Below are 72089 nucleotides of genomic sequence, written 5' to 3' on the forward strand. Positions count from 1 at the left end.
CTTTTAGGAGATTGCAGAATTAAAGCCTAAAGCGTACCTAAACTTATAAATTTCACTTTACAGAAAAGGGTAGACGATTGTTTTATAAAGTGTAAAAATTCTGTTTGTTTTATTTTTTTAAATGCAACACCCTTTTTTTTAAAAAACACCGCCTCCTAAATCTCGATTGCCTAGAAGATTAGGAATGGGTGTGAGCACAGAGCCTCGCGGGATACCAACGTCACGCATTCCGGGAGGCTCTTGGGTGCTCCTTCTGCGCATGCTCGAGCATCCCAGGCATGCGCAGAAGGAGCCCTTTTGTCAAAAGGAAAAAAAATTGCACAGTGAGATCGGCAAGTTTTTTCCGACCTACGTAACCTGATCTCATGCCTGGGTCGGTTGACGTAGGAAGCCGAGAGAAGAGGAGAAGATGGCGGCACCAGGAGCACCAGCCTGTAGATAGATGCCGGTTCTATGCGGGACCTGATAAAAATGACCTCCGGACCGATAGGCAGCCCTATGGGACTGAAGGTAGGTGTATTTTTGTTGTTATAGAGACTTTTGAGTTTAGTTCCTCTATAATTGCCAAACTTAGGGGCACCTCTGTTATCTTGCCTGAAACAAATGAACTAGAAAGCGTGTAGAACGTTCCTGAAGGTTTTGTCCTCTTCATACCGATGGTAACACATCCCAGCGACAGGACCCAACAACACTAACATACTAGAAACAAAACAAAGGAACAAATCACAAGGGGACTAAATATATAATAGAAATTCAGTGGTTAACTTAATAGTCTACTTTATATTTCTATAATTTTTTATAAATTTCAAGAAATTAAGAAGGTACATATAAATAAAAAAAACATAAAAAATAACCGTTAAAATATGAAACCAAGAAAATTGAATGATACATTTTCTATCAAGATTAATCAATATTCATTGCTAGATTAAGATCAACATTGCATCCTAGATTGTAAGCTCTTCGGGCTAGGGTCCTCTCCTCCAGTGTCACTGTCTGTATTAGTCTGTCATTTGCAACCCTTATTTAATGTACAGCGCTGTGTAATATGTTGGCGCTATATAAATACTGTTTAATATTATTAATAATAGTAATAATAATAATAATAATATTACCAGCCTATGCATGCATCAACAATAACACCACAATAATAATAATCCAGAACAATTTAAATGTTCTGTAAAAATAATTTTTTATAATATAAAAATAAAAAGGGGTGTAAAGGTAAAAAGTGTAAAGGTAAAAAAAGGACATAAACCAGTGCGTGAAAATTATATTACATACACGCTTACAATAATCACTCCAGCTCTTATTGGTCATTATCCAAAAAAATATATATACATATGTTACATACATTAGTTTTATATATATATATATATATTTTTTTTTTTTTTTCGGGATAGTGGCCTGGTACTTTTAAACCCCCACTTCATCTAGTCTGTATTTATTAGTCCTGCGGAAACCTATTCTGAATGTTGCGGTGTCTCTACCTATATATTATTATTTAATAACTCATCCCCCCATCACAGCCATTTCCTGACCCTTACTTTTGCCTCAGCCAGGGGGCGTGGCTTAGTCCTGTCACAGACATCTCCTGCCCCTTCTCTCTCCCGCCGACCTCAGTCAGGGGGCGTGGCTCAGTCTTCTCTCCAGCCCTCAGTCAGGAGGCGTGGCTCAGTCCTCTCACCGACATCTCCTGCCCCTTCTCTCTCCCACCCCCCTCAGTCAGGGGGCGTGGCTCAGTCTTCTCCCGCTGCCCTCAGTCAGGGGGCGTGGTTTAGTCCTCTCACAGACATCCCTGCCCCTTCTCTCTCCCACCGCCCTCACTCAGGGGGCGTGGCTCAGTCCTCTCACAGACATCTCTCGCTTCTTTATTTTTCCTCAGGCAGGGAACAGTACACATTATCATGTCACACACAAACATTTGCGAAGTAAAAGCACAGAGAACTATAATATTTACAGCTCGGGGACAACAAGTCCTGAAATAAATAATGTGAATAAATGTTCAGAGATGTGACAAATGTCAGTCACTGAGCTCATAATACAGTGAGAAGAAACAACACCAGAAATGCCTTTACAAAGTATAAACACCTGACAAATGTCAGTCACCAGGCTGCCCAAAAATAAAAATAAATACATTTGCACTGAGTTCCTTTTATTTTATTACTATTATAAATAAAGGGAAGGAAGGCCAGGGGTAATTGTAAAATGAATGTATAAAGTATGACGTGTCAGTCACTGAGCTGCCTCACAAAAAAGGCGTTCACCCCTAGAAATTCACCTCACCGATAGCTAGGCCAGAAGTATAAAGTGCAAATAACGTACAGAACGTACGTAAATGTCAGTGACCGGACTCATAACATATAAATAAGTGAAACATATTTTTTTAAACTTATATAACATATAAGTTTAAAAAAATACATTATATATATATATATATATATATATTTTTTTTTTTTTTTATATATATATATATATATATAGTGGCCTGGTACTTTATTACCCCTACATCCACACATATCATTTTAACCTATTCATCATATGCATGTTGAAGTGTCTCTACCTTTACACTATTACTGGGTGACTCATCATTAGTTATTTAATTACTATCTGGATTTTTTTTTATTACTGGATATTTTAGTTTAATTTAATATTTTTTTTATTGGAATGTATTATGTATTTTAATTTTTTATCAACAAATAATTTAAAAATTTTTTAATTTATTCTAAACATTTTTCTGTTGTATTCATATATATTTTTCCTTTTTGTAGTTATAGAACCTGCCTGAGGAATTGACATATTCAGTGACAAGCATATTGACCTTCCTACAACACATTTTTGGTTATCTCGGACTGTTCTCCTCATAATATCATATAAATTGAAAAAAAAGGTCCATAGTGATCTACCACACCCCATAATTTACATTTTACTACCTGAACAGAATCCTTTTGCAAGGACTGTTGGGGTGCATAAGACAAAGCAAATATAATTTATACATAAACAAAAAATTACAAATTTTCATATAGCCTTTTCTAACAAAACCAATTTGTAATAAATAAAATAAAGCCAACAAAATAGCATGTGCCGCTGTATTTATATTACTTTTTTACTACATACAATGCTGAACTGATCCTGTAACCTACCACTATGCCTCCTTTTATATACAATTATGGTGTGCATTAATCTCAATTCACAAAGCTTTTACACAACGATAAGGACTTTTACTTTAGCCATTTACCTAATATTGAAATAGACTAAAAAAATGACTGTCTTTAAAAATAAGGATCCTTTACCTATTGTTAGCATGTCTGGGTTTTAGTGTTTTCTCTGGGCCTAATAAATTTCCTGGGATGAAATAAATATGATGATGATATTTGACCTCCTGGGCAGTTCATTTCTGCCCAGTTTTTTATGTCTAGGGCTGGGTCTACATGAACGTTTTTTTAAAATCGCATGTAAACGTTCCTATTGAGTTTATATGCATTTTTATGCACTTTTATTAGCGTTTTAAAGCTTGCCTTTAAAATGCTGGAAAACGCCTATGCCGGGTTATACCGTCTTTTTAACTAATTTGCATATTAAGTGCTCAAAAATGCACATTTTTGGGCGTTTTTCAGAGTTACCCTAGCGTTTTAATTTTTTAAACATTGCAAGCAACGTTTAAGATGAATGTCATAAACGTGCCTCAAGAAGACATCCTGGTGTAGAATAACCTATTGTAATGCATGGGGATTTCAAACAAGGGCTTTAAAAGCCTCAGGTTAAACACTGGGGAAACAGTTCATGTAGACTAAGCCTAAAAGTGGTACATTGTTTTTCAAGAAAATTTATTTTACAGTATATTATAATAATATGAGTATAATAAAGTTTAAAACACAAAATCATGTCAAAATAGTAATTAAATATATATTTAAAAAAATTTAATTTAAAAAAAAATATTAAAACATTAATATACTCCCGGCAGATCAGGTAAGGCTTATTTTATAATTGTTTTACTGTTATTTTAGCTACCTTGAGTGTGACTCAAAGTTACCGCTTTCAGCATGTTTTTTCTATCCTGAGTCACACTCAGGATTACTGCTGGTGAGGTTAATAAAACAGAATTTACATCCATTTACATAATGTCTCCAATTCATTTTAGAACTTTTCTGACATATCCTATTTCTGGTCTACTAACCACACATATATAAATATATATATATATATATATATATATATATATATTTATATATATAAATTCTGTGAGGGGTTAAGCTCAGGATTGCCTTTGCCAGACTGACTTTCTGGCAATATATATTGACACAGTGATACCTCGACTAATGACAATAATTCAATTCGGAATCACATTCATTAGCCGAAATCTGTTAGCCGAAACATGATTTCCCATAGGTTTCTTTCGAAAATATATATATTTTTTTTAAATTGTATTTTTATTGAGATTTTTTCAACAGAATAACAAACAGGATTACAAAACAGGTAACAGTGGGTCTTGACCTCGAAAATAGGAGTGCAGTATACACTTAGTCAATAAACCGTACATGAATACAGAAAAGTTAACATCCAAAATTATGAAATACATACATACAGTAGAATGAGCGCAAATTTCCTGAGAATCAAACTAATGAAAAGAAAGAAAAACAAAGGGGAGTGGGGAAAGGGTTGAAGGGAGGAGTGTTACTACGGCCTAGGTCTATAGGACTCTGGGTATCAACTGGACAAACAAGCATAATGTTGGTCCCAGCTCTCCCACGTTTTTTCGTAATTATCCATGGATGTTTCTAAGGGGGGAGGTAAGGTACTCCATGATACCCACTTCCTGAATTCTCCTATGTAGGTCCTCCATAGAGGGGGGCAGAGTAGCCTTCCATTTAGTAGGGATCAGTGTCCGTGCAGCTACCAAAATATGCGATACCAGTTTGCAAGCAAACTTGGGTAGCATCCTAAGTGGTCGGCCCAAGAGGTGGGTCAGAGGATCTAAAGTTATCTGCATCTGAACCACCTCCGAGAGCAATGAGTTAACTCGAAACCAATAGCCTTTAATAATAGGACAGGACCAGAAGATGTGCTCTAAAGTGCCTTGGGGGTCCCTGCAACGCCAACAGTTAGGGTCAGTACCTGGGAATAGCCACTGAAGTACAACCGGGGTATGGTACCACTTGAGAATGATTTTATATAAATTTTCCTTGTATAATGTACAGATAGAACTCTTATTAGCGGCTTCCCAGATCTCCTGCCAGTCATCCAAGTCCAGGGTCTGCCCTAGTTCCTTCTCCCATTGTAACATGTATTTGAACTTGCCTGAACTTGCCCGGGCCGAACTGTACAGGAGGTGGTATACAGAGGAGACAACACCCTTAGAGTACGGGCCTTCCGCGCACAATCTCTCAAAAGAGGTCATGTGCTGGAATGTAGCAGAGGGCTTCAGAGCTAGGATAAAATGTCTAATTTGTAAGTATGCGTAGAATGAAGTTTGAGGGAGCTTAACCTTATCACAGAGCTCCTCAAAGGTAAGCAAGTGTTTCTCCACAGGGTGTAAAAGATGTCTGATTTGAAAAAGGCCTCTCTTCCTCCATGGCCCCGACATGAACCCCGACATACTAGCTGGAATTTGTGGGGTGTTAATCACGGACGTTAGCTTTGAAGCCTTGGATGAAAGGCCATATCTATCCCTGCAAGACCGCCACAGGTTCCGTGTAAAAACCATGGGTGCAGGAAGATCAGGGACAAGAATGAACTCTAAAGCATCACATTAGGGTGTGCAGGAGCGATCCAACGTTCCTCCAGGTCCCTACAAACACTGGTGGGGTGATGTCCACAACGATATTTATCGCGGATGAGCCGCTAGATAATATTTGTGTAGGTTGGGGGCTCCCATACCCCTCAGTTTTCTGGGCGTACAGATAACATGTTTGGCAAGTCTATGACTCTTGTATGCCCAAAATAATTTGAGAAAATCCAACTGTAGTTTCTTTAGCACCCCTGATCGCACCCCAACTGGCAGGGTCTCAAAATTATATAGTAGTTTAGGTAGGAGCATGATTTTTAAGGCAGCCATGCGTCCCAGTAAAGACAGGGGGTAATTTTTCCATTTATTTAAGAGAGACTGAAGCTGTCGGATTATTGGTGGGATATTGTGGGAGTATAAATGATTATACATAGGGGTGACCTGGACCCCCAAGTACCGGATGGCCAGGCCTCTCCATGCAAAGGTGTAGGAGGACCGCAGAGCCGATACTTGTGTGGGAGACATATAAAAAGACAAGGCTTCAGATTTAGATGCATTAACTTTGTATCCGGATACGTGACCATATGTACATAGTTCTCTCCACATGTTCGGAAGGGAGGTGATTGGCTGAGTTAAAGTCAAGAGAACATCGTCTGCATACAATTTAATTTTTTTTAGGACTTTGCCTTAACTGATATGCCCTTGATGTCAGGGTTAGATCTGATGTATGCTGCCAGGGGTTCAATACATATAGCAAAGAGCAGAGGGGACAAAGGGCATCCTTGCCTGGTACCATTCTTATTAGGGAATGATGAGGAGGAAGCGTGGGGTAGTTTAACTGAGGCTGAGGGGGATTTATAAAGCGATTTAACTGCCGTCATAAAGGGTCTACGAAAGCCCAACTTGTATAGAGTAGAAAACATGAACGGCCAACTAAGGCAGTCAAATGCTTTTTCAGCGTTTAGGCTAAGCACTACCGATGGCGTCTTCCTCTTGTTAATAATATCAATAATGGTAACTACTTTCCTAGTGTTGTCACTAGAGCGTGGCGAAAAGGTATAAAACCAGTCTGATCCCCATGGATGAAAGAGGGGAGGAATTTTGATAGCCCGCTAGCCAGTATTTTTGTGAAAATTTTCAGGTCTGAGTTTAAAAGTGCTATGGGCCTATAGCTTGAGCAAACCATGGGGTCTTTGCCCGGCTTAGGTATTACAGTAATGTGGGAAGCGAGCATAGATGGAGGGATGGGTTTACTGTTCAAAAACTCATTAAATAGTGACAAAAGATGTGGAAGAAGTTCTGGCAAGAAAGTTTTATAATACAAATAAGGTAACCCATCCGATCCGGGAGCTTTTGCTGAAGGCAGTTGTACAGTTGTTTTCAAAATTTCTGCTTCTGTGATAGGACTATTAAGTTGTTCCAAATGTTCTGGGTTGAGCTTGGGTAAGTCTATACCAGCTAGGTATGAGTCAAGTTTTAATTGTAAATCACCTCTGAGGGAGCTTTGGGTTTGGTGTACTGTTTGATATAGATTTGTATAATAAGCCTCAAATTGTGAGGCAATGAGGGAGGGGTCATATCTCACCACCCCACTCTCATCCTTAATAGCCACTGGAGAGGCATTAGCTTTTAGGTCTCTCAGTTTGCACCCCAGCAGTGTGTCAGCTTTGTTACCCTTGTAGTAGTACAGTTGGCGGGTTCTCTGCATCATCCAACTAACCTTCCGTAATTCCAGGGCCTGTAGTTTAGACCAAAGAGTAGTTATTTCACAAAGAAGGCCCAGAGAGGGTTTGCTTCCACAAGGCCGTAGGGCATGCGTAGTAACTGTGCGCTGCAGATTAGAACCCCGCTTAAGCCGGGAGCCTAAAGAGATACATTGCCCACTAAAAACAGTTTTATGTGCTTCCCAAAGTGTTGATGTATGCACCACTGAACCCCTAATATCCTGGAAATATATGTTGCATTCCCATAGCTAGCGCCGATTTGGTGCCTTCATTCCTGAGCAAGAATTAATTTAACCTCCAGTGACAGACTCGGGTAGTGGCCGGGGAGAGATCAACATCCAGTGTAATCGGGGCATGATCCGACCAGGTTATAGGGTGGATCTCAGAAGACACACTATTCCGCAGTAGTGGGAGATTGGTGAATATGTAATCTATGCGCGTATGGGTGCAGTGAGGAGGGGAGTAAAAAGAGAACTGCTTCCCCGTGGGATGATGAATCCGCCAGGTATCATAAAGCTGGTGTTTGCAGATCAGCTGTCTAAAGACCTTAGAATGCTGGTTCAATTGCGAGTGGGGGGTAGCTGCATGGAGAGCAAGTCTATCCTGCGCCGGCGAGAACAATAAATTAAAATCTCCTCCGACTACTAAAAAGGTATGGTCAAATTCCTCCAAGTTTGTTAGTGTTTTAGAGAGGATTGAGTTTGGCCAACATTTGGGGCATAGAAATTACAGAAGGTAATGGGTGTACCCTGTAGGGTTCCATGTAAAATAAGGAATCTGCCTTCTGGGTCAACTATTGAACGGGACAGTGAAAACTTAAAGGAAGGTTTCATGAGAATGGCTACACCAGCCCGTTTTTTTACTGGGTGAATTAGCCATGTACACCTGAGAAAAAAGTTTTGAGACAAAGTTAAAGGAGCCCATACTGTCAAAATGCGTCTCCTGTAGGAAGACAACCTCAGGAGAAAGACGCTTGAATTCTCTAAAAGCCAGTTTCCACTTCCTGTTAGAGTTCAGGCCCTTAACATTAAAGGCATATATTTTAGTAGCCATGGAAACCATGTAGGAACCTAGAGACAGGGGAGGCCTGACACCCACCAATCCCTGACCACTCACACAGGGGGTCTTGGGACAAAACCAATTGGTGGGTGAACATACCTTCCTAGAGAGGCAAAAGGCCCAGAGGGCCACAACAGAGGGGCCATAAGGCCAGAAACAGGTAAACATTATCTCAATGGTCAGCGCCAACCACTTGAGGCGTTATAGCACCCAGTGCAAGCTGAGCACAGGGGCAGGCCCCCCGGGGCAGCTAGAAAAACCGTGAACATAGCAATCTATCTGAGTTACCATCCAAAATAGCAACTGTTCAAGAAAAACCAGAAAAAACAACAGCAATAAAAGTGCAATACAGTACAAAATAAGCATGACAGTTCAGATGCAGAACAGTATAACTTTACACACAGCAGCCATCCAGGATAGCGGTCATGTAATAACATTCTAGAAATCAGTAGTACCCATGGAAAGATGAACCTGTGTAAAGTTCTAGAATAAGGACCAGCTGGTCCGATAAAAGGATACTAGCGTCTCGGTCTAGCGGGGGCCTCCAGGGGAGATGAGGATTCCTGCCGAGGACGTGAATGGCGGCGTTTGGATGTCACCGCTTTCCACGGGGGGGAGAGCCTCGTGGGGGGGACCTCAGGTTCCCATCCGGGGAGTCTCGGGGGTTCAACACCTAGGTCCACACAAAAAGCAGTAAGATCCTCTGGGGAACGAAGGGTGGATGGTCTTCCATCTTGGTGTACAGATAGGCTAAAAGGGAAGCCCCATCTATAAGGTAGTTGGTTGTCCCGGAGTACAGTCAGTAATGGTTGTAGCAGGCAATGTTGTTGTAAAGTATGCCACGATAAGTCCTGGAACAGCTGAAGAGGAGCACCATCAAACTCAAGATTGCGGATATTTCTAGCAGTTGCCATGATCCCATCTTTCAGGTCAGCACTATCCAGTTGACATAGTACATCCCGCGGTCTTGAAGCCGTGCCAGGTTGTCTGGAGGTGCGAAAGGCCCTGGTAATCTTAATTTCTCTTGCAGCAGGGTGCCCCAGTACCCGGCTAAAAAAGGCCTGCAGAACTGGTTTCATATCAGCATCCTGGGTGGCTTCAGTTAGGCCCCGAACCCTGATATTATTTCTACGACTCTTGTTGTCTAGGTCCTCAATAAGGCGGTAGAGATCCCTAAATTTCTGAGAACTATCCAAAGATTTGTGGGTGAGGGTCTCAATGTCCTCTTTTGCTCGTTGAACTCTGCCATCCAGTTCATCAACTCTGCCCGCTAACACTTGCAGGTCATTGCATAAGGCCCCAATTTCTGAGCGACAAGTGGCCTGGACCTCAGTAACCAAATTTTGGAAGTCTGCTTTGGTAGGTAAAAGGTGCATATACTGTTGCCGGGGGGGAGGCGGGAGCCCCACTGTAAAGGGGAACTCCCCCATCTGTTTCTTAGAGGGTCCCAGGGTCCCCAAGTTCAAGGGAGCAGATTCTGCCCTTCTGGTATCTTCTGTTGGTGCTGAGGATCCTGCTGAAGAGGAGACCACTGTGACATAAAATAGAGGGCATGAAGCGGGAAACCCACCAGAACCCTGGGCTGGAGTACTGTGCACAGGGAAGGAGCCATCTTGTCTAAATGCTGCTGGTGTCAATGCACCCAACTGAGTATGTGATGGACCTGGGGACCTAGAGAGGGTTCGCTGGGGAGATGCTGCAGGGGAGGGGGTATCCTCCAGGCTGGAGCCCTGACTCACCGGACTTGCAGCAGAAGATCTCGGGGACCTTGGAGTGCCTGGGTCTTGTAGGAGGGAAGCTGGAGAGCCCCTCTTCTCAGCAGGGTAAGTCTCCATCGGTTCTGGGGAGCCCTGTGCATCCGCTTTGCTCCGCTGCACACTCCGGTGCCACGTGTCTAAGGAGCGTGTCGGCGCCATCTTGGAGGCCTGTGCAGGATCCGCTTCAGCGTCCACAATATAATCCCTGATGGAGGGTTGGTCCGTCAGGAGCTGCGATGTTGGGGTAGGGGGAAGCTTCCCCACTCTCCCCTTGCGTGCCTTGCCCATGGATGGCCCAGGTGAAGCCCGGATTGCTATAGATCGTGGCCGGGGCTGACAAAGCCCAGGATCTTTGCAGCCATCTAGAAAATCATTTAATTTGTTCTGGATGCTGCCCACAACTTAACGATGATGAAGTTGTTATGAAACTAGTAAAAAGCACAATATAAAAGGTCATAAACTCACTATAGAGATAAACAGCTTCCCAATTGGATGAAGGAGAATGAAATAATGCAATGGAAAGTATTGTAGAATAAAAACTTTTTTTTTACTATGTACACAACGTTATTACAATTCTTTTCCCACATTTTCAACGTTTATTCAAGGTAAGTCTCCTCTTCTTCAGTAACTGGCCTCTGTCTCTTTGTTGGTGAAGAAGTCAAAAATTTGTCCAAAGTTGATTGAACTTCTCAGCTTTGTTGGGATGCCACTTTGTAGCCATAGACTGAAACTTCCCAGCAATTTTTTTATGTCACCTGTTGGCATTCTTCCCTTTTTGTTGCTGTCCTCTTCCTCCTCCTCTGATGAGTACTCTTAATCTTTTTTGTCCCTTTCTTAGGAACCAGTTGCTTTTTCAAATCTTCAAGATCTTCTGTTGTCAGATCTTTTGCATGTTCTTCAACTAATTCTTCTATGTTTTCTTCATTTACATCCAAATGTGATGCTTTGCCCAAGGAGACTATCTTATCTACTATGTCAGCATTTTCAGCAGCAAATTCCATAGCAGCTTCTTCCGCATCTTGAACAGTGAAATCAGCACCTCTTATCTTGCAGCAGTCTGGCGATAACTTTTTCCAGGCAACATTAAGTGTCCTAACTGATACTTTGTCCCATGCCATGGCAATGACTTGAATAGCATTAAGGATGATCCTTCCAGAATTCCCTCGGAGTCAAACTGGTTAATGAAGTTGCATCAGAACATCTTTGGAACATGTGTTTTGTATACAACTTCTTAAAGTTTGATATTACCTGTGGGTCCATGTGTTGCAAAATAGATGTGGTGTTTGCAGGAGGAAACTTTATCTTGATGAAGTTAACATTTTCCTCCAAATATTTTTCCAAGCCAGGTGGATGTCCTGGAGCATTGGCAAGAAGCCGCACAGCCTTTTCAGGTAAGTTTTTTTTCTCAGGTATTTTTTTCATCGTGCGTCCAAACACCTCTAGGATCCACTCTGTGAACATCCTTTGAACCCGTGCCTTGGTGTTTGACTTTCAATAAACACTAAGCAAGGGCTTGCAAACATTCTCCTTCAAAATTCTTGGTGTCTCAGAGTGGTGGACCAACATTTTAATTTTGAGATCACCTTGAGTAAGTTATCTTTCATAGGTTTGTAACCTGGCATACGCTTCCCTTCTTTTGTGATAAAAGTTCTTTTGGGCATTTTGCTTCCAGAACTAACCATTTTCGGCACAAATGCGTGTGTTACGGCTTGTATCCATGAAGGTTGGTTCACTTCTGAAATTCCCTAGCAAACTTCTCAGCTTCCTTTTTATTTGCACTGGCTCCTTCTCCATGTCTAATTAAACTATGGATCCCTGACCTTCTCTCTCTAAAACCATCCTCTGCTCCTTTGAATTCTTCCACTGCCTCTGCACTGCTGGTCCAGACACATTTGTCTTCATAAATCATTCTGGCTTTGCTGCAGATCGTCTCTTGAGTCATAGTGTCACCGGCCATTTGACGCTCATTTATCCAGATCATCAGTAGCTTTTCCATTTCTTCAGTCACAAAATTTTTTGGATTTGAGAAACCAAAGTCTTCACACCAGCTGCAACTGAACCTGCCTTAATCACCTCCTTCTTCAAAATTAAAGCTATTGATGATGATGATGCTAAGCCATGCTTGGCTGCTAAATCCAAAATTCTGACTCCTTTTTCATATGCTGAAATTACTTCTTTCTTTTGCTCATTTGTGAGCAACTTTCTGCTTCCCTTGGGTTTGTTGCTAACCAATTTTGGGTCCATCTTCAAGAAATCTTTTTCACATCCCCATAGTAGAATTTAGCCAAGTAAAGAATACATGCGTTAAATCACACCTTCTGTACCTCTCAAATTCACAGACACACGAAGCGTGCACCGTACTAACACTGGTATAGGAGGAGTTTCTGATTGTGGCACTCTAGAAGCCCCTCTCTCTATAGAAGGTCAAAGTGATGTCTCTCTCTCTCACTTTCTGATTTGTCGTCAAATCTGAAGCAGTATGTTATCGGGCATCTTACTTGCAATATTTTCAATAATTTAAATAAATTCACCTATTACACACACACACACACACACACATATATATAAATAAATAAATGTGAAAGAAATTCCCTGCTGGACAACTCACGTCAGGTTCAAGTCAAGACTTTCTTTACTCGCAGCGAGGAGACAAAAGCATTACATAAAAGCAATAGCCTAGTTCATGATTTGTCTAAATTCCCTACTTGCAGTTACAATTTTTTATAGCCCTTTTGTCACGTACTCTGTGATTTTCCAGTTTGCCCACACACAAATGTTTCTAATCCCACAATATTTCTCACCTCCTCCTCCCACCTTTGTTCCTTGTGTTATCAGCTAGTTCTTGGAACTTTGGCAACAAAGTTTCAATTTGTGTGTCTGACCTTGGGTATGTTTTTCTCTTGTGATATTCTGTGCTGCTAGTCAAGGTTGGGGCGCTGGTCTAAGTAAAACAATAACAGTATATGCAAAGATCGTAATTTTCTTCAAATCTCCCCCCTTTTAATACTTTTATTGTTCCAATTAAGACTCTCAACCCTCATTGTCCGTGTTTTCCAATGGAGGCTTCATTTATTAGGAACAGCAGCATCATCATAGGGGTCTTCTCAGTCTGGGTCGGTCTTAGTTTCCATATATTCGTTGTCATCTCCTTGGGATATCAGTTGTTGATACATAGTTTTTGTCAGTGAGGTGTCTATGAGTCTTTGCACAAGTCCTCTTAGGCATGGAACACAACCACAAACAACCGGGATGGCAGCCATCATGCCAATTGAAAGCAATAGGCTGGTTGCCAGGTTGCTCAATCTTCAAAACCATTGTTCCAATAAGTTGGTGAAAGGATCATACACTCCGGAATTCTCTGCAAGTTCCTCTGGGAGCATTTGGATACCATGTAATGCCTTAGTAATACTGCCATTTGGTGTTGTATTATTGGGGATGAAGGTGCAGCAGAATGCTCCGAACATCTTGCAGACTCCTCCTCTCTCGGCCAACAGCATATCCAGTGCTTTGCGATTTTGCCAGGCTACCAAGGAAGTGGCTTCCAGTTGACTCGCTATCCCTTTCACAGCATCTCGGCTGTAGTTCACAAATCTCTGTGGGTTGTAGTAAATGTAGTGGATCTATTCTGTGTCCTTGTTAATCAACACCTGTGGAAAGATAGAAGCAAATCCCGACCATATTTGGTTCAGGGCTTTATATTCATCAGGAACCCCTTGGAAACCCCTATACTATTGATACTTGGTTATCGAAAGAACCTTGAGGGGTTTCCCTTTTCTGTCTCTTTGGGTCTGCTTTCTGTCTGTTTACCCATCCCTGTTTTGTCTTTTCTTCTGTAGGGAACACATAAAATGGAAGAAATAATTGTGTCAACGCACAGGTTCCTGTCCATTCAGAAGACAATCTAAACCTTCATTTTTTATCTCCACATATCAACCAAACATCAGCTAAACTTTGAATTTGAGTAGTAAACCATTTAACCTTATAAGCACTTGTATCATTTGTTACATAATACGTTGTCTTACAATACCTAAATGGGGTTCCATTTTTATTATTTGTGCCTTTCCTTCGGAAACAAGTATATTTCCATCATACATTTTTACTTCTGGAGGGCCCCCAGTTAACTTGATGTTGGGGAAATCCTGCCTTTCTTTCTCACACTCTGAGGGGATTGTTGTGTTGGTGAATAATTACAATAGACAAGTTACATTTGCCTGGTCTGGGAGTATAAGTACTGTAGCCAATTGGGGTCGGGCACTAGCACAAGCTACACACTCCTTAAATTCCTTCAAGTGTGCAGTGTATCTTACCCAGGCTCACCACTCATTCTTATCTGTGAATCCTGTTTCTATTGCCCATTGTTGTGATAGAACCACTATGCAATCTCCTTTTCTGAGGATCATTTTCCCATACTCCCTCTATCTGACTCTGGTGTTCAATTACCCAAATTATAAGGATGATTACTACTCCTATTTTCTTTTCCTTCATTGGTAATTCCTCCTCACCCACTCTCCTCCCTGTTGGTGTTCCCCAAGGGTCAGTCCTTGGACCGGTTCTCTTTTCTCTGTACACTTCCTCTCTTGGTAGTCTCATATCCTCTTTTGGCTTACAGTACCATCTGTATGCTGATGACACTCAAATCTATCTGTTCACCCCTGACTTGCCTCCCTCAGTCCTAGATAAGGTCTCATGCTACCTGTCGTCATCTCATCTCATCATGGATGTCTGATCAATTTTTGAAACTCAACCTGGATAAAACAGAACTCATCATCATCCCCCCTCACATTCCAAATCTCCCCCTGACATATATCTAACTGTTATAATACTGTTATTCGGCCCTCCCCTCAGGCACGTTGTCCTGGTGTCACCTTTGACTCGGCCCTCTCATTTACCCCCCATATTCAGAACATTTCCAGGTCCTGTCACTTTCACCTATGAAACATCTCCAAAATCCGCCCCTACCTGTCCCCTGGGACCACCAAACTCCCTGTACATGCTCTTGCTATCTGAACTACTGTAACATCCTCCTCTCTGGTATTCCACCAACCCGACTCTCTCCTCTACAATCTATTATGAATGCTGCAGCCAGACTCATTTATCCTTCCCTCCGCTCCTCTTCCGCTGCCTCTCTTTGCAGATCTCTCCATTGGCTTCCATTTCACCTTAGAATCAAACTCAGGCTCCTGTGCTTTGCTTTCAAATCCCTCCACAGTTCTTGTCCCACTTACCTTTCTAAATTGGTAAAAAAAGTACTCCCCCAGCCGCTCTCTCCGCTCCTCCAATGACCTACTAATGGCTTCCTTACTCATAACCTCATCACACGCATGGATACAAGACTTCTCTAGAGCTGCCCCAACTCTCTGGAATGGTCTTCCTCGTCCTATTCGACTTGCTCCTACTTTCTGCTCATTTAAAAGAGCGCTCAAAACCTATTTTTCCAATCTTGCCTACCCATCTTCTTCTGTCTTTTCAAGCCATCACTACTTCCCACCACTACATATCTCCCATCCTATTGTGTGTGAATTCCCCCCACCTACTAGATTGTAAGCTCTTCGGGGCAGGGTCCTCTCCTCCTGTATCACTGTCTGTATTAGTCTGTCATTTGCAAACCCCTATTTAATGTACAGCGCCGCATAATATGTTGGCGCTATATAAATCCTGTTTATTAATAATAATAATAATAATACAGGTTCAATAATACAGTTCAATCAGGAACCACTCTACTGCCTTATCTGAGTTTTATGACCCCTGGAGACACAAAACTCCAACTTTTACAATGGGTGCTGTAAACTAGAGGGTCTGGAGGCTGCGAGTTGTCAGATCAAGTAAGTTGTCAGATCGAGTTGTCAGATCAAGTAATATCTGATAATCTGATTTGGTGGAAAACACCCTACTTCGAGGAACTCTATTTATTGTGATATTGTAACATTTACATTTGATGTAAATAGTTACAATTTTTTATTTTTTTTGAAAGACATAGGAAGGCCTAATGGCCAAAATTGATTTATTTAATATGAAACGTTCTTTGTATTTTTTAACAATTTAATTATTTAATAAAATTTCTTGAAAAAAAACTTACTTTCATTGGCATGTCATATATTTTCAAAAATATGTTCAAAATATATTAATCCTGATGGACTTCAAATACAGGCCCTCCCTACAGTTCTAAACTTCAATCTGTATTCTGTAATACAGATTATATATCTGTAATCTGTATTGAACGAAAAGGTGGCAGGCAATTTTAATCCAATGTAGTGAAAATAAGATATAAATACTTTTTGAGCAATATCACACATCGATAAAACTAATAATGGACAGATTTACCAACTATCTGCAGATCATCACTGAGGTTTGCACTGGAGGTCTTTTCAACTGCACCCTGTGTTTCGACAGTAAATATTTGCTAGGACAAAGCTTTACCATGCAAATGTACCGAGTTTAGGCTGATACACACACACACTGACTTTTGGGTTGTTTTTGGGTTCCCCACAAATGCAGATAGATCACACATTTTGGTGAATATTGAATAAAAGTTTTCAGATGTGTATACTCTAATATATGTCAGAGCATGAGGAACATTGCTTAGGTCATATAGACTACTGATAATTGTAGTGGCAAAAAAAAAAGGTTAAAAGCTTTCAGAGAGGCGATTTACCAATGATAAATATTTCACTTTCTTCAAGTTATTCACAGTTTACTGAGTTACTGACCCACCCACTTGCTACAAATAATAAACCCGAACAAGTTCATTGGTACCAGTTGACAAAAAATAAGAGGACCCACAGCTGTCTCTGAAATAACTTAAAGCTGACAAATGTTATTGGCACTTATCATTGTGTATTTGATATCTAACCAAAATCATACTTTGCTCTAGAGTCTTGAAATCAACAGAATGTAAAACAACACACATGAAAATTGTTAAAAACAATACAGAATTTGTGAAACAAGCATATCTCGAATATTTGGTATTACTCTGGGGGACCAAGATAAGTATTGGGCTCCCCATATGGTATGCAAAACTTGTGTAGAGTGTCTACGTCAGTGGAAAAATGAAAAACTGAAAAGTTTGAAATTTGGTTTATGGTGTATGGCGAGGGCCCAAAAATCATCCTAATAATTGTTATTTTTCTTCTGTGAATACCCTGGATTGACTACTGAAAAAGTAAAAGCAGGAATCTTTGATGGACCACAGATTCGGAAACGGATAAATGATTCAAATTTCACAAGTTACATGACTGATACTGAAGCTTCTGCCTGGCACAGCTATGTCATGGTTGTCAAGAACATCTTGGGTAACCATAAAGCACAAAATTATGAAGAACTGGTACAAAAATTGCTCCTAAACTTTACAAATTTGAGTGCTGCCATGAGCATAAAGGTACGTTATCCCCATAGTCATTAGCAAACATTTCCAGAAAACCTTGGCGATTTCAGTGAGGAACAAGGGGAGAGGTTCCATCAAGATATAAAGGTGATGGCAGAAGTATTAAAGTGAGAAAGCATGGGTAATGATCCAAGCTTTAAGGAAGTAAGAGGGGAGCTCTGACTCCTAGCTTTGACATTCAGAAGATGAAACTAAATTTCGATAAATGGCCTGGCCAAATGTAATGCTTTAAGAATAAATATTGATGATATTGAAATATTGAACATTTAGGAAAATATCATCTGCATCCTATATATTACTTCCCCTGGTGTATTTGTTCTAATTCATGTTTTAGAATTTAGTGGCCATATCCAAAATTTCATAGGCCATCCCTCGTCCAGCCCAGGAAACCATGTTAGCATTGAATGCTAGTAACATCTATAATATACAAATACAAACCCTTGTTCTCACTCTGTTTCAGGTGTCACCATCTTCATCCAGTTCTTTTCTGGGTTTCAGATTTTTGACCATGTTTATTGGCCAGGTTGGAAATATGTATGTCCCACTCGTGCACAGGAGTTTATATCCAGCAACCTCGAGTTTACCAGGATACCCAGTGTCATGCACTGCCCTGAGCATTGAAATGAAGATTGTGAACAGGAAGGTAAGTGCTCCAAGCCATGGCCCTATTACTCAATTGTTTAATGCAAAGCTTCAACTGTCCATTGAGCTTTTGCTGTGTGGCACTGAAGGACGACAACTTGCAGCAGTTGGAGGTATGGGTGAAGTGTAATCTTGGCATAGGGGGAAGTTGAGATCCTTTAGGCAGCTATGACCATAATACACTGATCTTGTGCAGTCTGATGGACAGGTAAGATATTTACTGAAGCTTTCATTTCAATATTTGTACATTCCAGAGCAAATCTTTGGTTTAGAACTCCTTTGAGAACATCAGCACCTGGACTTGGTGATCTTCATGTTTCCATTTTGGCCCGTACTTCAGCATAGATAGTGTGCTGGAGAAACAAAGAGCACAGTGCTTAGAAACATATTAGAGACATTTTTTTATCTAGCAAACATAAAATATTTAGTCAGTGGAGAGCACTTTAGGCTTTTTAAGAAAAAAATATTTACCTGTCCATTCCTAACTGCTCTGTTGTCTGTGGCTATGTTCAGACGAGGGGTAAAGTTGCGGTGGGATTACCAATTCCTTACGCCCCTGAACATATTCATGAGATGAGATGCCACATATAGCATCTCACTGGGAGTGAATGAGTGATCTGGTCCATAAGAATTGGTCCTTTATATAATAATACAAATAGTTTAAGTTTTTTCTTTCCCTAATGATGTCCTGGTAATGCCTTATGACACTTCAAAGTCTCCCCACTGTAGCTTTGCTAATAGCTAAGTTAGCATGAAGGAGGCAAAGGACACCATACTTAATTCAAAGCTTGTGGGTATTATGTGCAATAAATTGCATTTTATCAACTAAAAAAGTAAAGCACCTTTTGTTTGGATCCACAGAAAAAAATTCTTCCATCTACATTCTCCTAAAGTATTACACACTATCCAATAATTTGGAACAATATTATCTAATCCACCATGATTTGAGCTCATATGTGAAGCCTCTACATGGATTTATTTGCATATATACACATCTTATAGCCTATAAAACTAAGAGTGAAATGTTACTTACATTTTCAGTGGCTCTAGGTAAAGAAGCTGGAAATAGAAGGAATACTGATCAAAATGAAGAAATGTGTAGCAAATAAATAATAAAAAAAAACTTAAATATTTTCCTAAATAACTTATATTCTCATTCAACTCTTAAGGAATCCTACTCAGCTCTAATAAACACATATCTCACTTCCCCCATTAGCAATACTTTTTTTGCTGATATGTTCCTTATTTCTATATTTTTTTGCCAATAACATGAATTGTTTGATTTGTTTGTTTTTTGCAGTGCCACAAAATAAAATACCCGGATGAGAAATAAAATAAAAAAAAGTTAATGAAAATCTTTTTTGGATTGCAATAAACTTTGTCATGCTTTGTACCATTTAAAGGGACAAATTATAGAATACAGTGTATACTAAGTTTTACTAGACAGAACTAGAACAGGTCAGGACAGAAAAACATTCATTTTTTTTTTTATAGATCAGATACAAAATAAAATCAGTTGGCAATTGACACCCCCATAAAAATGTATGTATTACTTTGTTTACTTAAGTTTTCATCTAACATGCTTATAGTAGAAAAGTAAAATTTTCTCACATTTTTGGCCAATTGTAAGTTTGGCATAACATAACTCCTCATCAGAAGTGATGTTTGTGGCAGCTTCTGAAAAACAAAATAGATTAAAATCAGTCAATCTGGGTATTTTCAGAGAGACAAATAGAGGAGACAAATGGAGAAAACTTTCTCCCCATTAATCCATGTGCTGATTAAATGAGCTCCTACTTGGATCCTAGGGGTGACTGGACCAATTGCCTTAGGAACCAAACTTAGTTCATTGGTAAAGTGGATCAGTGCTTCCTTGTAATAAACCAATTGATCCAGAGTAGTGTGAGTGCTCCAATTTGTTCTTCCCTAGTTTCTAATTCTTATACCACCATGGGGCAACAGTAAGCGAAAGAGTCCAACTGATTTTTTTGAGGCTCCATACCTTAAAGCATTATCCTAAGACTGAATAGGTATCAGGGTGATTTCTTCATGGCCAGCATGTATGGGATAATAGTTGATTTTTATAATGTATGAACAAAATTTTGATTGGGTGCCCCCCCCCCCACCACCGATTTCAGATTGTACAATAACAATAATACATAAAAAATTATAAAAAATACATACTGGGTGTTGACTTCTCTTTACTACAAGATGTGTTAGAGAGTTAATAAAATTAGACACTGCAAAACTTGTGCATGTGTCAGTGTTTCACCACAATGTATAGGTGTGAAGTGACCCATCGGTCACTGCTATTAGTAGACTTCCTGGCAATAATTGGGCCCTTTAGGGGGAGAAGTGAGCACCAAGGAAGTGGTTTACATGTCACACAGAACACCAGTTTGTAGCAGAATTATGCAGGCTTGCGGTACTGTAGACTATATTAGTTAATATATTTTTTAGGTCAGGAATAGTCAGATACCGTACCAGCTTTAGGAGGATCCATAGTTGGTGTCCTGCTTGTAGGTGTTTGTAAATGGATGCATTTGTACGTGATGAAAACAACAACAATCACTATGAGGGTAATGAGGAGGAGGATGGAAACAATGATCACAACAGTGATTGTGGTTGATAAGGTTTCCTTAGTATTTGTCTCTATAAAGGAAAATATTTAATTACCAGAAAGTAAAACAAAAATAAATATTGACAGATCACAGGACAATATTTGGATGTATTTAAAAGAGAAAAAAGCAATACCACCGGATGGTCTCTTTTGTCTCTTGGTGAATCTGTTGGTAAGATTTCAGGGTTTAGTTCCAGGGTCTTCACATCAGATTTTCCAATTGTGAGGGGCTCTAAGTATAAATCAATTGGCTTAGTCTCTCTTTTTACAGGATTACTTTTGAGTTGGTTATGATTTTCCAAAAAGTTTATGCAAGCATAGGGAAAGATTTATAAATGCTTTCACCCCAAGATTCACCTAACTTCTATCCAAAAATTACAATTGTTCACATTGCTTTCAGTAAGACCATATAGTGAAATAAAAAACAAAACAAACAAAATTCCACTATTGAACAGAATATTTATTTTCATTTGTAATACAAAGCCTACATAGACAGAAAACAACAGATACCTACATCTGACAAAGGAAGCAATATAACATAAATCCTTGTCATGTATTGCATCCAAATAAATCATGCCAATAGCATCCCCATTATCGATCTTATCCCTCCAAATTACCCCTTCATTTATACCTCTGCAACTCGTTCACTTGTCTCCCCCTCCTTACACCTTTATGTCAGTCTGCAATAGTAACCTTTCTTCACCCATCCTGCACCCCAATGTCACCGTGCCATAATAACATTACACCCCACTATCCTGTCTTCCCCTCCATGGCATCTCTCTATTAATACTACTACATTCAAGTCATCAATCTCTCTTCACTTTGCATGCGGCCATGTCACCTTACAGTAATACCTGTACATCCCAGCCACCTGTCTCCCCCTTTCTTGCACGCCATATCACACTTCATTAATACCGGTATACCCCACTTACTCATTTCCTTCCTTCCTGCACCCCTATGTCACCCTGCTATTCACTGTACAGTTCTTGTGCAGTGTACTTGTCGGGAGAGCCGGTCGTAAGTACAGGTGGTCAGTAAACAGGTAAGTCATTAAATACCTACTACCTGTAATAGCAAAAAATAATAACCTGGGAAATTGCAGCCTATAGAAAGAGTGTCAGCTCACACTTGGCATCGATAGCACTGAGCATAAACATACATCTACTTTACATGGTTACATTTACGGACAACGCCATGGCACACAACATGATGCGGAGTTACCTCTGACATGTAGAGACACTTCATCTGTGTGCTGTACATATTCACCCCGAGATAATATTTTGTAACATCTGTATGTTCCAGGCACATCGGAATTTCTAGAAAGAACAATTGTACTAGGGTCACTGAATGATCCCAAAATTAAATTATTGTTCTTGTTGAGTATTGTCCCCTCCACAGAATACTCGGGGCGGCTGTGACACCTCAGACTCACGTCTCCCCCCCAATATATAAGGACAGGAGCCTGCAGGATGACTGGACCTGCAATACAAAATACCAACCAACACAACATTTAGTTATATTTCACATAAATGAAGTGAACATTCATAGTAGATGTATTTGTGCCTAATGCTTACCTTTCTCTTTAATCTAGTCAGGTGAAACATGTTTCTCTTACCCTTTGGATGTTTCCTAGTGGTGGCCAGCGCTCAGATATGCAAAGAACATCACTGATGTCAGCACATCAGCTCTGCTTTTTGCATCAATAAATCTGAGAGCGGAGGATGCCATGGCATTGCACCCTCATGGGAAAGGTTCATGACAACCCGCACTTACAGTATATTCTCAGTCCTTCAGGCTGAATGACGCTTCACACAAACTTATGTAGAAAGTATACAAATCGTAAAATGTTGCTGCCCTAGGGATTGATTTGTGCTTCCTTTCTCCAAGCCTACTCCTAAAATGCAAGGTGAATAGATTATAATCTAATCTGTTTGTGATATATGGTTTAAGACAACAAAAGCTTGTGAGCCCGATATATTTCTGCAACTGTGTTCTGTGATGTTCTCTCTGTATGCCAAAGCAGCTGTGTATGATACTACATGTTTTTAATATCATTCAATATTGATCAGGTGCAAACATATAGATTAAATCAAAAATATTTTATATGAATGACAATTTGTGTTATCACATGTGATCCCCACTTGTGAATGGACCCCAAATTAAATAAAATAAAATGATCAGCTCACCATTACTAACATCTAGCCTGAATACAGCACTGTAACCACGATCGGTCCTGCATTGGTAGATCCCACTGTGTGCAACCTGGGCAGATCTGATTGTATACATCGGTCTTTCTGCTACTATCGCATTATTCTGGAACCAGTGATAAGTCAGGTGACCTTCTCCATGGCAGGTCATTGTTATAGACTCTCCTGTAAGTAACTTGTTCCAGTTTGGTTGGAAGGTCACTGAAATAGTCCCAACGCTTTCTGACAAACAATATACAGAAATGAACAAATAACAAGTTATCAATTATTATTGGTAAATAATCCCAGATGTTAATAATGTGAAATGTTTACCGAATGTACTGACACATATATAATATTTTCTAGAAAATGCAAAAATTCCCAAAATGAATTGAAATTTTTTTCACATTTTTATTTATTTATTATGTCAAGAAAACATACAAAAAGGTAAACCAGAGGTAAAAAGGGAATTCACAGGGTTCTGAAACAATCAAAATCAGGGACCGATTTCCATATCTCAGCATTCAGCAAGCCATTGGCATAGCATCATGAATTACTATTATAATGGTTTAGGAGAAGAAATCCAAGACATGCTAGGAGGGATTTGGGGACTATGGGAGTCACTGGAGCAGTCATGAAGCAAGGTGACATCCATCAACTGTGCATCATAAAGTAAAAAACATGCAGGGTCCAGGTGGCGTGGGTATGCGCTGCAGAATCCAAAAATTGCAACCAATAGAACCATGTGTTCCTAAACTCCTCACCAGTGCCAGGTATAATACTTGTAAAGATGAATTTTGAATTAAATGGGACTGATTTACCTGGAATGGATCTAGTACAGAGATAAAAAATATTTGCCAGATAATAGCAAGTTATTTTTAAGACTTCCAATTCAGGTTTGCGGGATCACTAAGGTTTTCCTATGATCTAAGTCTATCTACTCCAGGTTCATTGTATTTGTCAAATTAAAAAACATGTCAATTTTGTAAATTTAAATGAAAAATTATAGGTTGAAAAGGTGTGTTTTTAAAAGTTTCAGGAGCATAATTCTGTGAAACTGAGCTCATTAGCATCTAACAGTTTTTGCCCCTAGTCAGTTGGAAAAGTCAACTGATAAAAATATTGCTATTGTATAGTACATATAGTATTGTATAGTACAGAGACACCTGGGGCTTCTCACTTAACTGATCAAACAAACAAATCCTTCAAATAATATGGTTGAAATGAATGTAAACTGTGTGGATTTGGGGAGGGAGCATAATGGGATCTGGAACACTTTAAACACTTCCCACAGACCCCCTGCTCTGACTTTCCAATCCCAGCAATTTCTTGGACAAAATCATGTTCATGTATTGCAGATAAATTGGATAAACTCAAATGAGAAAATCAGACACTTTGTTTAATCACCTCCACTGATAAGAATTTTGGAAATGACAAATCTAATTGCAATTAGCAGGATTTACCTGTGTAAGAAATAGTGGTCTCTGCAATGTAAGTATAAGTAGTCAGGACTTCTTTTAAACATCTGTAGGTGTCTGTCAGGTCTGTATATTTTATAGGCAGTACATCAGGGTCTATGGCCGATGTCTGGATTATCTGATTGTTCCTGTAGAATATTGTCTGTCTTGCAGAATGTCCCCGTGGACTGTGACATCGGAGAGACACATCATCACCTTCATATACATAGAGCGGAGCCTGAAGGATGACCGGACCTACAAAACATGACATCTGATGAATCTGTGAACATTGATGTAAATCTATTATTCTAGAAACAATGGATATCTTTGTGCTGGGTGCAACCACCTAGGAGTCTTCTTCTTAGACAGCGTACCATACCATTTTTACAAAATACTACTTTGAAAATGAATAAACTGAAATGTACCTTATAGTTTCAAGAGTTTATATATGTACAGCAATTTCACTAGGCAACCCACAGAAATAGGATTTATATTTCCTGTGGTTAGTTATATTCTTGTCTCGGTTACTTCAAAGTGGCAAATGTGCAGTTTATAATTCCTTTATTATTATTTGTACACCTTGCTACATTGCACTGGAGATATCCTAAGATAATTGGGTGATATCGGTAATATGATATTAAAATGAACGTGATTAATTGTAATCATTTATACATGTGCTTTGAAAATGTAAATTCCATACAATTTTTTTTAAACCCTGTTCCGTTTAGGTTTGGCAATGTGAAAATTTAGCATCAAACACACTCGCTGCAAAGAAATATTTCAGGTCAAGTTTAAATTCCGGATGCTCTGCCCATTTTATTCAAAAATATCCTGGGTTTTCCCTCACGAGGATCAGTATAATTTCCAACATGGCAAAAGAACACAAAATTTAGCCTCCTGGCTCTCTATCAGTACCACAGACAAACTTTGGGGAACCTCCTGGGCTCACTCAGCCTGTCTATCATAGCCACCTAGCCTCAGGCTCCAACTTCCCTCTAACTCAATAAAAGGTGCCTTTTTATCAATGGTCAGGTGCACCAGAGCAATCCTCATTTTCTGGCCCAACCATTCCTTGCAGAACACTCTGGGCTAGATTCAAAATAAAGAGCTGCAATTCTGCAGCAATATAATTACACATGGCCCTCTCCAGGCCCTTTATTCCATTTTTCCAGGGAAAACTAAGGTAAATAATGCCTGAAAATTTGGCATCATATATTTCATCCTGCTACAGCAGAGGTCGGCAAACTCCGGCCTTTAGACCAGATACCGCCTAGCCGGTAGTTTGTCCCGACCTAACGCCCCCTGGCTGATCTGGCCTAACCCTGGCCAGCAACCTAGATCGGAACCAGAACAAACTACTGAAATCGCATGCAGCTCTAGAGCCTCCGTGTGGTGGCTCCCTTCTCTATTTACCATGGCCGGCGATAACACTTCTGCCATCAGTGTGAATAGGGGACATTCCCTCTCCTCCGTATGCATTTCAGAGGAGTGGGATTTCCCTTCAGGGGCGTTCCTGGTGGGGGACGGAACCATTAGGGCGGGACTCGAGAGAGAGTCCGGCCTAGTGTGCTCCTTCCCACCCCTGAAATGGACTAGTGGCAAAAACCTTTGCTGACCTCTGTGCTACAGCAAGCTAATGGCAGCAAAGAGTTAGGGATGCCAGATAACAGAACATAAAAAGTCACATTATCTCAACTTACCATCACTAACACTTAATGTTATCTTCTCACTTGTACCACCAACTCTGGTCAAGCACCAGTAATCCCCACTGTGTCTTGTCCCAGCAAATGAAATGACATAGTCCTTTGATGAAGATATCAGCCTGTAATTATGGTACCATTCATAGTATAATGCACCAGGCTCCACATCACAGCTCATTGTTATAGAATCTCCTACGAAGATCTCATTCCATTGTGGTTTAAAGATCACAATAGGTCTTGCTGCAGATCCTGAAATGTATTAATAAGACAAAAATAGAGAAAAATTTACTGACTTGTTTAGTATCAAGAACTTTTTGTAAGCTACACATACAAAGTTAAATGAACTATTTAAATTTTTATACTACAACACTCAGCAATGTGTGCAATGAGTTTAGGTGTTCTGTGTGGTAATTCATTTTAAATAGCACCACAACCCGCAGGTTACTATGCCCATTCTTCAATGTACTTCAGCACACGTTATACATTGTATTGTGTTGCTAAAAAATGGTTTATGTCCAATTGTTTTGTTCATTGGGGTGCACTTGGCATCTCTTCCAAATGAATGTGTTGTCTTAATGCATCGAACTACAAAACATAATGTGATGGGTCCCCTAAAGTGTGTCTAACTCCGACAGGGAAATGTATGATCCCCCCAGCATCAGCACCCCCAACCTATTGGAATATTTTTTTTTAACAATCACTACCACTAAGATTATTTACATAATTATATACTGGGTAATACGTTGGCTCTATATAAATACTGTTTAATAATAATATAAAGAATCTAGTATGGGCCAGGTACTCATTTACGAAAAAGCGGCTTGGATAATCTTCTGCCTGGGGTCAAGGTTTTAGGGGTACTACCTGCTTTATATGGCACAACAGCCATGGAGTTCTAAATAAAGCTGACAATAGAATATCTCATATTTCTATTCTATATTCTATTCTTAGAACAGGGCACATATAGCTTGTATTCCACCCATACATACAAAGTAAAATGTATAGTATAATGTAAAGTATATAATATAAAGGTCTGCCCAATCATTTTTGTCTACACAACTAATTTAGCTTCCTATATAGCATGGTAGAGCTAGTGGAGAGATAGATATGATGAGGGATGAGGACATCCCTGAAAAATATAGGATTTATAAATCGTTTAACAATAGAATATTTACTAATTTTTGGTTAGTTGGAAAAGTTTATGTATGGGTAACTGTGAACTCACCTGGTTGTCCTATTAGAGCTGTAAAATGACAAAGAGAAAAGTTATAAATCAATTCAAGAATTTAGAATAGTCAAGAGAGTGTCACAGTGACAGCTGAAACAAACTGGAGGCATCTATCTTCGTACAATACATTAAGTAAATTGAGTAAAAGTAATTACAAGGATTTAATAACTGAAATTAATAGAATTTATGAGTAAAATATTGATATTTTATTAATATTTACTTAAAATATTAATATTTTAAGAAAACATTTTTGTCTTTTTATTAGGTTCCTTGTCAAAGAATATAAATAATAATATCACAATAATGATGTTGCAATACATACACATATTAATTCATAATACAACTGTAAATCAATGTTTTACACAACATCAGTTGTGCAGATTGACTTATATTTCAAAATAAATACAAATGTGAACTTACATACGTATATTGGGTGCAAGTTAAAAATGGGGTCAGCTAAAGGTTTTTCTATCATAGATAGAAATATGGTTGATCATATCCTGGATACAGCAGGAACAGCACGAAAGGCAGGGCAGCAACTTAAAGAAAGTGGGCATATTTAATCAGGCAAAATGTAAGGATTTATCCCTGAATACCCATTAGTACCCTGTATAGTTTGCCTGTAATCACTACATGATTTGAATGAAGATTAAATACATAAAATAAAATATTGAATAAATAGTGCTTATTAAAGCTTATTATTGGTTTAAAATTCAATAGATTCAGTCACTGAATTTCCCATAATTAATAATGTGTGATTAATTGCATGGTAGATTACATGATGTAATACTTAGTAAAATACAATTAATCCCTACACCAAACATCTTGTTGAGAACATCTAGTTGCTAACAAAAAAAAAACACTAAATATCTTTTTTCTAGAAATTAATCTATATGCCTAATAAATACCTGCGCCTTCTACATTTGTTAGTGTTTCCTGGAATTCCCTGCTAGGTTACCTATAATCAAATCACTGTACCTTGTACTTATATATTACCTATATAAGTATTGACAGAGCATGAAGAAATCTTTTTATACTTACTGATGAGAATTATGAGCTGACACAGAAGCTGCAGTCTATACATTGTTCTATCGTATTACACAATGCTAAATCTGTGTTAAAAAATACAAATACAAAACATGTAAATAATCAACTATTTTTGTAGATAAATATACCACCAGCATTCATATTCATTTTGTATTAGAGATCAGTTTTAGATGTTTCAGAATTCCTTTACCACTTTCTTAGCCCCTATAAGCTGCTTTTCAGTTGCTTTTGCATTTACAGGGAAGTGAATAAATGTTTATGTACACTGGTCCTAAAAGAAGGGATCAAGTCGGTGGCAGCGAGAACTTTGCAACAGCCAGTGTAGAAGAAAAAGTGGAAGTGTCTGCAGGGAGGGTGGAGAGGGGACACACAGGCAAGTTTTAATCATTTCTCACAATCTTTTCCTTTTAACTCTAAACAGAGATATTTCATATTGTTCACAGTGATCAACTTATAAGTCTTCAATGAAAAAGTGAAAACAGACCTCAGTTATATATCATGTCATTTGGAAATGCAAATATGAGTGTTTCCGTTATTCAGAGACACATAGCTGAACCAAAATCAGCATGTAAGGATAATCTATTTAGTAAAAATAAAGGGATATATTACAAAGATATAATAATATATACTCACATGAAGCACTAGGAATGAGAATGTACATTGAATAGTAAATCTATCCTTGTGGTATGATGCCTGTGTGTCCTGTGATTATACATACCCCAGCGAATGGAGAAGTTAAGGGTGTGTGTGTATGATATCTTGGTATTTTTAAATAATAAACAATAAATATAATTTATTCAAGTCATCCACTGGTGTTATAAAATAGGGAACTACAAAGATAAAATTCATGAAACATTTTAAAGATTTTTTTAACCTCCTAAGCATAGAAGTTGAATCTAAACCTTGCACCAATAAGTGTGAATTACAGATCAGAAAATGATGCACAATTCTGCTTTGGGAATCTCCTGGTAGTTCTGCCTAATAATTTTTAGGCTAAAAACATACAGCCAGTGCAAAATTTTGTCTTGGTGAATTGCAAGAATCACAGTGAAAGCACAAAGGATTCTCAGACATGGCTTTCTTTCATATCCAGGTTTATTGAAGAGATTTGCTTCTGGTCCTGAAGACACAACAGAAATTGAGAAACAGGCCCTACAAAGTGAAAGCAAATATCAACCTAATTGTCACATAAAAGGATGTGTGTTATTCCTTCAAAATAAAAGGGACCAAGACACTTCTATAATAAACTAACAATATCGGTTGGAATTTACGGCGAGCAGAGTAAATATTGTACATGTATATATCATACCTGGTCTGGTCATTAGAGTCTGGGAAAATTCTACAGTTCTTCTTCTCAATGATCCATTAATGATGAATTAATGTTGATAAAACTGGAACGTTAATATCCCAGCTAAATGCATCTCAGCAATATAGATCAGGACAGAATAAGAAACTTTGTAATGATGATCTAAAAGCCTTCCTGTTGTGCAATTAGTTACTAATTTTTGTTTCAATTCATGAGGAAGTGATGGCTCTTTGGAAATAAACCACATTCTGATGTCATCTACGGTCCGTGGCATACCAATCTGATAAAACCTCTAAGTGGGTGACCTAAAGTAAAAATAATGCAGTATAAATATTTTAAAAGTTTATTATTTTAAAAGAATATGGATACATTTTTAAATAAATAAAGAATTTCTGAAGTGATTTTACTCAAAATGTTATCAAACAGAAGCATTAGCTGCAATACAAAAATTTACAGTGCATTGAAAGTGATTCTCATAATTGTGCAGAGGACAAGCCCATGTACTGTATCTGTGTATTGGGTAATGATGGCGGCAGTGGTTGGTTGGGCATTGGTGTATGTCGCCCAGGACAGGTGGGTGGGTGCTGACAGTATTGGACATTCCTGGTCCTCCTCCTGATGGCAAACACATGGGTAATCCCGCCCCTTTTACCCCTCCCAGGACCACTATTTTCCCAATAAAAATCTGCCTTCCACTTACCTCCCTGTTCTTTTTCCATCATGCTCAAGGGCCATCGGACGCTGGTCAGGCTGCTTAGTCTTCCTCTTCCTCCAGCGTGTTCTGCGTTGTCCAATAGAGGATGCAGCTTGTGTCCACAGGCCTTGTGGTTGTGTACTGCACACACGCCATTTTTTGGCACATGCACAGTAACGTTCTAGGGAAGCCTTTCTGCAATTTATCAAAATGGCCGAATCCGATTCTGTTGTAACTGTGAATGCGTGATCTCCTGCACATGCGCATTAATGCTTATGAAGCATTGCAGGAAGTGAGTTTCTATCTACTTCCTGTAGCACCAGATATTATTGGGGAAACTTTCCTGTATCAGTTTGTGGAGAGGTTTTACATTGAAGCATCCACCGAAGACAATGTTGGGTAAGTGAAATGTTTTTTCTTCCTATCATGATTGTTTTTGAAGGTCTCTTGTAATGTTTTGAAAAAAAAATTCCTTTTTGGTTATTTTTGCTTGTTTAAATAAGGAAAATTTCATTGATATAATTTGAGTTTTTTTCCTCCTGTCAGAATGTTTTTGAAAAAAAAGTTTCTTTTTTCTCTTTCTGGGTATTTTGCTCGCTTTATTAATGAGAAAAATGTAACTGGTGTTATTTGGGTTTAACTCCTGATACCTCTCCACCGGCATCGCAAGCAGGATCCCGGTTAAAGTAGAAATGTTTTTAAAATGTTTTGGGTTCTAGTGGTGTGTCTTAGAATGGATTTTCAAGTTTTTAATACTACTTCATTATAGGAATAAAAGCCCTGGCAGGCGTCTCAGAATGACAAGGCATGAGGCCTCTCCTACCCCTGTCCGTCTTCTAAACAGGGACTTGGGTCAGGGGTGAGCTCCCTCTTAAATAGAGCAAGTAGGAAAAGATCATCTTCCCATTCTGGCAATCGGTTGCAGGATGGCAATGGATCTTTTTGGGCATGTGGGGCAAAAGCCCTGCCTTCTAAATTGGTCTGTGCGATATTGAAGATCTTGAAGAGGCATACCGGGACAGAGACACAGAGGCCAAGGAGATGAAGGGGTATATTGATCGGGCCATTGCGGAGGGTTTAAAGAACCGTACCGCAGGCACAAGTTCTATGACACAGGAGGACGTGGTGAAGCACTGGGATTTACCACAGGGCTCAGATATATCAGGTTCAGAGTTAGAAGAAGGAAATTCTTTTTCATTTGATTTTTCATAAATCAACTCATTTGTACATGCTATCAGGGAGGCTATTCAGTGTGAAGAGGATTCTCCACCCCCTCTAAAGAAAAAGAGGTATTTTCTGTCTTGAAAAAAGGAAGTTATAACCTTTCCATTTATGGAAGAGATAAAGCGAGCTCGTTGAAGAAGATTGGGCAAAGCCTGATAAAAAAATGCTCCTTTATGAACAGATTCACAAAATTGTATTCTATGAGTGAAAAAGAGTCTGAGGTCTTTGATGTTAATCCAGCGGTGGACGCTGTGTTGCAGTGACTGGTCAGAAATGTGGTTCTCCCTATGGAGAATTCGGTGACTTTTAGAGACCCTATGGATAGAAAGATGGAAGGGGATCTCGAGAGGATTTATGCAGCTGCGGGGTTAGCTAGCCGGCCTGTGGTAGCACTTAACTCCGTGTCAAGAGCCTTACTGACCTGGGTGCAAAGGTCCAGGGACACCATAGAAGGTGAAGCAGAAGATTCATCAACCAGTATCTGTTTAGAAAAAATAAAGCTAAAAGCAGATATTCTGGCATCTTCTGTGACGGCAAGAAGAGCCCTTTGGTTGAGACATTGGGTAGCCGACTCAATATCAAAACATTACTTTTGTTCCATACCCTTTGAGGGTAAGTTGCTTTTTGGAAAGTCACTGGAAGAAGGAATCCAGAGAGTAACTGGTGGAAGATCAGGTCTGTTACCCCAAAAACAGAAGCAACAACCACTTGCAAAATGCTGCCGGGGATCCAAAGAAGGTTGGTGAGATTTCAGGGCAACAACGTCCAGGGAATACACACGTTGTCAATGGAAGGGAAGTCAGTCGTCCTTTCGGAGGCCAGCCAGAACAGGTGTTGCGCAGCCAGCCAAGTCGTCAAGCAAACAATTCTGAAGATGGCTATACCTAGGTACTGGAGGTTGGTGCCTGTCTTTTAAAATTTGCGGGAAAATGGAAACAAAGAATCACAGATGCCTGGGTAATGTCCGTAGTATTTGGGGTATACCAGTTTGAATTTGCAGAGGGACCCCCGCAGACAAGTTTCAGAAGGACATTGCTTCCAAAGAAATGTCATAATTGAAAACTATAATTGTGTATGTTCAAGAACTGGCAAAGATTCAAGCAATATTACCTGTTCCACTACAAGAGCAGGGGATATGATTTTATTCCAGGCTAGTTCAGAAACCCTCTTGAGATTTTCATCAGTAATCAGTTCATTCAGTAATGGATTTGAGAAACCTGAATACATATGGGGAGGTGATGTCATTTCGGATGGAATCATTGCAGAATACATCCGGACAACTGGATGATTTCAAACAATCTGGAAAATGCATACCAATAGGTTCTCATTGCTCAAAAACATCAAAAATATTTGAGGTTCAGCATAGGAGATTTGCACTACCAATTCACATGTCTGCCCTTCGGCCTGGCTACGGCCCGAAGAACATTTTCCAAGGTGTTTGTGGCTCTGGCAGCTTATCTGAGGCTTCAGGGAGTATGCTTATACCAATATCTGGATGACATACGTTTGCTAGAAAAATCCAGGGATCAACTTGTGAAAGACAAAGTGTGTGTGTTGGAAACTCTAGCTCGCTTTGCATGGCTGTTGAAGGCAAGAGGTCGCATGAATTTGTTAGGATGGGCCAAATGACACATGAGAACACTCCATGGAACAGTGGCCGTCACCCATGACAAGCGAATCAAATGTGATGGAACTGGACCAGGGAAACAGAATCAATTGGCGGACGCTTTGAGCAGGTAATTCCCAGATTCAAAAGAATGGTCTATAAGCCCAAAATACCTATTCCCAATTTTTCAGCAGTAGGGGACACCAGTGATAGACTTGATGGCATCACCCGACAACGTTAAGCTTCCAAGGTTCTGTACAAAGTTCCACTGCAAACAGGCATGGGCTGCAGAAAATGCACTGATCCAAGAGTTCCTAAAAGCAGTAGTAAAGATCAGGCCGCCAGTAAGGCCTTTATTTCCATCTTGGGATTTATCTTTAGTTCTCAAAGCCCTTTTACTCTCTCTCTTCCATCCAATAGAAGTTTGTTCAATGGAAAAACTGACAGGGAAAGCAATATTCCTGATGGCTATTACATACGCCCACATGGTATCGGAATTGCAATCTCTCTTGATCAGAGAGCCTTATTATTTTGTCTCATCGGAAGGGGTGTATTTGCGGCCTGCTCCACAGTTTCTTCCAAAGGTGTCCTCAGCCTTCCACATAAATTGGGAAGCAGTATTACCATTGATGAGCCAAGTGAATGAAGAAATGGCTGAAAAGGATGACTCGAATAAATTAGACATGGTCTAGCTAATCATCACGTATGTTCAAAGAATTAAAGGTTTTAGAAAGACGGATAACATGTTTGTGTTCCCTAGTGGACAAAAGAGGGGGCAAGCGGCCCCGGCAATATGCCTATTCCCTTATGGGGCTACCTCCCCCACAGGAAGTGAGAGCCCACTCAAAGAGGGGTATCTCAACGTCTTGGGCTCCCTCTGCAAAAGTTTCCACAGAGACTATTTGTAAAGCGGCCAGTTGGAAGACTCCCAACACCTTCATCAAACATTACAGATTGAATGTTTTTCCGAACATAGATTTCGGAGCATCAGTGTTACGTAAAATAAAAAAAAAATTAATTTGCAGCAATAACTTGTTTAAAGATTTCCTTAATTAGGGTTGCTTGTTACATTCCATGTGTACGCCGTCAGGAGGAGGACCAGGAATAGGGAAAATTGTTGCCATACTTACCCGTAAATTTCCTTTCCTGGGAACTCCTCCTGACGGCATAGTTACCCTCTCTGGTCCTGTCCCATGACTTAAGACAGGGAGGTAAGTGGAAGGGGGATTTTTGGTGGTCCTGGGAGGGGTAAAAGGGGTGGTATTACACAGGTGTACGCCGTCAGGAGGAGTTCCCAGGAAAGGAAAATTATGGGTAAGTATGGCAACAATTTTCCCTATTATACAGTAATAAAGTTTCATGGGTTCCCCTTCCAAGCTTCTCCTGTATAAGAACATTTAAACCACTTTGAGTGCAAGAACTATGCTTGCTTGTATGAATAAAACCTTACTCAGACCACTTCTTAATTATACTTTATGAGTGACAACTTCTGTTATATATATGTTGCAGTTATACTGCCCAGGAATTCAGACTCAGGGGTCCCAAATACACTGTAAACCCAAAGCACAGACTGTTAAATTATAGGCAATCTGATGTGCATTTAGCTGTGTTCCTAATTTAACCGATAAAGGGCCCAAAAAGTGGCCACGTGCTTTATGTAAGTATAATAAAAAACATATTCTAAGCAAAGAGTAGATATATCAGCTAATCAGAAGAGGTTACAAAGCCACTAAATCACCAAACCTTAATAGTAATTAATGCATGCTTATATAGCCTTAATATTATCTTATGACATTTTAGCATGATAGAGCAAGACAGTATAACGATACAGTAATATTAGTGAGAGATTAATGGGAATAAATGCCTTTACCTGATCTAGTGCATTGTACAGTGAAGCCTTTCTAAATCAGGATGTATTCACATTTCTCATTACACCACAAATCCTGAAATAAGAGGAGTTTATTCCTATTCATGAGACAGTGGGTGCTCTGCCTACAATCCATAAATGAGAAATAAACCTCCAATTGATAAATTTGTGATGGAATGAGACATGAGATTATGTTTTATGACATTTTTCTAGTCCTAAGCTTGCTTACAGAGCTATTTATCAGGACTGAACTTATCTAGGAAAAAACATTTATATGCAAAACTTATATAACGTGTGTACAAATGTCATGTGCTGTATATAAATATATTTATTTGTAGAGCTGAACCACAGAACCAGATAGCAAGTCCATTGTAAAGTCAAAGCTCCAGTTTATGGTGTTCCTGATGAATAGTTCACTTGTACAGAAGGTGGAAGATTGGATCGGCTGTGCAGAATCTTCTCCCATCATTTAGAGGGGGGGATAACTTCCGTTCTGATGTGATAGATAATCAAACAACATGTGAGGACCAACACACAGCAGCCCAGTGCCAGACGTATTATAGTTACTGTTGTATACTCCGCCTTCTGCTGTCCTGAGAGAAGTATGAAGAGTACAGCTCAATTGGGGTATTTGAGAAACACTAAAAACTGTAAACTATACAATAATTTTAACAATGTCTACATATGTTTAGAGTATGTATGGTATTTCCATTCAGATATGTGTCATTCTATTAAAGCGTACCTAAACTCATAGATCGGTAAACAACCCTTCTATATAAAGTAAAAATGTGTTTGTTTTTTAAGTCTTAATCGTCGCAGCAGATGGGAGCGCAGAGCCTCCTGGGATATCTATGTCACGCATCCCGGAAGACTCTAGCTGCTCATTCTGCGCAAACCCTGATCCCAGGCATGCACAGAAAGGGCATTTTTCCTCCTGCATGCGCAGTGAGATCGGTTCTCTTTTTTTCCCCTTCACAGCAGCTACGTCCCCTGATATCGCACCGGCACAGTGCAAGATCGGGTGACGAAGAAAGGAGGCCGGAAGAGAAGACCGAAGATGGCGGCACTCGACGCTTCCGCCGTTACAAGGAGGAATCCCAGGATAATGTGGGATCGGATCGTCGAAAGGACCAGCACCCTTGATTTAGGTTTATTATTATTATATTAAATGTATATACTGTATAGTACATCCCCAATGTACATACACTTTTTCTATCCCTGTTCATGAATAGAAAAATGCCTGCCAAAAGTTCATTGAGCTTCTAGCTTTTTTTAGTGGGCTGACTCCATTTGCTTTTCAAGGAGGCTGCTCCTAACATTATTTAGTCAATTGGAACAAAATATACCTTAGCAACCCAAGGTTTATCTTAATGAGCCAAAGTGGTCATGTCCCAGGGCGGGGTGGTTGACTTTTTAAAATACCAGCACACACTTTTCTATGCCGTTCGAAGCAGAAACTTCACTATGGCTCATGGATTTCCTGCCCACAGGTTGCGCTACCAAGGTGTAAACAAGTTGGTAGTGGGCAGCAAAATTTAGAGAAGGCAAAACAATGAATGGACAGTGGAACAGCAAAAGGTATAAGGTTACCACTGGTAGAAGAAGACAACTGGTGACAACACTTCTTGGGATTTCAGTGCAGATGAGACACGCTGGCAGCTCATCACAGGACGTTATGAGCTCACTGGATTTATAGTAGATCATCAGATACTAAAGTTCTGTATCACTCGGCCATCTCTGTAGAAAGCAAACTGGAGTTCTGTCTTCTGTCTGAGCGGACTGAGACTCGTCTTACATGTCAGGGTCATGTAACCACCTTCTGTTATTCGATATTGTATTGCAGTAATAATCAGTTCCGGGAAGAGTTCTAGAAATAAACCAAACACTTTATGAATACAAATATTACAATGAAGCATACATGACTGTCCTGATAAAGGTTTGTCTTGAATCTAAAAGATTACTTACAATATTGTGTCCACTTCATAAAATTTTCTCAGGATTTTCTAGCTGAGTGAACTTTTTTTTGTATAGATGTGCATAGATAAGGTTTGAAAACACACAAACACGAGGAGCCTAATTCATCAAGTAAAATCAGAAGTTTGCTCACACGTATGTATTCGCTATCCGGCATCGACCCCTCAAACCTATTTATCAGCGAATTTTAAGCCGCCGAGAATACAGTGCCGTAATCTCCCAGCATTTATTAACTTAACCTCCTGGGCATTTCATTGATGTCTGGATTTCTGTACCAAAAGTGGTACAGGAAGCGGGATTTTTTTAATTTATTTATTTTAGACCTGTAACTTACCGAAATATGTCCAAACTAGGGTCTAGTAGATATCCTGAATATAATAAAGTTTGAAACACATAATTATGTAAAAAAATAATTAACTTTAATAATAAAATTAAATATATAACTCAAAAATCATCTTAAACAAGAATACATGAATAAATCAAAAATACTCAAAATGCAATAATTCTGTCCAAGGTCACATACCCATAGACAAAACCACATAAATATATTTTGTATTGGATTGGATACAGGACTTTGTATTGAATCCAGTACAAAATATTTGGATTTCCTGCAACGACCCGTCAACAGGCACACGCAGCAACATCATCAGGAATTGCAGGGGAATGCGAAGTCAAACGTTCTTATTGTCTCCATATTTCAATGCAAATATTTTTTGCATGGAAATTTATTTTACATTGTAGGCTGTAATTCGTAGGCATAACTCACCAAAATATGTCCAAAATGTATTAAATTTAATAATAAACTTAAAACAAAATATAAAAAAAATCCTAAAAAAAAGAAAATAGTTTATAATGTAATGTAACTGTACAGTAGCTTATATAATATATATATATATATATATATATATATATATATATATATATATATATATATATAATATAATTATATATATGTTTTATATAAAGATTTCTTTGTATTGGACTTATACATCTTTTTTGTATCTAAGTTCTGCTTTAAGTTTATTATTCTCTAAAATATATATACTGTATAGTACATCCCCAAAATATATACACTTATAGAAAAACGCCTGCCAAAAGTTCATTGAGCTTCTAGCTTTCTGTAGTGAGCTGACGCCATTTGCTTGTCAAGGAGGCTGCTCCTAACATTATTCAGTCAATAGGAACTAAATGTAACTTAACAACCCAAGGTTTATCTTGATCTTGAGCCAAAGTGGTCATGTCCCAGGGCGGAGTGGCTGACTTTTTTAAAATACCAGCACACACTTTTCTATGCCGTTCGAAGCAGAAACTTCACTATGGCGCATGGATTTCCTGCCCACAGGTTGCGCTACCAAGGGGTAAACAAGTTGGTAGTGGGCAGCAAAATTTAGAAGATGCAAAACAATGAACTGACAGTGGAACAGCAAAAGGTATAAGGTTACCACTGGTAGAAGAAGACAACTGGTGACAACACTTCTTGGGATTTCAGTGCAGATGAGACACGCTGGCAGCTCATCACAGGACGTTATGAGCTCACTGGATTTATAGTAGATCATCAGATATTATTCTATATTTACAATGTTTGTAAATTGTAAAATGGACAAACCATTGGTAAATGGGCATGTATTGCAGAGATATACAACATCCCAGCTAAAGTCCATAGCCAATTGGGATGTCCAGATGGCAATAATTATCTTATTAGGTTATTTCATACTTCACCACAGATCTTTACCCAATTTTCTTCAATATTGGCCATTTACTTAGTATTATCCTTTACTAACTTAAAACATTCACGAAGTGAGATTGTGTTCTGAGAAAAAAAAAAACAAGTAGAACTGAAAGTGAGAGCTAACTAGGCTTTATGAGCAATCACAAGATTAACACTTTATTACACAACAATCAGTATTATTTGTTATTGTTATTATTATAAGTTATCTGGCTACATGTATAGTGATTTTTACTCTTTTTACACATTCTGCAGCAAGGGTTACAGTAGCACATTGGAGAGTTGGATTGCTCCTCTTATACAGAATGCAGCACCTCGGATCTCCAGCAGTCCAGCCCGACCTGCTATCACTGCTGAATGATTAGCATTACTCTTACTCAATAAGCAGCACTGTTACTTTACACATTATTATACAATCACCTTGTATCTGAATATTTAGATTTTCACTCCTTTTGCTTACAGAATTGACCGAGTTTCTCACTTGACAGTAATAATTTCCAGAATCCTTCAGCCAGGTGGACTGAACTTCATAATGATTAGATGAACTAAAGCTCTGTATCACTCGGCCATCTCTGTGGAAAGCAAACTGCAGTTCTGTCTTCTGTCTGAGCGGACTGAGACTTGTGTTACATGTTAGGGTCATGTAGTCACCTTCTGTCATTGGATATTGTATTGCAGTAATAATCGGTTCTGGGAAGAGTTCTGAAAATAAGCCAAACATTTTATTTATGAATACAAATATCACAATGAAGCATACATGACTGTCCTGATAAAGGTTTGTTTTGAATGTAAAAAAAAATACTTACAATATTGTTTTCACTTTCAGAGGAGTGTACATTATTTTATGTATATATGTGCAAAGATTAGGTTTGAAAACATACAAACACATAATGAGACAGCGCCAGAAGACCGGAAAAAGCCAGCAGAACAATCTATTGTCTTTGGCAGTGTTTCTCATCTACGGTCCTCCAAAGGTTCCTGGGGTCCCTTGAGCAATGAGTCGTTCATGACTCTCAGTTCAGTTGACACCAATGATCTATTTGTCTATCTGTAAGGCTGACACTCTCCGCTAACAAACAATGTAAGAGGAATTCTTTCCATTGACCACCACACTAATTTACTGTAAGCTGTGGATATAGTAGTTATAGAAGGGGTTCCCTGAAGACCTGAAAGTTATTTCAAGGGGTTCTCCCATGTTAAAAAGGTTGAGAAACACTGCTCTATAGGATACTTACTGGTAGCTAAGGCTTCTTAGAGAGAATAGCATTTGGACTTGTTAGATCAGCGTTTCTTAACCTTTTAAACAGGCTGGGTGGCCAAACATCTATCATAGTGCCATCAGTAGTTACCTCTGATATGTAGGGACACTTTATCCCTGTATAGTACATATTCACCCCGGGATAATATTCTTTCACATCTGTATTCTCCAGGCACATCAATGTTGAGATCACTGAATGATTCCAAAATGACGTGATCTTTTCTGTAGAATGTTGTTCTATGTACAGAATGCCCAGGGCGGCTGTGACACCTTAGATTTATGTCTTCTGCCCACCAAGCAAACATTGGAGCCTGCAGGATGAGAGGACCTGCAATACAAAATATTTATGAGCTATAAAGGTAAAGAAGTGAAATATGTAAAGATATAAAGATTCCACTAATATACACTATCCGATTACATTTCTGAAAACTGCTGTAAACTGTTAAAATGTTTTTTTTTTGTGTCCAGTGCTTACCCTTTCCAAAATGTTTAATTTGGTCAGGTAACACACATGTTCCTCTTTTGATGTTTCCTGGTGGTGGGCAATTGACGATGAAAAGAGTTTCACGATTGTCAACACGCGTTCTGCATTAATAAACTGTGCAGGGGATGCCTTGGCAATGCTTTCCCAAGAGGAAAAGTTCATGAAAACCTGCACTAACGATTTGTCCTCAGTCCTTCAGGTTGAAGGACACATGATCCAAACATAAATAACAGTAAAGTATGCAAATGGTCTCTAATTTCAATGCACCTGTTATTCCCAAATATCTGCAAACTGGTTGTTCTCAATATCTTTTAAGATCCTCCTTATGCATTCACAGTAAAATTAGTCAAAAACATTTTTTACGGTCCATTTACATACATGTGTTGTAGGAACATGTGAGATGACAGTCACGTTTTGCAGGCACATTACAATTTGGATACCATGTGTAATCCAATCAATAAACTCTCAAAAAGCATTGCAACACAGTCCCAATAACAGTGCAGGTCCAATGCACAGATGTACTGCTTCATGTACAGCCTGTGTGTAAGGAACTTACCCGTCCTGCGAACCCACGGTGTCCCTGGGGATCCCAGGCACAGAGGGAGACGCCGCTGTAGCAGGCAGCATGGCCGAGGCTGCTGCTCTACTCGCAGCTTGTCTCTCTCTGCAGGCGGAGGGATCCGTCCTGGCCAAACTACTGTTCAGCCAGGCGGCATCCCTTGCATCCCTTCGGATGTGGTTACTGCTTATCCTGCTCTCAGCACTCCTTTGCATGTGCAAAGTAGTGCACATCCTAGGGGTGCTGTGGGAAGAGGTGCGCGTGCTACAATGCGTCCCTCTTGTACCCCCCGAGGGCGTGGCACTCGGCTGCCTCGCCCCGGGGCGGGACACAGTTAGTTTGAATTCCCTGCGGCCGATTCAGTTAGTCTCCTATCAGACTGCGCCAGGTGACGCAAGGCCATTGGTCACTCTGGCCACTTAAGGAGAGCCCATCCTGTACACCATTGCCCGCTATAAGCCTCTGTGAACTCAGTGTGCTTGGGTGCGTCATTGTGTTGGTTAAGTTTATCTGCTTTGTCATCTCCATAGTGACCTGGTCTGAAACTGACTGCTTGAACTCTGCCAGCCCTGACCTTGGATTGTTACTGACCATTCTGCCTGCTGCCTGCCCTGACCTCGGATTGTTTTTGACCTGGATTTGCCTTAAGCCCTCTTGTACTTCACTTTTTGGACTTAACCCTTGCTGTGCTTTATAACTTTGAATAAAGCCTGATTAAAGGATATTTGGAGTTGGTTGTGGTTTGTGTGCCCAGGCGCATTACACTGTGTAGTCATGTCCCATGGTAACATGTTGCACTAGTTTAGAGCGACTCTTAGTAGTCCAAAAATTAAGAACGAATGGCACTGCATTAAATTATATGAATACATATGAATGTTATTCTGAAGCTGTGGAAATGTGTTCCCTGTATGGGCTGTAAATGAAATGAACTGTAAATTATATGAAGCTCACCATCACTGATATCCAGTCTGAATGTAGCACTGTAGTAACCAAGATTAGTCCTGCACTGGTAGATCCCGCTGTGTCTGACCTGGGTAGATCTGATTGTATAGGTATGTCCTACTGCTACCAACATATTGTTCTGGTACCAAGAATTATCCATGTGATGTCCTCCATGGCAGGTCATTGTTATGGACTCTCCCGTAAGTAACTTGTTCCAGTTTGGTTGGAAGGTCACTGGAATAGTCCCAGGAGTTTCTGGAGGATAATCTACAAAAATATAAATGTTAACAAAAATTTTAAATAGGTATTATTGTGTTAAATAATCCTAATTGTCAATAATAATAAAAGTCCTATCAATGAGCCTTATTTATTAAAGCTTTCCAAGGCTGGAGAGGATACACTTTCATCAGTTAAATAATCCTAATTGTCAATAATAATAAAAGTCCTATCAATGAGCCTTATTTATTAAAGCTTTCCAAGGCTGGAGAGGATACACTTTCATCAGTAAAGCTGGGTGATCCAGCAAACCTAAAATGGATCTGGTTCAAGATTCAAAATATTTGCTCACAAATAGCAAATTACTTTGGAGAAATCCATTTCAGATATTCCAGATTACCCAGCTTCACTGATGAAAATGTATCCTCTCCAGCCTGGGAGAGTTTTAATAAATCAGGCCCTGTGATAGGACATTTCAGGTATATATTATATTAAAAACACTTTATAAATACATTTTCCTAAAAGCTATAGCTTAAACATTTCCAAAAAAGGGTAACGTTTTCCTAAATTATATGCTGTAGGTTATTAAATTTTCTAATACAAAATGTTTTGCAAATTGTTTCATCAAGAGACACATCATATAGAGGTCTATAACATATTAGATATTCTCCAGTATTATTATCCCAGAAATTGAACTAAAAAATATTCACTAACAACATTTTCATTTATATAACTTCAAAGCTGGATCTGCTTGTTAGATTTTATAAATCTACTTGCTTATATAAAGACTATGCTTTCACCAAATATATAAAACGATTTGTTTCCCTACTCACAGATTAAAGCATGGGTCCACATATATAGCAGAGTCCTGAATCCAGCATGAGCTCGCAGAAGTTACCAATGGTTTACTGCAAGCTGGCAAAGTTCTGATCTGGAGTCTCTGGCTCCAATTATTCTGTCCTCTCTTTAAGGGCGCTGCTAATTCAGTGCCCACACGACTATGGGACGTGTGACATCTCTTACGGTATCAGCCCCGGTGGGGGGATGAAAACATCGTGTAGCCATGGAACTGCCATCTGCCCTGATGATGTAGTAAAACTACACTTTGATTTAGTGAAACTATATTATCTGGCATGCACTTCTCCAATAAGGGGAAACCACCTTGGCAATAGAAGTAGAGATGGAACATGATTTTAACATGAAGTTAAGTTTAGATTATTGAGGCACAACAATTTTTTACATCGCAACATTTTTACATTACAGCCCAGATTAAAAGGATAATTTTGCTTATTTGTAAATAGGTCATTTCAATTCATAGTTAGTAAACATAAAACATAGTAAATATAATTCCTTTGATTGATCAATAATTCAATAGGTTGTCATTTCCCTGAAGTATTGCAATTTGAGAACAAAAAGAAGACGAAGAGGAGAATCCCTTTCTTAACCAACTGGACAGCAAAGGGTAATTCCTGGCAAAAGTGAAAAGGTTGGAAGATCCAAAGTGTATTAAACATGATTCAAACATTTTATGATGAATGAAGTATTGAAGACAAAGAAGTCATTTCCAGACGCATTTCACAGGTTTACTTAGGATGCTTCTTCTTAGGATGGATAAATATCAGGTAGCTGAAAACATGACATCAGTATCTCATGTTTGCCTAAACTTAATACATAATCACTATTATCTATTACCACTATTTGCCCTTAGTGATGATCACAAAAAGATAAGCATGATAAAACTGGATAAACGTCAATGGTATGGGCAGAAACACTGTTCACACTGGATCCAACATTAACTGCGAAATAAAGTAAAATAATCTATATATTAAAACTTTACATTCTGAACCAGTTTATATATTTATTTACGAAATGGTCATTTTTCCAATATAGAACTGGCCACCTATATAAGAGATGATATACGGCGCTCTAAATGTAGCACAGTCCATGTAATGTTTGGGGAAGGATTTAGATTTAGGAATCCATGTTTGTTCTAAAATGTTTTTAATGGTATTTAATAAACTTTGGATCTTTTAACTGTATTTTCGACAGGAATTTCCTACACTTTTTATCCTGTCCAGTTGGTCAAGAAAGGGACTCTCTTCCTCTTCTTGTTTTGTTCCTAAACTCTTCAAGAATGACATATTCCAGTATCCCAGTACAGAGCAATAGTTACCTGTGTAAGAAATAGTGGTCTCAGCAATGTAAGTATAAGTAGTCAGGACTTCTTTTGTACACCTGTAGGTGTCTTTCAGGTCTGTATATTTTACAGGCAGTAAATCAGGGTCGGTGGCCAATGTCTGGATTATCTGATTGTTCCTGTAGAATGTTGTCTGTGTTGTAGGACGTCCCTGTGGACTGTGACATCGGAGAGACACATCATCACCTTCATATACATAGAGCGGAGCCTGAAGGATGACCGGACCTACAAAAACATTACATCTGATGGATCTATGAGCATTGACGTGAATGTATTATTTTGTTTGAGTAGAAACAATAGATTTCCTTGTAATGGATAATTCTCCCAAGAAATCTTCTTAGACAGCATTCATGTATGATGACTACTTAAATTAAATTAACTAAAATATTCATTTTATTTCACAGTTTATATATGTACAGTAATCTGACTACACAACCCACAGAAGTTAGATTTATACTTGCTGTGATTGTTTATATTCTTGTCTCCAATACTTCAAAGTGGCAAATGTGCAGTTTAAAATGTCTTTATTTGTATATATCTTTGCTACATTGCACTGAAGACATTTCAAAGTAACCAAGTCACTGTTCTGTAAATTGATATAAAAAATAAGGAAATTAAATATACTAATTTATACATGTGCTTCTGCCCATACTCAGAAATGACAAATAATAATAATCTGCATACAATAATTTTCATACTTGAGTTTATTTTTATGTGTATCTCTAAATAAAATATATTCCTATTAAACTTCAACTTCTAGACAAGGAAAAGTAATAGGGCCTGATAAATGAAAGCTCTCCAAGGCTGGAGAGAATACACTTTCAGAAGTGAAGCTGGGTGATCCAGAAAACATGGAATGGCATAAATCAGGGCCATAAAATCCCTTGTCTTTTTAATGGGCTAGGACAGCACAAGAAAGCATTGTAGAACCAAACTCAGGAAATGATGACCAAATCATTGATGGTAATAAACCAGGTATAAAACAATTTACTTCACAGTCTGATGATACAAGTCAACTAAGATAAAAAAAAATGATTGATCACTTGTAAATGTAAATGTCAGAAATACATCAGTGACAACAAATGACAGGACATAATAAAGTTTCACATGAACTCAACTTACTGTTGCTAACACTCAGTGTGATCTTCTCACTTCTACCATCATTGATGGTTGAACACCAGTAATCCCCACTTTGTATTATCAGAGCATATGAAATGTCATAGTCCTTTGATGAAGATATCAGCTTGTTATTATGGTACCATTCATAGTATGATGCAGCAGGCTCCACGTCACAGCTCATAGTTACAGAATCACCTCTGAGGATCGTATTCCAGTTTGGTTTGAAGGTCACCACAGGTCTTGCTGCAGATCCTGAAATGTATTCAATGTTACCCAAATATAAAGAAGACTGGAAGACTCAAATGAACCAATAAGAGCTTTGTGTGGTGCTATGGTTTATTGAAAACTACCAAAACATCTAAAATTGGGCCTGATTTATTAAAGATCTCCATGGTTGGAGAAGATATACTTTTATCAGTGAACCTGGCTGATGTATTTTATTGGATTTTAATTGATGAACAACCTCACACTACTGAAAAAAAAGAGTTGTATATGTAAAATTATTTAACAGTTAAGAAGAATTTGCTTATTTTATCTATTTATTTATAAAGAAGTACATACCCTAAAATTGTTTAAAAAAATAAAGTTGCAAAAAAATTTAATTAAATTAATTAAATTTTATATGTCAGAAAATGTAAACTCACCCAGTTGTCCTATCAGAGCTGTAAAATGGCACAGAGAAAATAGAAGAATTATAAATAGATTCAAATTGAGCATAAGAGGAATAAATATGTAGGTAGAAGTGAACTTCAAAACAACTGTTTCTAAATGATCGGTAGGTTTAAAGATATTGGAAGATGAATTTTTATTTAATCTTTCGCACTAATGGTTCCATTACCTGATGGGGAGGGTAATAGACAAAAAGTTTGCTAAAAATTAGTTTTTTAAAATTATTTTTACCTTTAACAGTAACACATTACATTTATAACAACTTAAAAAGTAAATGATTTTACTTTTATTTACTGGATGATACTATAACAGCTGCAGCCCGTCGGCTTAAAAACATGATCTTGCATTTGAGATCAGTTCTAAGATCCAAGGATGGTGATAGTACTTGCTCACTCATGTATAGTATCTCAGAGAAAAATGAAAAGTTTGGAATTTGTTGTCAGTAAAGCAAAAGAAAGGATCAGCACATAATCACTGCAAATTTCATACATACTGCAAATACAGCAGAGAAATCATATAAAGTTTATTTCTCAGCTATGCCAAAGTATGTTGACGAAAGCTGGAATTTTGTCTTGGACCAATTGGCCTACACAACTGCTGGGTCGTAAACCTGGGAGCAAGTGCAGGCTAAATGTCACCAAAAAAATGCACAAAAATAAATTCAGCAAAGTTGTAATCTACGAAAAGAGAATATTCATTGTTAGTAGTGATAGACACATTTTATATGGCCACAGAATTATTTGAAAGAAAAAAGGTTCACCTTATGGAGTAAAAGTTTCAATTTGTATGTAATACATGAACATTGAGGAGTATTCAAATCATTTAAGTGTTAGCTTATACAATCAGTTCAATATTTATACACAGACAGGACATAGAGAAACCTCTGCATACTTACCAATGACGATTATGAATGGACACATAAGCCACATTTTATTCATTTCTTCACTTGTATTACACAATGCTGATGATAAAGAAAGACACAGATTACTTTTAATTACTTCTAACAATATTTTATTTGATCTCTTAAAGTAGGTATTTTTTTACATCTATTTTAGAATGATCAACAGATAATGCCAAAATGAAATCAAATCTTATATTTTGCAAACGATTGACAAAGTCATCTGTAAATGGCAACACATCAAAAAACAGTAAAAGTTTAATTTACTTTGAGATACATGGTCTTGAGCTTGATGAGAAGATTGGGCCAACAACATTTAGTGTGTTTATACATATAATATACTCATCAAACTTGTAGTACAAGCCAGCAAAGAATAAAGCCAGAGCAAATTTTGTCTTGGTGGTTTGCAAGATTTATAGTGAAAGCACAGAGGATTCTAAGACATGCAAAAAAATATTATTGCAATGATCATTTCAGAGTTATAGACTGTGCTAAAGACTGGTCAGTACTTAGGGTATTATACATTCAAGCCATATGAGCCATTGGTAGACCAATAAAAGTATAATAAAAGCCAAAACATTTTTTTAGTTTAAACCATGTGGGCTTTCTATGCTCTATATGTCCATAGAAGAAATTGTTCTTCACTTCATGCTCCATAGATGCAACATAAAATCAGAACAAATCTCCATTGGCACATTGCCTCTCACCCCCTGTTTCAAATTGGACCATAAGCATTTGTAATATTTATTGCATTCATTGTGAAAAAAAGGTCCATAAAAAATGAAAGTCCATCTACTCTGCGGGTCATAGACATCAATATACCTAACAGGAGACTTAATAAAATATAAACGTCTATATCCATAAATATCAAAATACCTCTATAGTAAAATATAACACATAAACTTTCAGCTGGAATCAGTGCCAGAACTATACATACATATATCATACCTTGTCTGGTTGGTGGTTGGGAAAATTTTGCAGTTCTTCTTCACAATGATGAATAAAAGTTGATAAAACTGGAACCCTATCAGCCCGACTAAACAAATCTCACCAATACAGATCTAGACTGAACATGTCGCTCTTCAGACATTTAGTAATGATGCCCTGTGGTGCAATGCATTGCCATACAGTTGTTCTTTAACATGGGCAAATAAACTACAATCTGATATCATCTACTATATGTACTTCTAAAAGCAGATCCACCACTTTCCTTCCCTAACTATGATAAGATGTCCCCAAAGGAAATGACTAATAATCTGCAACTATGCCGTGCCTACAAGAATAACGTGTGTGCATCAGCAAAGCTAAAGTTGTGTGAAGATAACAACTTACCAAGTGTTAACTTCCGTGATTATTCCTGATAATATTGCAGGAAATGGTATTGATCCTTAAAACCCAATCACACAGCATGCAAACATAAGGTACAACATCTCTTCCATCTGTACCACACTGGTAGATGTGTTCAAGGCCTGCAGGAAGGAAGAGAAAAAGTCCAAAGCCATTAATTTCATATTTCAATAAAAAGTAACTCTGTGTAGGAAACGATGAACTTTTTAAAGGATATCTAAGAACAAAAATGTATCATGTTACAGCTTTGCAGCCTTTGATATAATGACTGCATTATCTTTTTAACCCAAGGATTAGGAAAATTAATGTTGATCTTGAGCCTTGTTGTAAGAAAAGAGGAATGTTCGGAATAGACAAGTCAAATGAGTATTTTCGGACCACTGGGTTTGTCAGTCAAGATGACCATTTTACAGGTCCAAAAGTTTTCATTTGTTTCTTTTAGGAATCCATCAGAAGATAACACAGCACGCTGATGTCCATTGAACATTCTTCTTATGAATATATGGAGAAAATATCCAGGTCAGGAAGAAAAAAAACTCTACTCAACTTTTGGAGATAGAAGATATCCCCCTAGCAGACTCCTGTAGAACTGGTGGGGTATATATATTTTAAAGCAAATTTATGGTCAAATGTTACCAATCATTGGTATAGATATAGAAAGATACATGGAATAAATGATCTATCTTTCCAGAAAAATATTGCTATAGAGTTCCTCAAGTGCCACTCACTAGTTCAAAAGACTAATTAGAGGCTCCTTCAGGTCCGATGATTTAATCTTCTCATTTAAGGTTCTCAAATGCTTTGTATTAGAATACTTTATTTGTATTTGCAATATAATATATCTTATTTGTAGATAAGTTTAGGTAGTTTTGATAAAAGTAAAACATTTATCCTCATCCCTCTTTCCCCAGTATTTTTATCATTTATCATCCTTGCAGGCTTCTAGCCGGTCTCGAGGTGCCAATCCAGCTTCCTCTTCATCCTCCAGTGGACTTTCTATTTGGAATGGCTGGTGTTCATGTAATGATGTATTCACAACACTCAGCCCTGGAGTAGTGTAAGCCTAGCTAGTATGATGACCTACATCCTAGGGAAGCCTATAAACCATAAGCTGGACTAACAAGAAATAATCAGAATGACAGAGTGCCCAAAGAAGTCCACCAGTGCTGGACTGAAGAAGAAGCCACTGGAGCATGGAGAGCGTAAGGAGAACCTAGAAATATTCTATCGTAGCAGTGTTCCAGTAAGCGGATTTAACATGAGCACAGAAGGATAGAGAAGACTGACAACCTTATCAGTGTACTTCTGTCCCTCTACTGTCCATTTACTGAGGCAGATTGAGGGGTAAGCAAGCAAAGGAAAGTCATAGACAGCTTGGTGTGTAAACTGGGAGGAACTTCCAGGCCGTGTGACCAGTCCAGTCACTACAGGGTGTTGTAACGGTGTATTTCCAGTAGATAATTCTTCCTTTAGTAGGATTTGAATGAAGTCCTAATAAATTAAAAGGGGAGCATTAAATGAATGTGTCAGGAGGGTTCAACAAAAGAAAAAAGTTGTATCTTGTGAAGGAAACTATGTGAGGTTCATACATAGCTGTCTATTGGGCAGTTTAGTGAAATGTTACCCTGAGCTGATGACACAGATCCATATGGACTTTTCTGCCTGGTTCTGCTTTTATGTGAATTTCACATCAATGCACCCACCAGAGGGCGCTCAGGGTGGGATGAGAGTGTGAGGATATCGTTTAGACTGGGAGTACAAGGCCTTCTCAGATTATTTTCTACTCCCTGTGATAGTATTTGATTTTAGGCATTCGCAGTAGGGTCATCGCCTGTCTACTGCAAAATAGAACCTGCCTGCAGGCAATTTTTTTTTTTTGTATTTAATTTGGCTTACAATTTTTTTTGCAGTTCTGTCCATTCCATGCTTTCCATAAAACAAAACCATTGTGTGGGGCTGTAACACGTAGATGGTGTTGGACTTCAGTAATGAGTACACATGGCTGCCCCCATATACATGAATCTTCACAATCCCATGTTCTCCATGACAAATCATGGAGTCATTTTTGAAACTGACTTGCAGGGAAAAGGTACTATGGAGTAACAATGCATAGCAATTGGAATACCAATGTAGGGCAGAAAAATCCCAGTTTAGGGGATCAGTGTGGACACATTGTTCTCTTCTCATTGATTCCATAATATTACACAATTCTCTGTCCACAGTCCTGAAATGAGAACATTTCTCATTGTGAGATTTGTGATGGAATGAGACATGTGAATACTTCCTGTTCCTGAAAGTCTATCCGATCCTTAGGATGCCTAAAGTGCTAATTATTATGGCTGAACCTTTCAGGGACATCACTACGAATATTCATCAGTGAATCTTTTGTAGGTTGAGGTTTTATTTACAAGAAGCAGGGTTATGGGGAATGACAAAACAGTATAATAGTATAAAGGTGTACAGGAAGAAAAAGGGCACATAGACCACATATCAAATCAATTGCAATATTAATGGAAGTCAGTATCATCAAAACAAAAAATACATACTGAAAGGTGAGAACATGAATAACACTAAACACACTAACGTATAAACACACAATATTTCATAGACATCTGGCTGAACATTATATCTAAACAATAGGTAGATAAACATGAGAAATACCCAGGTTAGGGAGAGGGGCTACAGCTTCTATATATCTTTTATATGTGCAACGTCTGTAAATATATATATGTATATATATATGTAGAGCAGAACCACAGAAACAGATGGTGGGTCCAATATGAAGTCAAAGCTCCAATAAATGGTGTTCCTGATGAATAATTCACTTGTACAACACTCAGGTGAAAATTCGGATCCGCTGTGCAGAGTCTTCTCCCATCACTTAGAGGAGGGGATAACTTCGGTCTTGATGTGATAGACAAGAAAACAACACGTGAGGACCAACACACAGCCGCTCAGTGCCAGACGTATTATAGTTACTGTTGTATAATCCGCCTTCTGCTGTCCTGAGAGAAGTATGAGAAGTACAGCTCAATTGGGGTATTTGAGAAACACTAAAAACTCTATGTTTTAATAGTTTGTACATATATTCTCTATGTTTATGATATTTCCATACAGAAAAATACCAGCGAGCTCCTAGCTTTATCTAGTGAGCTGTCCATGCTTCCTTTGTTGCACTGAAGTTGTTATGAAGAAGAGGGAAGTGTTTTGTAGTCCAGCTAACAGGCTAGGTACAGATTCTGACCACTTTACCTTGTCTGGGGGTTATTAGGAAGATGTCCCGACACCCAGAAGTCCTGACACTGTTTTCCCAGCGTTCAACCAGAGTTTACACACCCAAATTCCTATGCAATCTAATGGGTTAGTCCACACGGGAGCATTTGTAGGAGGCATGTTTTTGAGCATTTAAATTAATGCTCTTTGTTGCATTTTAAATTTTTTAACTGTAACTTCTTATAAATGCATAGAGCAATTTATTATATGTTGTATTATTATGTTGTATTTATTCCTACAATCTAAAGAAATAGAATGTAGATCCATCATGTTAAAAATATACAAACCCACATTTCCCACTGATAATTTGAATCCAATGATACAGATGATGTGCCAATAACTGTCATGTATGGAGCATAAAGTGTAATATTTATTATATTCCTTTGTGTGATTTGTGGGAAACAGGAATGCTCCCTGCTTTTTCCTTGCAATTGGGCTCCTATTTACCAGGAAACTGATTTTTTCATTACATATTTTGATAGAATGGATTTATTTTGGTTTTTCCATTTTCACCCCACAGTGTCCTTTGTTTGTTCAATCTTTACTACACAGTCTGGCTTATTGGAGGATAGGAGTGTTTATCTGCACGTCTATCTGCTCACAAGGTGCAGGGTAATGTAAAGAGGACAGAACAAAAAACTATTTCTTTTTCCAAAATAATTATGAAGATTTGAAACAACTGTCAAACTGTTCAAAACTACTCCCTGACTACTTTCTGATAAAGGGAATAATGCCAGTTTATGTATTTGTTTTTGTCTCCATATTACACCATTACATCTGTGGATATCTTTGTTGAAGCTGAAGTTTGGTGGAATGCAACATTGAACCTCACACTGACAATACATTGAAACACATGATGAAGATTTTTGTACCAGTGTCACAGAGATACATTTATTGATACAGACACCCCCATGACACTTATTTTAATTAGTGATTACCTTTGATGTGTAGGGTCACGTCATCTGTGTAAGTTACATATTCATCCTGGGACAATTTTTTTTCACATCTGTATCTTCCAGCTTGGATTTCATTTGATGAAATAGTTATTAAATCAGAATTTGAAAGGAAAGGTTGCCGGACATCATGTTTAAAGAATGCTGTGCTGATTACAGAATACCCAGGACGACTGTGACATCTCAGCACAAGGTCACTACCCCTATTCAAAAAGACCGGAGCCTGCAAGATGACTGGACCTGCAACAACAAATATATTACCAAATCATTAACACAAGCACACTTATCCAGTAACAGAGCAAAAAGTATGTGTAGTATGTGCTGAATGCAGGCGCCTACTCTGTACTATATATTACTTGGCCTAATAGTTCATAGAGGCCAGAACTAAGCCCCTACTTAAATAGAAGGAAAAGAAGAACTAGATGTCACATTTTCAGAAGCCAGCTTTCTTGTAAGAATTCTCTCAGGAAATAATATCAAATCAAAACATTGAATAAAAAATGCTGGCAACATATATATTGAACTTTTCTGCAAGTTTCGAAATTTAAAATGTGGCTGCAAAAAAAAATGTGTGCCACAAAATGTATTCTCACACAGATTAACGGCGATTTTACAATCTCGAGGCTCTGGTAATACAAAATCACCACTCATATATCAAGGAACATCTAAATTAAGACCAATTTATTGTTTTATATTTAAAGCCAAAGTTTGATGTTCTTTTATTTTGCATTCCAATGCTTTGCTTATTCCCCTTCAATAACATGCTAAAGAAATGTTGGCATAAAAACCTTTCCTTTATCATGCTACTCCTATTGCTATGTATTTGGGCACTTAGGAATCTCACATTTGGCCCATATGTTGGAGTAGCCTGTTTAGCCTTTCCTTTATCATGACATACCTTATTGTTGATCCATCGGGTCTGATTTATTAAAGTTCTCCAAGACTAAAGAGGATACACTTGTACACTTGGGTGATCCAACAAACCTGGAATGGATTTCTTAAAAGGCATTTGCTATTTGTTACTAAATGTTTTCAGTCCTGGACCAGATCCATTCCAGGATTGTTGTGTCACCCAGCTTAACTAATGAAAGTGAGAGTCTTGGAGAACTTTATAAACTCAGGCCCATTGAGACCACCACTGAACCTCTGTGAATTTCTATGCAAAGCAGACAGATCAGAAAAGGTGAGAGGGGCCACCAAGGTGTGTACCTGTGATCCTAGATGCTAACTGTTTACTTTGGTAACATTAGTATCATTTGCACTGACTTATCATCTGTCCACTTAGAGGGAAATTCACCTTTGAGGTCCGATGTCCCTCTTCCCTAGGCACTGCCATTTTGGGGGATGCTTATTGCTATGTATTTGGGTATTTGGACACTTGGGGATGTCACATTTGGCCCATATCTTGGAGTAGCCTGTTTATGCTATTGCCTGGTTCCTGTGAGATTTTGCACCAATTTTGTAGAAATATGAAAGAACTTCCACCAGGGGAAGCATAATATTAGCAGTTTATATTAAAATAAAGAGAATTCAAGTGATCAACTCACCATCACTGACCTCCAGTCTGAATTCAGCACTAATACCATTACTTGTACGACACTGGTAAGTCCCTCTGTGTCCAACCTGGGCAGATCTGATTGTATAAATCTTTCTGTCTGCCACCTTATTGCCATCCTTATACCAGTAATAGTTCAAACCACTTTTTCCATAACAAATCATTATTACATTCTCTCCTGTAAGTAACTTGTTCCAATCTGGTACAAATTTCACTGAAATAGTCTCTGCATTTGCTACAATATATAAATATAAAAAGGATAATAATGGGAATAAATGACTTGATTGCACTTAATGGTATCATTTGAAGCATATATATTCACGTATAAAGGAATAATTCATGTTAATCAGAATTATTGTGAGAAATGTGCCAAATATAAAGCAAACAAAATAATGGCAGCCGATCATGATAATCTACATAACAGTAACTACATAACAGACTAACTTTTATAACTATGACTACATAACAGTAACCAAAAAGTGTGATTTCCTATTTTATTAAAAGTACTCTAATTGGTGAATATCAGTCACATGGTAGTACAATAACTGTACGTGGCAAAAACAACTGCTGGTATTGAAGACTGTTTTAGTAAAAAGATATTTTTTTCTCCCCAGGGTAGGTGAACAGCAGGCATTGTTATGGAATTGTCATTTGTAGTCCTTTAAGAAAAGCAGATGCAAGTGGATTGACACAGAATATTCAGCCATTATTATAATTAAGCAGGTTTATTTTTAGAAAGATTCATATTTACAAAAACTTGAATAGTGAGTCCAATCCAGGGTCTATTGCTCTGCACAGTATGGTCAGTGAAGAATATATCTGCAGATATGCTTACAGCAGATGACCCATCAGTATACATGTATTATTTTGCAGAGATGAGGTTTGGGTTAACAGATACCGTGTTTCACTGAAAATAAGACACTGTCTTATATTTATTTTTCCTCAAGAAGATACAATATGGCTTATTTTCAGGAGTGTCTTATTTTATTAAGTATTTAAGTATTTTATTTTTATTAAGTATTATTTATCAGGGTTCCAGTGAGAACGGGGTCCAATCTGCGCAGTGGAGCTGGGATGATCCCTCTGGGCTCAGTAGCAGACTGCTTGCTGAAGTTTTTCCCCTATCCCCTGGTGTTTGTGTGGGGTGAGAGAGACCCACAGACTGTTGCTGGTTGGTGCTGGGGGAGAGAGAACCACAGTGCTGAGTAAAACGCCAGCCACAGCTTTACTTCTTCTCCCCGAGAACACACAATACCTAAAACAGAGCGCCCAGCTCCTCACTTCACTAAGGAGTCTTTTACATTCACTTTCTATCCTCCCTCTATGCCTTAGCTTGCAGCAGGCACAGGACGACATGCCTATCACTGTGTCTTATTTTCGGGGTTTGGCTTATATTGCGCAAATGCTTAGAAATCCTGCTACGGCTTATTTTATGGGTATGTCTTATTTTCGGGGAAACACGGTACCATGACTTTACAGTGAATGTAAAACTGACATTTTAAGATCATAACTTTTGGCTGAAACGTTTTTAATAGACGTTGTTTGCTCTGTATTTGTGCCAATACACACAGGATTTCTTGGAATCCCTTCTACATCACCAGGCACAAGTCACATAGAGCTGTGTTGATCTTTTTTGCTGGCTTTGTTCAGGCAGACCTATGGTGTATATGCGAGTTGTGGTTTAGACCTGAACACAATATGGTTTGTTGCAGCTCTGTTCACAAAGATCCTTTTCCTTACTTGTAAATAAATCACTTTAATTTATTGATAATAAACATTTTAGGAATCACATATTTCAGTACATAGGGCAATAGTTACCTGTGTAAGAAATAGTGGTCCTAGCACTGTGAGTATCTGTGATAGTAGTCAGGAGTAGTTTTGCACATCTGTAGGTGTCTGTCAGCTCTGTATATTTTATAGGCAGTAGATCAGGGTTGGTGGCCGATGTCTGGATTATCTGATTGTTCCTGTAGAATATTGTCTGTCTTGCAGAACGTCCCTGTGGACTGTGACATCGGAGAGACACATCATCACCTTCATATACATAGAGCGGAGCCTGAAGAATGACCGGACCTAAAATATATCATGAGATCTATATGAATGATGCAACAAAAATATCATCAGGGGATTTATATACACATATGATTGTGTACAGAAATACAGTACAGAAGAAAATACAAGATTTTGGGTTTTATACCCATTACAGTTTTAGTCTCTTCTGAGCAATATTTCCTATAAGCATGTCACAGTTACAACAGCAAGTAGTAATAAATTAAGTAAATGGCTATATTTCTTTTATAGCTATTAAAAGATGGAAGAGTTTTATTTCAATTTAGCAGCTGGGAGAAACAACAAAACATGTAGCTTGGCTTGTCCTGATATTTTTCTATTGTTATGGTCTTAGGCTTTACTGTCAACAGCAAATGTCCACATAGGAAGAATCTTCTGGACATCACAATTGTAAATCTGTAAATGACCATTGCACTGAGTATTGAATAGAGATATGTAAACAAATGAGCACAATGGAGACCAAACACATTCAGATTGCTTTTAGCTAGAGTCTGAGTTTTTATTGATGAAATAAATTATAGTAATGATATCAAAGAAATATCAAAGAGAAACTATTTTGCAATGAAAATATTCAGAAAATCCTAAGTGGTATGAAAAGGGTTCCTTTTCTATTTTTTTTTCACTTGAAAAGCAGAAAAAGAAAGCAAAAAAATGAAGACCAGTCTATTTGTAGAGTCGTGAGAAAGCATGGTCCATGGAATTGGCAACCAATTCACCCTGCTCGTGTGGAGTCCAATAAAACAATCCAGTACATGTCTTTTAAACCCTAGATTGCATTTTTTATTATATGTCTATAGCCAGATTGGGCAACTCTCACAACCTCACCAACTGATGTTGGACCAAGTTCTGATCTCTTAATGAGTAAGACATGGTGATCCGATCTTGGATGTGGACAGTTTTATCATTTCAACTAATACAAAAAAATCCTTACTAGATATTTCACTAAGCCACTTATCTTGCTGTGCTTTTCTTGTAAAAATAAACTGTGCTAAATGTTACAACTCATTGGTGGTTTGGATTGTGGGGAGAGTGATGCATGAACTGCAGTGCAGATTGATGTTTTATTCACCTGACATACTGGTGAACATGTATAAAATGTCTATAAGTGTATCAGTGAGTGTTTACGTAGAGAAAAACATTCCTGGTTGTCTTCAATCACTCTTTTAACAGATTGAGGAGGTATAGAATTTTCTTGATCAACTCACCATCAGTGACATTAAGAGTCACGGTCTCACTTCTATCCCCAGCATTGGTCTGGCAGTGATAATCTCCTCCGTGTCTTATATCAGCTGATAGAATTGTGTATTTCTGTCCTGTGTATACTGGAATATTATCACAGTACCAAGAATACCGCAGAGCAGCAGACTCCACATTACAAGTCATTGTCATTTTCTCTCCGGTGAAGATCTTGTTGTAGTCTGGTGAGAAAGTCACCACTGGCCTCTCCGCAGATCCTACAAGACAGTGAAATTAGTGAACTAGAAAAGAGAACTGGTTTGTGAAATGGAGAGATTTGTGGTTTAAATAAATGTACAGATCAGTAAATTAGCTGTGCGTGTTTTTATGCTGACACTTTTACTGCGAGGTCTAAATTTCAGGCCTTTGCAGGGGGTTGATGTGACTGTTTGGAGATGCGTGCACTTCATGCTTTGGTTACAGCCTATGTCTATTACTGACAACATAGAGGAACCACCACTAGCATCAGTCACTACACATTGGACATAACACATGTACCGAACAAGGAGAAATTTCAGTGCCAGCAAAGCCCCTCAGAATTCAGGAAAAATCCTTTGTTTATACCTGTAATGCACAGTATTTCAAGGTAAGACTTGTTTTAATATTACTGATCCAAAATGAAGGTCTAGCGTGCTTCTCCACATCTTAGATATGCAAGAATGATTTCCTTCTAGGAACCCAGGGTTCTTTTGCGGCTGTTCAAGGCTTAAAATGCCACTAAATGCACCCAAATCTAGCAGCCTCGGGCAAAGAGAAGCAGAGCACAAACCTAATCAGCAAATATATGTGAAGGTGATTCATGCAAATAAAATCTGTCATGGTATTTGTATATTTTACTTAAAACAAGAGAAAAGTCTTACCTTGATCCTTTATCAATAAATCTGTAAGAGAGCATATCATTTGTTATACAATTGGATTGCAAAGATACTCAATGTGGAACATTCAGCTCCATTTATTTAAACACAATCAGAGGGTCATTTAGTTGTTGGCAATGCCTGTAGACTAGGTTGGTAAAAAATAAAATGAAATAAAGTCACGTGTATATTCCCACTCCTATTGCTCAAACTCTCTGCATAAATTGCATGTACCACTGGGTCTTCTGCATTATTTGTCTCACAAAGCACAGGACATATAAGTGTGGTAACTCCACTATTTGTTTTTAATTATACAAAGTTGATCAGTAAAACAAGCGGACAGCAGTCACTGCAGTTAATATAGATGAAAGAATAATTAATTAGGATTTGCATAATGTTCCAAAATCATACTGTGAACACTAAACATTTAATATATATATACACACAATGAAGAATCACAATTATAAACATTGGTAATATTCTTTCTACTTACAGATGAGGATGATAATTTCACACAAACCTCTCAGTTTACACATTTCTCTACCTCTCTGCAATGCTATGTCTCATGAAACCAGCAGTAAATGCGAATACAACTAAAGAAGTTTTAAAAATATAATACAAAGGGTAAAAGAGGAAGGAAGTGGGACAGAAACAGACTGCACAGTTAGTGATAAGCATTGCAAGAACAGCCTAAAAATATATATTGCTTTGATTTGGGTTGCAGTAAATTAGAAGGGATGTTGGTCAATTATTGACTGTCTGTTTTGGTAAGGGTGATATCAGATGGAAGGTGCTGACATGCAGTTACCTTTTTAGAGAAGATTTGCCCACTTAAAGGGTTAGATCTTTTCTGTGTTCACACACAATAAGTAAAACAGTTTTTTTTAAAGCATTGTGTAGAACCCAATTGTAACCCTTGCCATAGAGGCCCATAAAGCTGTGGTGGGGCCTAAAGGAAAGAGATCGGCCGGGCTGGGTGCGTGTTGATTGATGGTATGCATAGTACCCGGGGATCAGGTACACTCTACTTAAATTTAGTATACAGTAATGTTTGTTATATCCTACACCCTGCTTTCTTGGTACTTCCCTTTTCATTTATGTTTCATTTAGGAAATGGTTTTGATATCTGTATCCTGTGTCATGTGTTCTCCTATTTATTGTCATATTGTGTTCTTGCTGCTTTTACTTTAATGAAATAAATATATAATAAACTAAAAAAACAATATGAAAGATAAACCAAAAGTGTAAAATAAGGCTCAAAGATCCAAGATAACTTTAGGAATAAGAAAAGTTGCCTTTTTTATATGTTTTTGGGCAATAACTATTTATTATTATTATTATTAATAAACATTTTTATCAATAAACAATTTAATAGTATTTACTTAGGGATATTTACTTTGGGCAATAAGCTAGGTGTGCATTGTTTTCATATTTACTAAAAGTACCACTGTACTTTATTATTGCTGCTGTACAATGCAGAGCTGATATCTTTACAACAGAGCTACCAAAAACTAGAAAGCTTGGCATATATCAAACTAATGGTCTTAGCACATATGAAAGCAACAATAGTACCAGTCACCAGGAAACAATGGTTGGACATTTATTTACATCTACAAAATACTAAACAATAAAGAAGCAGGTAGCTCTATGAATGCTCTATGCTCCATAAGTTCCTCTGTTTCCATTACCACCAGTATATCTTAGTGTGAGTATTTGTGGCAGAGAAACAAGCTGGTAATTCAAGATTCCCATTGCTAGGCTTCTGGTTAAGGGGTTCCAAGGTGCTCCTAGAAAGCTAGGAGATTGGAGCCGCAACAGTCTTATCTTCACCCAGTTCTCTTTCAGGTTGCAGATCTTCAACCATCCTGACTGACCAGGCCAGAATAATGCAATTTTTGTGTATGTGCATGGCATTTCATTCCCGGCAACTTGAAGTACGCCATGATATTCGCGTACACATGTGCAGCTCAGTGAAGATTGTGAACAGAAAGATAATACTTCTAAGCCATGGCCCGATCACTCAATTGTTTAATGGCCTAGCTACAAGTGCTCACTGAATTGTTGCTATTTGCCACTAAATGACAACAGCTTACAGCAGATGGAGATATGGGTGACATGTGACTTGAAATCCTCTAGACCAGAATCCACTGATAACTTTTGCAGTTTGATGAACAGCTCAGCTCCATTTTCCTGAGGATTAATTTTCTAAATTTGTAGATCTTAGAACAAATCCTTAGTTCAATATTTCATTCAAACACCTCAATTCAGAATGTCAGCAACTTGTCTGGGGGATCGTCATGTCTCCATTGTGGTTTGGATTTCAGAATAGATAATGTGCTGGAGAGAAAAAGAACATGGTGGTTGCAAACGCATAGGGGACATTTTTTTAACTTGCAAATGTGAAATATAGCCTGTAAGTATTTCATTCTTACATACAGCAAGCATGTTCAGACTGCAGGTGAAGTTGTGGTGTGGTTATTACTTTCTTATGTTCCTGAACAGCTTCCTCAGATGAGATATTTTATGTAGTATCTCACCCTTGACAGCCAATAGAGAATGAATGGGGTTGGCAGTGGTTCAATACTACCATCTGTAAAATGCTGGTTCTCTAAGGTGTCTGGTACGAGTACTTGGCCTGATTTATTAATCTATTCAAGCCTGGAAAAGATAGACTATCATGGGTGAACCTGGGTAATTCAGAAAACCTGGAGTGGATCTGTTCCAGGACTGAAAACATTTGACAACAAATAGCAAATGACTTAGAAAGTCCATTCCAGGATTGATGAATCACCAAGTTTCTCCCATGATAGTCTATTTTTTCTGGTATGGTGATATATTAAATCAGACCCTTGTGTTAAATAGTTTAGTTGCGTTTTTGGTGTTAATATATCACATTTATATTAGAAAAAGTGTCTACCCTCAGAAATAAATAGAACATGAAATCAAAGAGAAAAATTAAGCAGGGTTCTTTTGGCACAAACAGTGTATTCATAGACATATATACAATAAATATGGTGGAGCTTAACATTTGAAAGGAACCACTAAACAATCTAGTGGTCAACAAAAATGTAATTGGAGCCCTAAGAAGGCGCTCAATACAGTACAAAATATTCCAAGGTTGAATTGAACCACAATGGTTTCTTGGGGTTCAACATAGGCCAAATAGGCGCTAGACATGCAACAACTCGTCAACATTTATAGTTATTAACCATACAGAATGTTTGACCATAAAATCATGTTGCTAGTAGTACCTGATGCGTTTCACCAAGTATGGCTTCTTCAGGGGTGTTGTTTTGACAACATGTGTTGGTTGCTTGTATAGGTTGTATCTAAATCAATGAACAATATCTTACTTGAGTCTTAAAACATCAAGTACAAGTTTATGTTACAAATGTACACAATATAGATTAATATGCTAAATGCGATAAAATGACCTTGATTACATAAGGATTATTAACCCCTCACAATATATATAGCTATTTAACAGTTAAAGTATTCCAAGCCAGTATAAATTAATGTCAAATGACAATTGTTATAAAAATGTAGCACTTACATTGTCCTGTAGGGTAGTTTCCTATGTTATTTGTATGCAGAATCAGGAGGATATGATATCTCCAAAGGGTGTTTGCAGTAGGATGCAAATAAGTTCTTCTATATAGTATAAACAGTCTTGTAGTGGATATACTTGTGTTAAATGCTTATACCTACATGTAAAATAAAATTCTTATGCAAAAAAAATTCTTATAAAAAAATAGCATTCATCAAAAAACAAACAAAAAATAAAAGAAAATTGAAGTAAGTAAACCAACTTTCTTTTTTTGTGAACTTCACATTTGTGATAAAAGTATTCATTTTTTTCTATATGGGATTATTTATATATACACAACTAATTTCTTATAAAAGGAAGAGTAAATGTCAGGTTAAGAAGCTAAAAGTAGCAGAACAAACAATTCTGATCAAGATCAAGTTATCCTCAGCAGATACATTGTATATGTCAGGTACAGTGGATAAAACTCTATGTACTGTATTAGTATCATAGAAGTCAAACAAGCAGGAACATAGTGGGAATGTAAAAATTGCTCTAGGTAATGAGTGGTATACAGATATAAAAGTTGTTAGGATGAGCCCATCAAAAATGGACATTTCATATCACCACCAGAGACCTGTGATGGGCCCATTCCTACTTACATTTTTTGCGCATTGCAAGTTTGGTATAACATACATCTTCTTAAAAGAATAATTTACATTAGATGAAAGTCACTCAATGTAGATATATTTAGCTAAATGTTTAATTTAAGTTTAATTGGTGCTTGCCCTGTTGACAAGCTAGGCAAAACTCCAAGAGGGAAGAAAGAACAGCCTAGACAGGAAACCTTGCCCAGATTTTACTCTCTGAGATAAACTTTCCATAGGGTACCCTGTTGCACTTTTTTTGCCCATTAATTTATAATAAACAACTAAAGGTAATCTCTTACACCAGACAGTTATAATTGAATAAACCTGATGAATAGTAATGAAGGGAACATGATTCCTACAAAGTTTAAATTAGAGAGAGCATGTGAAAGACATCAGCTTCTGCTATGCTCCCCTCTTCATAGTGCTCTGTAGGGATACAGTGTCTTGTGGGAACAAAAATATATAAAGTTATATCTAGAAAAGTTACAGTCTTAGGATTTAGAGTGGAAACCAAATCTAACACCTTTCTTTGCTCTTACGCTGAACAAAAAGATTGACAGCTTCATAACCAACCAGAATGCACAAAGACTGCAGAGGAAAATGTACAAAAGAGCAATATCTGACATGGTTTAAATACTTGAATCAAAAGTAAATAATTTCAGTTTGGGTGGGAAAGGAACTCTCGGTTAGATAAAATATCTTTAAGATATCTTTAATGACAAAAATGTAACAAACCATAAGAAAGTAACTAACACTCCAACTTCTCTCAATTCAAGAGGACAGGGTTTTACAAAGACACCAGAGACCACAACAACTCACAGCAGTATGTACCCTACAATAATTGTTAGGAAACCTCGTCCCACAATAAGGAAATCTTCCTCCAAGGAGGAAAACAACGAAGGTTATCTCAGCCATTTTTGGAATGTCTTCTGCTGCTGCTTCGGCCGGAATTAAGAACGTAAGTAGAACACAACGTTATACTTATAGTGAATTAGTTGTCTATGTGATGTACGGTAAGACAGACAGAGGGATGGTCAGAGCAATGCAGAAAAAAACAGGTGAAACTGATTGGTTGGATGTCATCATGTGACATGGGAGCCAAGACAGTACAGGAGAAGGAAGCTGAAACTAAGATTAAAGAGGGGATTGGGAAGAGAGGCCTGAGATTAAATCGTAGATCACTCCACAAAACTCTAAGAGTAACTGGGGACAATTTTTCCACATGGGGTTTTGGGTCTGACACTGTATTACTATTTGAGGAAGTACAAAATTACAGTTAGTATAAAATTATTTAATGTTTTATTAGTTTAAGTTAGTGTTTCTTTCCTAGTCCTATCAATGGGTCTCTCTTCTTGGTACTAGTGCTCCTCCAGTACGCTTTCCAAGGCTCCTCCAGAGCTTTCCGAGGATACAGAAAAAGTTCCAATACTGCACTCAGCCAAGCACCAGACCATCTCTGTCTGCGGAAAACAAACTAAGTATAAGAAGAAATATTGAAGATGCCTTAGATTTAGCTGAATGTGAATAGACGTGTACTATTTTCTAACCAAATTTTTCCTTTCTCTTTATTATAAAGGTCCCGGCTAGAGACTGGCGAATCCAAAATCTAACATATATCTATGTACTTTCAGCAGCATAAGGATTTCTATTGGCAGCTTTGATAATTATAAAGTTTTGTTGGATTGACTTTAAACGCCATAACAAAAAAAATTGAATGCCACTGAAGACTAATGGAACAAAAGCTGCAAGGCCTCTAAACACAGCATTGTCATCAAAACTGCTGCTGACATTGAGGTCACTTTCCCCAAGTGTTAAAAAAGTGTTAAAAAAAACTTGTTCCCCTTTTGGAGGCAAGGAGACCCTTCCACCTTCTCATGCTCCCCATGGGAGGGTGGGTGAGCAACAACCGCCCCCCCCCCCCTTTCTCACAGCATATGTGGTTCTGGACAGCCTAATTCTGATCAGCAACGTGTGCTTTGGGAAGGAGGTGCAGAAAGGAGGGGGTCATGTTCAAGAACAGGAGCAGCCATTGCTCCTCATGGGAGGGTGGGTAGGCAGAACATGACCCCCCTCTTTGCAATCAGGGTGCTTCACCCCTGTGAATGTACCGCATGTCGTCATGGATTTGTAGTCGTGGTAAAACTAATAACATTTTGTCAATTCATCATAAAAACAACTATCTTACCATTTGTGTTCCTGCACAGAGCCAACACTTACCACAAACTGGGCCTGTAATGAAGTCTGGGGGAGAAATCTGTCACCAGAAGAGCTTGCAATCTAAAACCACCAGCAGTGGGTGGGATTCTTTCCATATGAAGATTGATTGTGGCCCCTGTCCTGTAAAAGGGCCCAGAGATAATGGAAGGTTTGTTACACGGTGACAACGGAAGGGTCACTTATTAGAAAGATAAGAGTCAGACCCTCGCTGGGGTGTCACTGCCCTCATACTTAGGGGCAGCTTGGGGCAGATAGGAGGGGGAGATAAGATGGGCAGACAGGGCTTGCTGCTAATTACTTGGGGGGGGGGTGATTTTGGGAAGGTGATTGGGGACATTGTGATTCGGATTGTAACAGAGATTTCACAGCATTTCCCTCCAGTTATACACGGGGCAATTGTTTCCTATTCTGCCTGTTTTACCCAATTACAGGAGAAATAATCAGCCAAAATAGACTCAGACTGCCCCCTGCTGTTCAATATTCCTGAATTTGGCTGAAGAAATATTTTTTTGGGGATTTTTACCAAAGTAATTATTATAAATCAATTTTAGAAAAATCCAAATTCTGACTCCAGGTTTCCAGGTTAAATTTCTAAACCGATCCGACTCACCTCTAGCTTCACTTTTTAAATAAAGAAATAATAATGCTAATCCTTTGGGACCCCATTGGATCCATGTGCCTAGGATGGAGGATGGGCCAATATGGAGCAGTGGGTGGGGGGTGGAGGTCTCATAAAGAGAACCTGTCATGTTACAAGGCCTCAGGGATATACCGAGTGAAACTCACCTGCTGGGAGCACCATCTCCATCTTTCTCTGATGTCATGACTGAACTGCTCCTCCACAGCATCCAATCAGCATGATGCTTCAGCACAAAAATGGACACTGATTGGCTGTGAATAGTAACACATACGGGCAAACAACATGACAGGTCCTCTTGGTGGCCCTCTTCCCTTGATACTTCCCTGTCTGCCCACCACACCCCTGTGTAGACCCCATTCCTCCCCCCAGTACCTATACAATAGGTCAAGGACTTACCTAGAGGTCAGTGAGCCCTCCCCAGGAAAGAAAACATTAGGCCTCAGCGTCATTTCACCTCCTGTCACCATGGCAACAGCTGTCATATTCTCCTCACAGAGTCAGAGCGCATCTCCTATCTCTTTCTATGGGATTCTGCTTCAGTGTGAGCTCCCCAAGAGTGGGCGTGTCCTATAGACCTCGGAGATCAGCTGTGCCCCGCCCATCTAGCACTGTGAAATGACCCGCCCCTCCAACACCAGCAGCATCTGCATGAGATGTGTGTCCGTGCTGTCATTACCCCAATGTATAAACCAGGGGACGGCAAAGTTTTATGGTCACTAGGCCATTTATGGAGTGGGTGGGAGCACACTAGGCCGGACCTGCCCAAATGGCTCCACCCACCATCAGGGAACGGCCCCTGAAGTGAAATCCTTCTCCTCCGAATGTATTGCAGAGGAGAAGGATTTACCTTCAGGGAGCTTTCCCTATTTACTGCGGCCGGCGTTGATATTAAATAGTGGACCTACAGCAAGGAGGCGGCACCGGGCTCTGGCTCCAGCAGTTCCTAACGGCCCTTGGAAAGGGTGCGTTAGGCCAGGGGGGCGTTAGGCCAGGGGGGCGTTAGGCCAGGGGGGCGTTAGGCTGCAACGAACTACCGGCTAGGCCGTATCTGGCCTAAAGGCTGGAGTTTGCCGACCCCTGGTATAAACCTTCATATCTCCCACACTGATTGCTGTACAAACTTCAAATTTCCAGGGTACACAGGGGACCCCGAGAGCTGATATTAAACTTAATTTTAGCCCCCTGAACATAACATGTTGCCAGATACAGGGTCTGGCAACATGAAGAAAGTAGTGTAACACAATAAAATCATTCTGGTTAAGAGGTAGCAATAAAACAGAGACGTTCTTTCAATACGCTTACTGTATGAACAGTAGTAAACAAATCTAGCGATACAATTGTCTAAGCATGAAATTTATAGGTGAAACATAAAGAGGGCAAAGAGAAGAAAAAGGAAGATAGGGGAATATCCATTTATTTAGGGTGAATCTTCCAAGTGAAGACATAGACAGCAACCTGCTCTACTCCATCCAAAACATTGGGTTAAAGTGAAACTAAACCTTGTTTATAATTCAATATCATATACAAGAAAAGGTAAGAGGGGTGTTTATAGTGTGCAAATTCATTCATATTTACATCAAGTTGGTATGATACATAAATGCCAAGACATAACATGCAATAAATAGATGTTGCATTGCAAAATGATATGCGATTAAGGCTAGGTTGTAAACAATTTTTGGTAAACAGATATAGCCATGAACGGAAAGTTAGGTAATACGTCAGACGTGACGCATTTCAGGAATTGGCTTCCTCAGGGGATTCTTAGAGACTTTTAACTAATAACCCCCCCCCCCAAGAGTTCTAATTCTGTCCGTATTTCCATGCAAAAAGTGTTACATTTTTTTTTGCATGGAAATGTATTTGACATAACTCACCGAAATATGTCCAATATTTAATAAATTTAATACATTTAAAAATGAACTTTAAATAAAAAAACACAAAAATCTGTTAAAAAAAATTAACAAATTGTGAAACAAGTAATATACCTGTGTAGAAGCATGCATATATATATATATATATATTTTATAAAAAGATTTCTTTGCATTGGACAGCTATTTTGTATTGAATCCAATACAAAATGATTTGAGTTTCCTGAGGATCCTCCCGCCCGCACTGACGCATGCACCGACATCACCGGGAAACCTCAGAGATCGTCTCTGCAGTCTGCGGCTGAAGATCGGAGGAGGAGGACGTGTCCCCAGGACCTGCGGGGACCAGCAGGACACTGGGGGACGCCGACGGAGCAAGGTAAGTGGGTTTTTTTAAGTTTTAAGCGCCCCTGAGTGTGATTTGGGATTACCGCTAGGGGGGTTAATAGAATATTGTCATCATAATCAATTTAACATCTTCATTATGAAATATGATCACATTATCCATATACTAAAGCAACTAAGACATAAGAAATGAGGAAAGGATACATACATGGAAATGATACCATTTATATTCTGAATGATTTTGGTATATAAATTATACGTGTATATAAGTGAATAATATAAGGATTAGCTACTGGGTCATACAGTACATAGGTGATGTGTGGGTGTATATATGCCTATTTATGATAAAATAAAAGTCTTAGTCATGGGAAGTATATTATTAAATAAATACATAAATAAATAAATAGTATACTCCCCATGACGAAGCAAACTTTTATTTTATTATACATACATACACATATATGCATATATACAACCACACATTAAGGCACATCACTTATGTACTGAATGACCCAGTAGCAATATTTCCCTCTTTGCCAATGTTCTATAATTAGTTAACAGACTCTAAGAATCCCCTGAGAAAGTGAATCGTCGAAATGCGTCGGAACTTCCTTTTTCTCTTGATTTTTTCAATATTTGGACACTGTGATTGCCTGGGATGTAATTTATTATGATGTAATTTATTCAGCCCTGTCAGTCATAGAGGAAGCCACATGTGATGCTCAGAGACTTTGACAACTGAAGGGAGCGATCAGACAAGTGAATATTTATGAATATTTATGCTGAAGGGACATCACCTTTTCCTTTCTGCAGTAAAACCCTGCCTGATCACAAAACTAATAAAGTGGGTTTTTGGTTCTGCTTTGAATGGGCACTTCAACAGACATGGAAAGAATGTGAGATATTTTAATATTTACAGTGAAAGCTGTCTTCTACTATTTAGCCACTAGATGGCAATACTTGTACAAAACTGATAGGATATTGTAATCTAAACCTATTGACCCTAACTTGCATATTAACCTTCTGTGGGGTACAGTGTAACATGCTTTAGCAAAAGTCCAAGTATAGTATATAAAGTGCTACTCCACCGTCTACCTGTTTACTTACTTCTTTAAAAAAGAGGGTATATTTGTTTGACAACTTCTGTCTTTCTTGAAGCCATGCTGACTATCACTTATATTATAATTTTCTCCTCTATGTGTAAACTCCTCTATGAGGTTCTTTATCAAACTCTCTAAGACCTTTCCAACTAAAGACGTTAAACTAACCGGTCAGTAGTTTCCTGGTAATGCTCCCTTTTTGAAGATAGGAACCACATTGGCCTTACGCCAATCCATTGGTGCCTTGCCACTGACTAAAGAAGAAATAATGGCTTTGAAATAACAGAGCTCAGCTCTTTGAGGACACGTGGATGTAATTCATCAGGTCCTGGTGCTTTGTCTACCTTAATTTTTTCCAGCTGTTTCTCAATCATAATAATTCTGAGCCATTGTGGCTCATTTAAGGCAGTGACATTTCTTTTATGAATTCGGACTTAAGCTGTACCATTTTCCTTTGTGTACACAGAGCTAAAAAAAAGTGTTAGTAAATCTGCCTTGTCTTTATCTCCAGTTACCAACCCAGAGACACCCTTTAAGGGGTCTACATGCTCAGATCTAATCTTTTTGCTATTAATATATATAAAAACAAACTTACCCATTACCCATTGGAATATATTTTTTAGTTTGCTTTTGTAGAACAGACTTGAAACATTCCCATTTCTGTTCTGTGTTCTTTGAGGACAATATTGTATCCCAGTCCAAATCACAGAGAGCCGCCCCTTATAATGGAAAATTTGCTCTCTTAAAATAAATGTTTTTATCTTTCCTGTTACAGCTTACATTAAATGAAATCATATTATGGTCACTGCTACCCAGATTCTCTTTTATTTGCACATTTGTTATAATCGCTGCATTGTTAGAAACTAGGTCCAGCAGAGTATCATTTCTAGTTGGGGCATCTATAAACTGTACCATAAAATTCTCTTGTATTAAATTCACAAATTTCCTCCCTTTTGCTGTTCCTGTAGTGTCATTACTCCAGTCAATGTCAGGGTAGTTGAAATCTCCCATGAATAAATCACTTCCACTTTTTGCTGCTTTTTCTATCTGTTCTAGTATTTGATTTTCTATTTCTTCCTTAGCACTGGGGGGCCTATAGCAGACTCCAGTCATTAATTGTCTGTTATTCAACCCCACATTCAACTCCACCCATAATGCCTCAACCTCATCGCTTGTTCCATCCACAATTTCTTCTTTCACATTCACTTTTAGATCACTGCTCACATACAGACAGACANCACCACCCTTTCGTTTGACTCTGCCTTTACAAAAGAAAGTATACCCAGGAATATTGACACTCCAGTCATGTGAAGAACAAAGCCAGGATTCAGCAATGCCAACTAAGTCATAATTCTCCTCACTCATTAAGGCTTCAAACTCCCCTATCTTGTTTGCTAGACATCTAGCATTGGTGAACAGGCTCTTTAAACCATTGCTGCTTTTACCATCATTGTTTGCCAAATCCTTGTTTTTTAGTACAATTAGTACTGCACAATCCAATGTTTGTTTGTAATATGGGAAGCTCTTTACAAATATCCATAATCCTCCCCCAACTATACCGCCTTTCCTTGCATGTGCTGAGAGTAAATAGCTTCCTGGGAGTTACATCATCCCAGCACAGCCAGTCAAGATGGAGGTGCCATGTGGTGGAATGGGGATAGGTGAATAATGGTGGGCTTAGTTCTGCTTTATGTGGAAAGTTTGCACAACATGTGTGTGCTGGGTACATTGATATCAGCATATTAGGACTTTTTTTTATTTGCTGACTAAATAGTGAATCCATTTAGAGGAATGTTTACCTACAATGGATGCATGACACTGTCACTCCTCTGATATCTTTAGATGGAACACAGCTCCATCTACTGGTAGACAACAGTAGTGCAAAAATGATATTTTAGGAGCAAGTGATCAATTTTAATCAAGTCAAAAGTAAACCTGCAGAAAGATTTACAGACTGATTTCATTCTTCCTGTTTTAAATCCACTAAAAATAACACACCATGGTTGTATTTATTCACGTTTAATTTTACTGGCATTTCTGTTGATTACTATTTTAAATGATATAATGTGACGACTATATTTGGTGCCCTAAATTTTTACTGGGGTCACTGTACAGGTGTTCCCCGGGTTTCTTATGAGATAGGGACTGTAGGTTTGTCCTTAAGTTGAATTTGTATGTAGCATTCATAGTATGATGTGGACAGCTTTACATCACAGCTCATTGCCATAGATTCTCCTCCGAGGATCTTATTCCAGTTTGGTTTAAAGATGACTACAGGTCTTGCTGCAGATCCTGAAAGATATAGAGAAAAATGTACAGGTAGTCCCCGGGTTACATACGAGATAGGGATTGTAGGTTGAATTTGTATGTAAGTTAGAAAAGGTACGGTATTTTAATTAATGCAATTAGGACAGATGTTTGTCTCAACATAATATTAAGTAGCATGGTGTCAGTAACTGTAAAAAATTCTAAAGGTGAGTTAATCACAAACAAAGCAGGAAAAAAAATTTTATTGAGCCTAGACATTCATTATCTTCTGGAGCAAGCTGTGCTTTGATATGCAAAAAGAAACAACTGCAGAGTTTGTCTTGGTCAATAAAGAGTTACAAGATGTTGCAGAAGAGCTCAGTCCTTAAGATCACACACAACCTCAGCTGTGTTTAGCAAAAAGATTTCTTCTGCAAGTCATGCAAACCACCCCCCTCCCTCCTTCAAGCCTCCTTTTTATCTAGGAGGTGTCCATGTTGTCCTTAACCCAGGGACTACCTGTACATATTTATATAATAAGCAATTATTATATTGTTAACATTTAACAACACAGCATGGCATCCCTCCCTACCCTACCCTATAGAACAAAACAGCCCAAAAGCTGCCCATTCTGGGCCTTCATATCCAGCAGTGTTTAGGGTGTAGAATTGGGGTGGTGATGTGCTTGGTGAAATTCTTGCATAATCTGGGATTAGATTAGTTTTTTGTATTTTTCATTCATACAACTTGTTGTTTTTTTAACTCTTTGGAGATTCAAAAATTAAAGGAGAATCCAAAGTGTTTAACTATAGCTCCCCAAAAAGCTCAAGGTAAAGCTGCAGAAATAGGGTCCAATGACGCCATATCAATAATAATACTTTTACAGACCACTTCTTCCTAAGCAGCCTTTTAGCCATTAGCAGAGGGACGTTCAAACATCTGCAGC

At 38.4% G+C, this 72089-nt stretch overlaps 2 protein-coding genes and 3 long non-coding RNA genes across 10 annotated transcripts in view; all 5 read right to left on the bottom strand.

Annotated features, from left to right (window-relative positions):
- Positions 1-17185: 17185 nt before the first annotated feature.
- Positions 17186-21133, bottom strand: LOC140341994 (uncharacterized). Its single transcript, XR_011922970.1, has 4 exons — positions 20770-21133; positions 19897-19962; positions 19319-19344; positions 17186-18638 (listed from the first exon to the last, which is right to left on the bottom strand). It is a non-coding gene; the product is annotated as an uncharacterized lncRNA (long non-coding RNA).
- A 54-nt stretch (positions 21134-21187) lies between these two features.
- On the bottom strand, positions 21188-30782 carry LOC140341993 (Fc receptor-like protein 5). Of its 3 annotated transcripts, XM_072427981.1 has the most exons (8): positions 29833-30782; positions 28518-28588; positions 27474-27491; positions 26249-26497; positions 24555-24803; positions 23092-23334; positions 22679-22799; positions 22303-22384 (listed from the first exon to the last, which is right to left on the bottom strand). In XM_072427981.1, exons 2-7 carry the CDS (start codon positions 28558-28560, stop codon positions 22723-22725), a joined length of 879 nt encoding a protein of 292 aa, XP_072284082.1. In that variant the 5' UTR covers positions 28561-28588; positions 29833-30782; the 3' UTR covers positions 22303-22384; positions 22679-22722. The 3 variants fall into 3 exon arrangements, with proteins under 3 accessions (XP_072284079.1, XP_072284081.1, XP_072284082.1); XM_072427978.1 differs by lacking the exon at positions 22679-22799 and having other exon boundaries at positions 21188-22384; XM_072427980.1 differs by having other exon boundaries at positions 22184-22799.
- Positions 30783-31229: 447 nt separating this feature from the next.
- LOC140341995 (uncharacterized) lies at positions 31230-34109 on the bottom strand. The gene is made up of 2 exons (XR_011922971.1): positions 33978-34109; positions 31230-33942 (listed from the first exon to the last, which is right to left on the bottom strand). It is a non-coding gene; the product is annotated as an uncharacterized lncRNA (long non-coding RNA).
- Positions 34110-47259: 13150 nt separating this feature from the next.
- LOC140341992 (sialoadhesin-like) lies at positions 47260-59144 on the bottom strand. Of its 4 annotated transcripts, none has more exons than XM_072427976.1 (8): positions 59044-59144; positions 58557-58577; positions 57666-57914; positions 56209-56463; positions 54383-54625; positions 52821-53075; positions 48595-48731; positions 47260-47325 (listed from the first exon to the last, which is right to left on the bottom strand). In XM_072427976.1, the coding sequence occupies exons 1-7, from the start codon at positions 59084-59086 to the stop codon at positions 48601-48603; spliced, it is 1197 nt and encodes a 398-aa protein (XP_072284077.1). In that variant the 5' UTR covers positions 59087-59144; the 3' UTR covers positions 47260-47325; positions 48595-48600. The 4 variants fall into 4 exon arrangements, 3 of the variants coding, with proteins under 3 accessions (XP_072284077.1, XP_072284076.1, XP_072284078.1); XR_011922969.1 differs by having other exon boundaries at positions 47310-47325; positions 48211-48731; XM_072427975.1 differs by lacking the exon at positions 47260-47325 and having other exon boundaries at positions 47882-48731.
- An 11775-nt stretch (positions 59145-70919) lies between these two features.
- Positions 70920-72089, bottom strand: part of LOC140342707 (uncharacterized) — a 4916-nt gene continuing 3746 nt past the window's right edge. The window contains exon 3 of the long non-coding RNA XR_011923130.1: positions 70920-71188. This is a non-coding gene — a long non-coding RNA (uncharacterized lncRNA). The remainder of the gene's footprint in view (positions 71189-72089) is intronic.

Source organism: Pyxicephalus adspersus, chromosome 12 (genome assembly GCF_032062135.1).
Source record: "Pyxicephalus adspersus chromosome 12, UCB_Pads_2.0, whole genome shotgun sequence".
Lineage (NCBI taxonomy): Eukaryota > Metazoa > Chordata > Amphibia > Anura > Pyxicephalidae > Pyxicephalus > Pyxicephalus adspersus.

Excerpts from the sequence above, each read along its gene's own strand:
- LOC140341993 (XM_072427978.1), bottom strand. The coding sequence starts at position 28,560 with ATGTATAGACTGCAGCTTCTGTGTCAGCTCATAATTCTCATCA. Across the intron at positions 23,335-24,554 it reads GACCACTATTTCTTACACAG|AAAGCGTTGGGACTATTTCA; the intron begins GTAAATCCTGCT and ends ATTGTTTGTCAG. Across the intron at positions 22,385-23,091 it reads CAGGCTAGATGTTAGTAATG|GTCCAGTCATCCTGCAGGCT; the intron begins GTGAGCTGATCA and ends TTTGTATTGCAG.
- LOC140341992 (XM_072427976.1), bottom strand. The coding sequence starts at position 59,086 with ATGTGTAAACTGAGAGGTTTGTGTGAAATTATCATCCTCATCT. Across the intron at positions 56,464-57,665 it reads GACTCTTAATGTCACTGATG|GTCCGGTCATTCTTCAGGCT; the intron begins GTGAGTTGATCA and ends GATATATTTTAG. Across the intron at positions 54,626-56,208 it reads GACCACTATTTCTTACACAG|CAAATGCAGAGACTATTTCA; the intron begins GTAACTATTGCC and ends TATATATTGTAG.